This window comes from Eschrichtius robustus, chromosome 11 (assembly GCF_028021215.1).
Source record: "Eschrichtius robustus isolate mEscRob2 chromosome 11, mEscRob2.pri, whole genome shotgun sequence".
Taxonomy (NCBI): domain Eukaryota; kingdom Metazoa; phylum Chordata; class Mammalia; order Artiodactyla; family Eschrichtiidae; genus Eschrichtius; species Eschrichtius robustus.
The window spans coordinates 49573811-49645899 of record NC_090834.1 but is presented as its reverse complement, the minus strand read 5'-3'; the positions used below and the strand labels follow the sequence as shown (position 1 = coordinate 49645899).

General features: G+C 37.3%; 1 protein-coding gene across 2 annotated transcripts; it reads left to right on the top strand.

Annotated features, from left to right (window-relative positions):
- Nucleotides 1-29098: 29098 nt before the first annotated feature.
- Nucleotides 29099-62037, top strand: EED (embryonic ectoderm development). 2 transcript variants are annotated; one of them, XM_068554847.1, is made up of 13 exons: nt 29099-29478; nt 34701-34853; nt 36824-36916; nt 40515-40580; nt 41629-41754; nt 42403-42484; nt 47394-47485; nt 49283-49416; nt 51950-52055; nt 53228-53302; nt 60326-60484; nt 61213-61286; nt 61704-62037. In XM_068554847.1, the coding sequence occupies exons 1-13, from the start codon at nt 29365-29367 to the stop codon at nt 61828-61830; spliced, it is 1401 nt and encodes a 466-aa protein (XP_068410948.1). In that variant the 5' UTR covers nt 29099-29364; the 3' UTR covers nt 61831-62037. The 2 variants fall into 2 exon arrangements, with proteins under 2 accessions (XP_068410948.1, XP_068410947.1); XM_068554846.1 differs by lacking the exon at nt 53228-53302 and having other exon boundaries at nt 29196-29478.
- The last annotated feature ends 10052 nt before the right edge of the window (nt 62038-72089 follow it).

Sequence of the window (72089 nt, the reverse complement as noted above, 5' to 3'; positions counted from 1 at the left end):
AAAGAAGCATTCTACAGAAATATGAGGAAAAGACAGACAAATCAGATTGGGGATTAGGAAAGATTTCCCAGAAAGCTAACTCTTGAAGGATGAGCTACATAAAAAGAATAAGGTAAAAAACAAAAAAACAAACAAACAAAAAAGGGTAAGGTAAGGAGAGAGTATTTTAAGCAAAAGGAAACATACATATGAAAGAGCTCAAGACTTAATCAGTAAACTACAATTCATGACAGATCTTTACATAAAAACATTCAATCTATGAACATTAATAAATACAAAGCTCTGTTCCCAAGCAAAAGTACATCAATTCTTTCAGATATGCTGGAAGGAGTTAGTGGTCAGGTGAGATAATTTTAGTCCTAGTCATGTCTCGTGACGTAAATGGATTTAGGCTAGTTCTAAATCCATTTTCATTAATTCCTTTGTTTGCAGGGTGGCAAATTCAAATGGCTCCCATGAGTGAAGCTGGCAGGTCAGGGACTGAGGTGAACTGGAGTGAGGGCTGAGGGGAGCTGTGTCCGTCGACAGGGATGGGCAGCCTGCGACATCAGCTGATTGTACCTCGCCAGAGGTAGCCTCAGTGCTGCCTTGCCTTTCTTCTCTCAAAGCAAACCAGAAACCTCCTACAACTTTGAAATGTTGATAACTAACTCAACATTTGTAAATGTTATGCAGGCCAAACAACTTCTGCAGTCCAAATTCAGTCTGCTGACCACCACTTTATGACCTTTGATCTTTGTATATTTGATGTGTTTGCTCTTAGCTTCCAATTTTTCCCAAAAACTACAAATGGTATTAACCCTTCATGTTCAGTAAGAACAAATGCAGCTAGAGTATCAACAGTGTTGGAAGGAAGAGACATACAGTTAGTATAGAAACAAAAATAGATGTAGTAAAAAATTGAAAGTGACAAACGTATGTACTTGTAGGATAAATTGTTCATTAATAACGACAATTCTGAAGGACAAGGATCCAATCATTCAATCATGCCTATTCCGATGCCATCAGCAATAATGAGCAAAAAGAATGAAAAGTGATTGTCAGAATGAAAGGCTTTAACAAGTGTGCAACTAGAAAAGGGAGATCAGTGCCAAACGCCTAAATAAAGTTAATTCTGGACAAAGACCGGCGTGTGTTTAGGAACTTAAAGAATGAACATGATAAAAATGCTGCTGTGAGAACTTCTGACACAGCCACAGTTAAGTTCCATAGTTTACGTGGATATTTTAGCTTCCAAGGAGTTTCCCACACTTGTAGCCCTCACCAAGGAGGGGAATCACCTCTCCTGGCATATGTTCAACATAGTGGAAACTGGTCTGTAGGAAAAGATAACTTACAGATTATTAGAAGGCAAGAGAAAAGAGCATGTCTGGTTTGTGATTTTAAAGACTAACTGGTTTTGTTAAAGCAAACATTGTAAGTGTTTAAAAATCCAAATAGTTTAAAAAGATATACAGCAGCAAACAATTCTTTCTTTTGCCCTAAACCCCCAGTTCTCCTCCTAGAGGTGACTACTATTAAGAGTTTCTTATATTTCCTTTCATATTAGTCAGCACATATTATACATTTATTTCTGCAACTTTTTTCCCATTTAATGTATTTTGGAGATTGTTTTATATTAATTCATATAGATATACCTTATTCATTTTGAAAGCTACATATAAAAATATGCCATAACTTATATAATCAACACTCCATGGATGAATTTATATTGTAGTCTTTTGCTATTATAGACAATAAGTCTGTCTGTTTTGAAATCTTCAAAGAATCTTTTTGGTGGAACTGTATCCTAGTCCTGCAAGCTTAAACATCTCTTAGTCGGTTTGGTCTTGGGAACAAGTGGGACTAAGAACAGCCATTTGGAAATGAACTTGTTCATAAGAAGAGAAGAATCTGTGTCTGGAAAGAGGGTAACGTGGCAGAATGATTAGCTAGGAAACTAAATTCAAAATTAGCAAGATCCTAAAGGGCCTCATGTGATAACCTAAGGAATTTGACTTTATCCTGAAAGTTATTCAGAGCCACTAACTGGTTTTAAGCAGAATGGCTATGACATGGTTATATTTATGTTTTAGAAACTTACTGTAACAAGAATGAGGAGAATAGAGTGGAACCAGAAAAGAAGTAGGGAGGCCAGGAGAACTATGTAAGTAACTCAGAAAATAATTTATGAGGATTTTAACTAAATGATGGCAGTGGACTGAAGAGGAGGGGTATGATATTAGAGAACTATTAAGGGAGTAAAACTACAGTACTTTGGACTGACTGCACAAGGGTGTGATTGAATGGGCAGAATCTAAGATGAATACCAGGTTTCTGGATTGGCCCACTCAGTGGATGGTATTAGTCACCAAGGCAAGAGGAGCAAGTGAAGGGAGAAAGATGTTCAGTGAGTTTTGAACATTTGACCTTGACCTTCTGGAGCATGTAGGTGGTTATGTCAAATAAGTAGTAGAACATACAGGTCTGAAGCTCAACAAGAGAGCTACACACCAACAGCCATTATCAGCATATATTCCATAGTTGAAACTATGAGAATGGAATAGGTCTACTAAGGGTTACATATTTGTTGATAGAACAAAAGGAAGAGATGATGGAATCTTTTTATTTATTTATTTTTAGCTGAGTTGGGTCTCTGTTGCTGGGCGCCGGCTTTCTCTAGTTGCGGCAAGCAGGGTCTACTCTTCGTTGCGGTGCGCGGGCTTCTCATTGCGGTGGCTTCTCTTGTTGCAGAGCACCAGCTCTAGGCGTGCAGGCTTCAGTTGTTGTGGCTCGCGGGCTCTTGAATGCAGGCTCAGTGGTTGTGGCGCACGGGCTTAGTTGCTCCGCGGGCCAGGGCTCGAACCCGTGTCCCCTGCATTGGCAGGCGGATTCTTAACCACTGCGCCACCAGGGAAGCCCAGATAATGGAATCTTAAGGAAAGGAGACATTTAGGTGGTAGGTGGAAGAAAAGGAGCCAAGGAAAACAGTTAAAAAAAAAAAAAAGGCCTTCAATGAACATTCAAAAATTAAATAAAACTGACATAACAAAGAACTCGAATATTGGCATAATAAAGGATTCAAATAATTTTATCTTGCTTGAAATTCACAACACCCCCAAGGTATTTAAAGCAGATGTTACTATCAGAGTCCCATTTTACAGGCGACTTAAGCTGATTTAGATGGCTAGCCCACGATTTCACAGTTGTTTTCTTTTTTCAATTAATAGGACTCATTACTTTTATTTATTTATTTATTTTTAAATTTTTATTTATTTTTGGCTGTGTCGCTGTGCGTGGGTCTTCATTGCTGTGCACGGGCTTTCTCTAGTTGTGGCGAGCGGGGGCTACTCTTCCTTGCGGTGCACGGGCTTCTCATTGTGGTGGTTTCTCTTCTTGCAGAGCACGGGCTCTAGCCGCACAGGCTGCAGTAGTTGTGGCACGTGGGCTCAGTAGTTGTGGCTCACGGGCTCTAGAGCGCAGTCTCAGTAGTTGTGGTGCACGGGCTTAGTTGCTCCGTGGCATGTGGGATCTTCCCGGACCGGAATCGAACCCACATCCCTTGCATTGGCAGGCGGATTCTTAACCACTGTGCCACCAAGAAGTCCCGATTTCACAGTTTTTAAATAGTAGAGCTGGAACTATAACAGGTCTTCTACAGATCTTCATTCCACCATGCTGACTCTAAGTTGCTTATGATTCATAGATATACAGACTAGCAAAACCAGGAAACCAGATGTGGGAAAGAGATGATGCTAGTACATTATCAACCTCCCTCAATAGCCCCGATTCCCAAGTTTTTTATACAGTAGGAATTTAAGGCTCGGAGAAGTTTAAAAAGACACTGTGGGGCTTCCCTGGTGGCGCAGTGGTTAAGAATCTGCCTGCCAATGCAGGGGACACGGGTTAGAGCCCGGGCCCGGGAAGATCCCACATGCCGCGGAGCAACTAAGCCCGTGCACCACAACTACTGAGCCTGTGCTTTAGAGCCCGTGAGCCACAACTATTGAAGCCACCGCAATGAGAAGCCCGCGCACCTCAACGAAGAGTAGTTCCCGCTTGCCGCAACTAAAGAAAGCCTGCGTGCAGCAACGAAGACCCAACACAGCCAAAAATAAATAAATTAAATAAATAGATTTATTTAAAATATACATATATATTAAAAAAAAAAAAGACGCTGTGGACTAAGGGTGCCATATCAGTAAACAAAGGATATTGTGGCCATCAGGCCATCATGTTACAGCGCCCCCTCCCCGCCCCCAAGGTGAGCCCTGAGGGAACTTTGGATGGGAAACAGCAGGATACTGGCCCTAGAGAGCTAAGGTGAATATCAAAGGAATGATTTCAATGAGCCCAGACTCTTGCATCTTCCCACACATAGAAAAGTTCTAAATTCATTAACTTGAGATGTCTGGTTTTCTTTAATTAACAGTAACCTTTTGATGTTCCGATTACCTGGTTTTTGTTGCAAAACTCCTATATATCCTGACTCTTCCCTTACCTCTTCAGAGCGATCTGAGAGGCTGACTCGGAGGCTTGAAGTCCTCAGAATGTCCGCCGAATAAAACATAATCTTCAACTTTTAGATTGTACATATTTTTGTACATTTTTTTTTTAAGTTGACAACCCTGATACCGTGCAGGGCCCTGTGGCGCTCCTGGGCACAAAGCCTTTCTCTGTCCCCCATTTCTTTGATTATAGGAAACAGCCTTCATTCAGCCTCCATGACCTTCCCTGAGTTCCAATGGCAGATTCAGGCAGTTGCTAATTAGGGAAGGGAGGGGATGCGAGACCAGGGAGAAACAGTCAAGAGCAGCCTTGGAGCAAGGTCCTGTTTCGCCATCAATAGAACACACAACAATATCCTTGAGCTATTTTGCAGATGTTGAAACCCCCTCTAGGTGGGAGATGTTAAGGATTAATGATGGTATGCTGCCCACAAACATGTAGACCCCAGACCAGTTGGACTTGAAGGTTGATGATGTTGACTCCTACTCACCTCACCACCAACCCATGAGAAGAATGCAAGACTGTTACTGCCTTGATCCTTATCGCATACCTCTGACCACGAGCCCCGACTGTAAGACCTCTCCCTGTTCCCCAGGGAGGGGGGCACAGTTCTTGAGTCACTAGCCTACTGTGTTCCCCCTCTGCCTGGCAAAGTAATAAAGCTATCCTTTTCTACTTCACCCAAAACTCTGTCTCTGAGATTTGATTCAGCACTGGTGTACAGAGAAGCTGAGCTTTTGGCATTAACACTTTACCTTAAAACTCCAATTCTTACCAAAAATGACCTAAAACTCCAATCCTTTAGCATTCACAAGCAAAAAGGCATTAACGGTTTGCATACAAATATATGTGCTCAGAACATAAACTAAATAGCATCTTTTCTATATTATAATCAGTACAGCACAAACTATGGGACTTCTTAAGGCCTTGTTCTACCCCACACAATGTTCTTTATTTCATGCAAATGTACTGACCATGGAAGATACCCTATGTTGTTTTCACTAGCATGACATGAATAAGTGTTAGAGATAAGTAAACCATCTCCTTATGTAACAGGGAAGAGCCAATTCTGACTCCATGTTGGATCAGTTTCTTTTACTTTAACCTTTGCTTTTCGTTGCTTTTGTTATTATAATCACTGTCTATAGCTGTAAGCATACATAATGGCCTGTCACAGGGAACCCTACCCCTCTCCCTGACTGTTAAACTAAAGTGTCTTTGTTCAGCTCACAGAGAGATATTCTGACCCTGCCCACCTGTGCATGGCTGCAGAAAAGAAGAAATTAACACATCCCCTCCCGGGTGCAGGCCATGCGAGATGTTATGTAAGATAAATGGCCTTTTTCCTTTACTTCCTCACCTCCTCCCCCTCTCTGTTCTATAAAAGAAACTGGCAGAACAAAATCAATAAAGATAAACACAGAATCTTTATTTAATTTATTATTTTCTGTGTTTATCTTTATTGATTTTGTTCTGCTTTCCTTTGATTTATTTTATTTTGTTGCTCCTTTTCTAAATTCTTATGTTGGATATTTAGTGGATATTTCTATTAATAGTTATTGAAGTTTTTGCATATTTTCTTCTGAGTGCTGCTCTACACAATCACACAGATTCTGACATGTAGTCTTTTTATTTTTTTTCCCCAGATACCCTAAAACTTGTTTTGGAGTTTTTCTTTTCCCAACAGTTGGTTAAGAGAAAGTGTTTGAATTTCCATCTAGTTTTCTGGTTTTGTTGTTTGTTCCAAGTTTTAATACACTATGGTCAGTGATTATACTATTTCTAAAAACTTTAGAACATAAAGAGGGTTTTTTGTGACTTAATAAGTTTTTATAACCATTCTATAGATTCTTGAAAAGTAGAAATGTTCTGTTTCTTGAATACAGCATTGATGTCCATTTTTATTGTTTTATCATTTGCTCAGTCATTGCCTGAGAGAAATATATTAAAGTTTTCTCTTATTAATATAAAAAAAAAAAAGAAACTGACATCCAGACCCCTTTAAGATGGTTTTGGGGGGACCCTAGTCTGCCATCTTCTCGGTCTGAAGGCTTTCTGAATAAAGTCGCTGTTCTTTGCCTCAACACCTCACCTCCTGATTTACTGGCCAGTTGTGTAGACAGCAGAGCGAGCTTGGACTCGGTAACACTTATAAAGACATTAACACAGCATTATTATTATGGGCCTGCAAAAGCTTAGAAATATTTTCACTATAATCCACCCTGTGATAGTGAAAATTGTTTCCCTGGAATTTGACCTGAAAGAACAGAACTTGGTCATCAAGTTTTAGCACAGATCTTGTGGAAATGAAACAGGACGGTAGGGGGCATGGCACAACCTTTAAAAGAATGACATAGCCATTGAGGATATGACATAAACTGGTTAGAATCGGTTAGGTCCAAGATGTCAGAATATTTGACTTCCTGTAGACCTTGAGCCTCATTATACGCTCATTGTAATACATTAGAATGCTAAATGACACACCCATGGGTGCCATAATAGTTCCCAGGCCAACGATAAAAGGCCAGAAAAGTGGGCGGTGGCCCAAATTCTGGATATCCCCGCCGCTTCTCCAAAATACTTAGAATAATCCTCCCACTCGTTAGCCTATGAAATTACCCAGCCCATAAAAACTAACCACCCATATTTCTGGGCCTCTTGCCCTTCTGAGATGGCACACACTCTGTCCGTGGCATGTGCTTCTCCCAGGGCCGCTCTCGCCTTTTGAGACCGACTGCATTCTGTCTATGGAATGTGTATCTCTCTAAATAAATCCACTTCCTATCTATCACTTTGCCTCTTGCTGAATTCCTTCTGCACTGAGACATAAAGAACCCGAGCTTCATTAAGTCCTGAGACCAGGTGTGCGATTTCAATTAAAAGACAGTGGGTGTGAGTCCCAGCCCATGGGTTCAAGTCCCATCTGAGTTGTGCAGTTTGGGAAAAAGTACCTTTCTCCTGCTGATGTGAACAGGGATTTTAAAAAATTCATATATATTATAAAACCCAGTTACACAAGCGAGTCACAATTGGATAGGTTCCAAATGCAGGTTTGAACACAATTAGTTCAAGGTCTTTTTATTTATGTGGATTAGTGAGACTGTGGAAGAGGTCTCTGCCCAGAAGGTCCAACCTGTAAAAGTGGTTTCAGCTGGTCTAATTCTTCTCTCAACTGGTAAAGTCTTTCAATCCTTGTGATAACAACTCTAGGAGCTTGCTTCCCTTAAATCCTCTAAAGAAGTCAATATAAATTAGAGTAAGTAAGATAATATTGATTTCATTCATTCAGAAAACATTTATTGAGTGTGAAGGCATTGTGGATATCAAGATGAATCAGAAATGGATTCTGCCCACAAATAATTTAGCCTGGGGTGGGGTTGTGGCACAGCAGATTAGCGGCATTAAGGCTGACACTTCTGCTAAGAGCTTGAAGTACACGATTTTGTATTGTTGATCCATGTTAACCTTTGCGGTATAGACCAATAAACAGACGGTGCTGGGCTACATCCCACAGGCCTACAAGACCTGTACTTTTCCCAGTTTCAAGACTGAAGAAAGAGCCCAGAGTCAGCAACAGAGACATCAATGGTTTAATGGATGGGGGGGATCTTGCGTGTCTGAAGCAAGGTCCTGGAATGACAGCCCACTGTATGCGGCAGACGGCAGGTAGGACACGGCGGCCGTCTTCACTCCCGGGAGCAGGGGGAGGTTACCAGTTATATGGGGAGTTGACGTCAGGTTGGCTCATTAGTTACCAGGAAACCAGCAGAGGGACACGGTCCCCACTGCCCCCTTAATAAGCTATCACGTGGCTAAAGTTAGAACAATCATTAGCTGGGGCCTGGGGCAAGCATGTAGGAAGGTGAGTCAGGTGAGGGTGTAGGTAAAGCAGGCACTGGTCGAGCAGGGGATGTACAGAGAGCAAGAGAACAGTCATCTTGAGTGGCCTGATCATACAGTGGCATGTGGCAAAGTTGGCATTCTGGTTTGAAAGTTGAAAAGCTTGCTTAGTATTTTCTGGTTGTTGTCACTATTCTTCCTGCTCCCACTGGAGGGATCTTTCCTTACAATTCTGGCAACCTTTCAGGATCTGGCCCCTAAGGCATTAGAGATCTTTTAGTCACCAGATGGTAACCCAACTCCACCGAGAGTATTAACTGGTACAACTTTGCCAGAGTGAAACAATAACTTTGAATGAGTGATTTAGCTTCCTTCCCCCTTCCCTCTCCTAAGGAAACAATCAAATGTGGATATAAACATGTATGTGTATATATATGAAAAAAATCAGAAACAATTTAAATGCCAAACAATTGGGGTGTGGTTAAATAAATTATGGATATCCTTATGATGTAACACTATGCAGCCATTAAAAGGATGCTTCAGGAAAACAAAGGAAAATATTCTATATGCTGTTGTAAAAATTGCTTACAAAACTGTAACATGGTATCAATTATATTTTCCAAATATGTGTATATTCATGTTTGTGCACAGAGGAAGATTAGAAGGCTCAGATATTAATAGTGGTTATCTCTGGGTGCTAAGATATAAGAGAGTTTTCTTCTTTGTGGTTTCCTTGTATTTTCTAAATTATCCAAAATGTACATGTGTTACTTTCAATATTTGAAACAAATATATTTTCAAAAAGAAGAACCAAAAAGTGGTTTAGCTCTTCTTATTATGTAGCTCGTTTTGACAAAGAAGTTTCACCAAATTCCCCAAGGGCTGGAACGAAAGGCTATTTTAGTGATGCCAAATGTGCCAACTCAAAACATTACTCACAGAAATTTTATCTAGAGGCAAAGAAAAGAGTCACTTCCTATCCTGTCTGGGACACAGGCGCTGTGGGGAGCATCTTTCCTGCATCTTTTTTTGTTCGGGGTTTTTTAATTATGGTATCCCTGCGGCCTCATGAGTAATGCCAAAGTCTTTGCCATCTCTTCCAGTATACTAGGTGGCCATGTGCAAATAGGATTATTGATGGCCTTCAGTAGTACCCCAGAATTTTTGAGAGAGGCCGGCAAAATAGGCCCTATTTGGAGACAGGACATCATATCAGTCAGGAATTCAGACTCTATAGTCAAACAGACCTTAGTTAGAACACTAACTCTAAAATTGTGTTACCTTGGGGGTACATTATTTAATCTGTGTTTCGCAATTTCCTTATCTGTCAATTAGATAATAATAATATCTATCTATAATGTAATATCTACCTAAATAATGTCTCTATGATGATTAAAAATGATAATGCATGTTAAGTACTTAATACAATGTCTGGCACATAATAAGTAGTCAATAAATACAAGCTGTTATATTACTATGATAAATGCAATAAAGAGATAAATATAAGTGTCATGGGAGAGCTAGAAAAGGCACAATTACTCCTGGTTGAGAAGATTACAAAAAGTTTTGTAGAAGGAGAAAATTTAGATATTCTAAGATGCGGGGTAAAGCCATTTCAAGTGATGGCAACGTTAGAGCACAGAGGTGAGGAAGCTATAGAACGTAAGTGTTGAACAGTTTTCCTGGCGTATCACATACATGAAAAAGTCTTTAGGAAACAAAAAAGCCAGGTAAAAATATTTAGTCTTAGCTTATGGATAACAAGGACAGGCTTCCTCTTTTTGTCATAATTTTCATCCCCAAATAATTTTTGTAAAATTACACAGAAATCTCTTTTTGCAATTCACCTGAGCATGTGTAGAAGTACCCCTGTCTACCCATCTCATGACCCTCTACATTGTCTAGTTAAAACCAAGTTTTATCCATTGGTAAGCCAAAGAATCTCCTGGCCAGAGAACAAAGTAGTCTCCTGGGACAGGGGAATAAACTAGAAATGGCAGAGTAAGGAAAGCATGATCCTTTCATTTTATGGCTTTAGAGACACTTAAAGTCATCAAGGGCTATGAAAAGAAACAAAGTTATGCTTGGTCCTGGTGAATAGGATCATCTCTCGGATAAACACTTAAATGGCATAAAAAATATACACAGAAAAGAACAAAAGTTCAGGGTTTCCCTGGTGGCGCAGTGGTTAAGAATCCGCCTGCCAATGCAGGGGACACGGTTTCAAACCCTGGTCCGGGAAGATCCCACATGCTGTGGAGCAACTAAGCCTGTGTGCAACAACTACTGAGCCCACACAGCACAACTACCGAAGCCTGTGCACCTAGAGCCCGTGCTCTGCAACAAGAGAAGACACTGCAATAAGAAGCCCGCGCACCACAAGGAAGAGTAGCCCCAGCTCACCGCAACTAGAGAAAGCCCACAAGCAGCAATGAAGACCCAATGCACCCAAAAATAAATAAATAAATTAATTAAATTAAAAAAAAAAAAAGAACGAAAGTTCAGGACAGATAATACCTGATTTCAAGATTCACTATAAAGTTAGAGTAATCAAGACGATGTTGTATTGGTGAAAGGACAGACATACAGATCAATGAAATAGAATAGAAGTAGAACTACACATTTATGATCAGTTGATATTTTGAAAATGGTGCCAAGTTTTTCAATGGGGAAAGGAAAGTCTTTCCAACAAATGGTGTTGGAACCACTGTATATACAAATGGAAAAAAATTAAACCTCAATCTTTATCTCACATCATACATGAAGATTAGCTCAAAATATCATATAGATCTAAATGTAAAAGCTAAAACTATAAAACATTTAGAAGAAAACATAAAAGAAAAATCTTTGTGACCTTGGGGTAGGATTTCTCAGGGAACAGAAAAAAAGAAGAAATTACTTAAAAATTGATAATCTGAAATTTATCAAAATTAAAAAGTTTTGTTCTTTAAGAGATATCATTAAGAAAGTGAAAAGACAGTCATGGACTACTAAAAATATTTTGTGTATAGTAGGCAAAGGACTTGTACACAGGACATATAAAGAACTCATAACTCAATAAAAGAAAGGCAAACAATTTTTTAAAAAAGTGGATTGAAGACTTGGACAGACACCTCACCAAAGAAGATATATGGATAACCAATGTTTTCAGCATCATTAGTCACCAGAAAAATGCACATTAAAACCATAATAAGAGGAGCTTCCCTGGTGGTGCAGTGGTTGAGAATCTGCCTGCCAATGCAGGGGACACGGGTTCGAGCCCTGGTCTGGGAAGATCCCACATGCCGCGGAGAAACTAGTCCCGTGAGCCACAATTGCTGAGCCTGCGCATCTGGAGCCTGTGCTCCGCAACAAGAGAGGCCGCGATAGTGAGAGGCCCGCGCACCGCGATGAAGAGTGGCCCCCGCTTGCCGCAACTGGAGAAAGCCCTCGCGCAGAAACGAAGACCCAACACAGCCATAAATAAATAAATAAAAATATTTTTTAAAAAAAGAAAAAAAAACCATAATAAGATACCATTACATACCCACCAAAATGGCTAAAGTTAAAAAGACTGACAATACCAAGTGCTGAGAAGGATGTAGAGTAAATGGAACTCTCATACATTGTTGGTGGCTATAAAAATATGGTACAACCACTTTGAAAATGGTTTGATAGTTTCTTATAAAGACGAACGTACATTTGCCATATGATCAAGAATTCCACTCCTAGGCATTTACCCAAAGAAAATCAAAACATACGTCCACACAAAAACTTGTCCGTAAATATACATAGAAGCCTTATTCATAATAGCCCCAAACTATAAACAACCCAATTGTCTATCAACAGGTATATGGATAAACAAATTATTATGTATCCATACAATGAAATACATACTCAGCAATAAAAAGGAACAAACTACATATGCATGCAACGACACTGATGAATCTCAAGAAGTGTATGTGTAAAAGACTACATACTGTGTGGTTCCATTTACATAAAATTCTAGCAAATGCAAACTAATCTATAGCAACAGGAAGCAAATCAGTGTTTGCATAGGATGGAGGTAGAGGAGGAAAATGAGTGCAGAGGGGTGCTAGGGAACTTTTGGGATAATGGAAAATTCTATATCTTGGTGGCAAGGGTTACACTGGTGTCAAAACTCATTGAACTGTATACTTTAAATGAGTGCAGTTTATTATATATAAATCATACCTCAATAAAGTGTAAGAGATACTATGCATGCCAGGTGCAATGTTAGGGCCTTGTGGAACACACAGATGATTAGATATTACAGTTCCCTAGGCTTCCTAGTAGAAAATGAAATGTGCATAGGGTTCAGTAAAGATAGAAGTTTGTTTTCTTTATACTGTCCCTCCTAATTCACCTACCCAACAAATATTTTTCGAAGTCCAATTACATGCCAGACACTTGGCTCAAAGTTAGAAGTTTACAAAGTCAGGTAAACAATCTTCACAAGGTCCCTGACCTCCCGGAGCCTCCAGTTTCATGGGGGAAATAGCAATGTGAACTACAATCTACAATGATGATTTCTGTGAGAATATAGGATGTCAGTGAAGTGCATTTGTGTGGTTAGCCACGACTGCCTGGAGCAATTAACATCTAAGCTCATGTTGAAAGAGTGAGTTTTAGTTAACCAAAACAAAGCTAACTGTCACCCCAGAAATGTCATCCCTTTCAGTACCAACAGTGACATCCAATTTTTTTGTGTATACTGTTTTGGATTAATGCTTCCCCAACTAACCAGTTTTTCAAAAATTTTTCAAAATTGGGGGTAATTTATCCAAGTTTTTAGTTCAATACCAAAAATGTACATGTGTGTTAACCAAAACCCTAGTGGTTTCATGACTGAAGTCCTCACCCAACTTTGCATAACTATGTATATAGGTGATTTACAATACTTTGGGTGTATAGCAAAGCGATTCAGTTATACATATATACATCTATTCTTTTTCAGATTTTTTTCTTTATAGGTTATTATAAGGTATGGAATATAGTTCCCTGTGCTATACAGTAGGTCCTTGTTGTTTATCTATTTTATATATAGTAGTCTGTATTGTGAATCCCAAATTCCAAATTTATCCCTCCCCTGCAGTTTATATGCTAAACCTCATTTTATATAGTTTAATTATAGATTTACACATTATTTACTGTGAAATAATCTGATACAATTAATTACACCGTCAAATCAGAAAAAAAAAGTAATAGTCTGCATATAAGATATAGTAAAAGTAACCTTATTAAATCTATTTCTTCCTCTATAAGAGAGTAGGGAGTGGTTCCTAATGAAGAACCCTACCCTAAGGTGTTTGGAAATCTGAGGGATGGTTTTGTCACAATGACTGGGAGAGCTATTTGCATTCAGAGGTTAAGGCCAGGGGTGCTAAATGCCCTGCAATGCTCCGGACAATCTCCCACATATCAAAATTACTCTGCCGTCAATGCTAATAGCATCTGCATTGAGAAATACCATTAGAAGGTCTCCGATGGCCTTTCCAGATCTAAAAGTTTTTTAGTGAGTTCTAGTCATTCATTTCAACTGGTATTGCTTTATTATTCTAAATGTCAAATAAAATAAGCAGACAACATCAGCCAACTAGGCATCTGTGATGATTAATTTCACGTGTCAGCTTGGCTTGGCAATAGTACTCAGATATACGGTCAAACATTATTCTGGATTAAACATGTGAAGGTGTTTTGGATGAGATTAACATTTAAATCAGTGGACTTTGAGTAAAGCAGATTGTCATCCATAATGCAGGTAGGCTTCATCCAATCAGCTGAAGGCCTGAATAGAACAAAAAATGACCACCCGCAAGAGAGAGAAAATTTTGCCAGCAAATGGCCTTTGAACTTGAACTGTAGATTTTGAACTTTCCAGCCTTCATAATTGAGTGAACCAATTCCTTTAAACACTACCCCCCATACACACACACACACACATACACACACACACACACACACACACTACTGCTTTTGTTTCTCTGGAGAACGCTCACTAATATAGCATCCTCGTTCTTTGGCATAAGATTTAGGAAATGTGGAATGGATAAATGAAGTTAAGGGAAATTATCACGTTTACCCTAGATATGGATGGCCATGGTCTCATTAAGTGCACACCTCAAATCTTAAATATTTCAATTATTTGAGCTCTAGAATGCCCTTGAGCATTTTACTGAGCATGTTTTCCTCTACACTTTTAAACTTATGGGCACTTTGAGGAGTGTAATCCATATGTTTCTGATTCATTTACACTTAACTCATCAAAATCTCTTTCCACAGTTGTCACTCTGAGCTTTCTGAATGCTTTAGCTCTATCAAATCTTTGTTCTAAGAACCAGAAGTCACCTTTTGCTCAAAGAAATGAAATAAAGTCAGAACCCAAGCTGGAGTAAAATTCAAAATGTACAATTTGTTTTAATTTAATTTTTTTTTATTTTTGGCTGTGTTGGGTCTTCGTTGCTGTGCACGGGCTTTCTCTAGTTGCAGTGAGAAGGGGCTACTCTTTGTTGCGGTGCACGGGCTTCTCACTGCAGTGGCTTCTCTTGTTGCGGAGCATGGACTCTAGGTGCACGGGCTCAGTAGTTGTGGCGCATGCGCTTAGTTGCACCGCAGCAAGTGGGATCTTCCCGGACCAGGGATCGAACCCGTGTCCCCTGCATTGGCAGGTGGATTCTTAACCATTGCGCCACCAGGGAAGCCCGAAAGGTACAATTTTTAATTTAGTTCTTACTCCCTTTTTAAAAGCAGATTTATTTTTACTTATCACATCTTCACTAGGCAAAAACTGCCTTGTACCTAAAACCTATTGAAGGTTCTCTCTCAGGCATATTTTTACATATACACAGATCTTCAAAAGCAGCAAGTAATTTTTGTATCAAGCATATTTACATTAAGTATATTTCTTTTCTTGCCTTGGTTATATATACTGATGGTGGACTGTTCAGTGAATCCAAGTATACACTGTTCTAGAGGTTGTTTTTTGTTTTTTGTTCCCAAGTGCTCATGTTTTTTGCAAAGTCCATGCAATTTAATCTATGTAATTACCCTTTCAACACAAAAACTTCTGTGATGTTGCCTTATTCCAACAAAAATAGCACTATCTGATCCAACAGATTAATACTCCTGAGGCATCATACAATAACAATCCAATGTGGACATGGGAAAAAGGAAAACCAAATACTGGCAAAGAAATTAGAAATGCAATTTTGCACCTCTAAGGTGCTAACTCACATTTCTAACTTAAACATCAGATCTCAGGACTGTTTGGGCACTGACTTTAACTTATAGATAGCAGTGAATTTCTTAAGGCTGATTAACAGTCTTTCAGACAATTTAAAGATTATAAATGTTAAAAAAAAACAAAACTCCTGTTTCTCTGGCTTTGATAGCTAAACTTTTATTTCAGAATTGTGAATTTATCTCTAATATTCCAGACTCTAAGATAATGACAGTTCATTAACCTGGCAATAATTGTAGTTTATTTTTCAGAGAATTAAGCACACAATATGAACCATGTGCCAGACAAAACTTGGTCTTCAAACAGCAAGGTACTTAATGCTTAAAATCAAAATTAGATACAGAGGTGTTTTTTTTCAGGGAATGAATGAGAATTGGGCTATTTAAAATAAATTCATTTAGCTGATTGCTTTTTAAATTAAAATAACCTTTTTTTCCAATCCCAAAGTAATACATGCTTATTACCAAAAACACAGAGAAGTAGAAAGAAAGAAATAAAGGATATACTCAGGTCCACCCACCCAGAGATGAACATGTTGACATTTCAGTGGGAAGCCATATGGTGCAGAGATGAACTCAAGTTCCAGCCTTAGGCTGTGTGCATTCAAACCTAGTTCCACCACTTAACACCTCTGTGAGCTAGTAATTTAATTTCTTTGTCTCATCTTCCTCATCTGCAAAATAGAGGTTCAAGGATGTGGTGAAGATTATGAGATAAATCATGCAATGTCCCTGGCATATAGCAAACTTTCAATGAATGTTAACTCTTTGTTCAACTTTCTAGATTCTTTTTGTCTTAACATTTTCATCCAGGGACATTGCTGGGTTTGATTTACATTTGAAAAGAGCACTGAGCGTCTCAGAAGATAGTCACTGAAGATAGTTATAATCAGTAGTGTCTCAGAAGATAGTTATAATCAAAATATATTTTTCTTCATACTTCTTTTTTATTTTATAAAGGGAAAATTGTAGATAAAATCTTGCTATTCCTAAAATCAAGGCTGGTGATTTTAAAGCACAAGCAAGCTTTTCTTTCATAAAACAAAATAAATTTATCATTCAACAATTTTTCATGCAATAACAAATATTTCAAGCTCTTCCACACAGATTGTCTCATTTAATGCTCATACAAAACTCTTTTGAAAGCACAAGACATTAGAATTATCTCCATTTTTTGAGCTAACTCTTCCCTTAGATTAATGATAGATCATTGTCATTTCCACTTGCCCTTGAAGACTATATTTAGATATGGGGAGAAGTAAAATTACATGTCTCTCTGCTCAACACTAAAAGTTAAAAAGTCCACCTGCTTTTCCTCCCATTTTTCTTATCTTATTTAGAGATACCACCACCCAGGAAGTCAGCCAAACTATAAACCTGTCACTCTATGGCCCTCTCTCTTCATCCCTCACAGTCCATAATTACAGAGTCCAGTTGATTACATTTCTTAAATACCTCTGGAAACAACCCTTTACTTTGCACCTTCATTGGCACTGTCTGAGTTCAGGTCTGCAGTGTTGCAGTGGCCTTGGAGTTCCCCTCCCTGCCTCCAGTGTTACCTGCTGATATCTGCCAAAGGGAAAGCTCTTCTTTGACCACCCGTTATCCACAGACTAATGGCAGAAGGCTTTTCATAATCCAGCCCCTTCCCAACTAACAAGATACCTATTTATAAACCATACACCCAAGTATTAACATTATGCTGTGAAATATACCTCTCCAATGACTAAAATACAAATATCCACTCTTTAGGGCACTTCCTTCCTGCTATCAAGGAAACCAGAAGGTTGAACTAGCGATCATAAGGTAGTACTTGGTAAGCAAAGTCACTGCATAATCACAAGGGAGATTTTATTCTGGCTATAACTGATCCCAATAAATTTTCCTTAACCAGATGTGGGTTTGAATTCTGATTCTCCCACTTACTTGTTGAGTGGCCTTTGTCTAGTCCCTTAACCTCTCTGAGCTACTGTTCCCTCATCCATAAAGTGTAGATAATATGGTACTAGCTTCACAGAGTTATTGAGAGAATTAAAAGACAAGCTGCATGGAAAACAATTTTCACAGTACTGGATATATGGAAAATGCTCAATAAAGTCAATCTTACTGATCATCTTTGCATTCAGCATGGCAGTGAGGAATCCTGTGTCTAGGATGGGATCGATTATACAGCCTTGCTTTCACTTTTAGTGGTTTATCGATTTGGGAAAGCAAGAGCACTTTCTCTTTTAAAATATTTTGTCCATTATTGAGTGAAGAGACTTTCTCAGACAGTTAGAAATATTCATTTGGTTTACCTCTGTCTTCTTACCAGACTGTAAGTTACTAGAGGAGAGGCAAGATGTTTTAGTTTTGTTTTTTTTTTGAATCCCCAGAAACTAGAAAGTGCCTGGCACATAGCACGTTCTTAAAAATATGTTTACTGAATGAATAGATAAATTTCTAGAAGCTGTTCATAAGACAGTTCTGAGTTTATCATCTAGACCAGTGGTTCTCAAAGGTGGTCCTTGAATCAGCTGCTCGGGCATCACCTTGAGTTTGTTAGAAGTGCACATGAAGGGACCCCACCTCAACATAGCGTATCAGAGGTTCTGGGGTGGAGCACAGCCAACTGTGATTTAACAAGCTATCCAGCTGCTTCTTATGCCTGTTACAGTTTGAGAACCACTGACCAGACAGTTAACACCGTTCTATAAACCTCAAAAACATTATGCCAAACAAAAGACGTCAGAGCCAAAAGAATTATTCCTTTCACACGAAGTTCTAGAATTGGCAAAACCAATATAAGGTGAAAGAAACCAGAATAGTGGTTGCCCTGGAGGGTGGGGTAAGGGGTCGGGGTAGGGATTCGAACGGAAAGAGGCATGAGGAGAGCAGATGGCATGGGTTTATGCCTATGTCAAAACTCATCAAACTGTGTACTGAAGACCTGTGCATTTTGCTGTATTTAAATGCAATGCCAACAAAAAATTAAAGTAATGCCCTTTGAATTCTTTCTGTATAAGTCTTATCAGCAGAAGATCTATTTGTACATTGCAATCTTAAGATGATCTGCAAGGTCCTACATGATCTGACCCCCTACCTACTTTTTCTAGCCTTATCTGTCACCACTGCTTCTGTCACCTTTTCAGTCTTTCATCAACATTGACCTTTCACTTTCCCAATGGCATGTATTCCTATACTGCTCCAGGGCCTTTGCACATGTTGTTGCTACCCCCTTGAATGTTTCTCGTTCTTCCTTTTCACCTGGTTAACTCCCATTCTTCTTTGGTTCTCATTCTTTTGTCTGTTCCTCAGGGAAACCCTACCAAATCTCACTTTGTTGTATGTCCATGGCAACTTTTGTAGGGTTGCTGTGTACACTTGTGCAGGTTGTTCATCTTAACAATGGTTCCCAGCTGAAGTAATAGTGGCTAAAATCCAATTTGTACTCTACTTACAAAGACTTGCACATGGAGCAGGGCTGTGTTGCCTGGAAAAGGGCTGCCTTTTTCTAATTCATCAAAGGCATAGTATGCTTGCCAAGCTGTGCCTACTCTAGGTTGTTTCTGTCTATGGAAGTGCCTCTTAAAAAATAGCACAAAGATACTACACAGGCTAGCAGCAGCCCTGGCCTTGTACTTCCTCTTCATAGTATTTCACAGTTGTAATTTTACATTTATTTGTGTGATTATTTGGTTAATATTTGTTTCCCCCACTAGACAGTAAGCTCTAGTTTTGCTTGTTATCAAGTATTTCCAGCACCTAGAACAGTGCTTGGCACAGAGTGAGTACTCAGTAAATATTTATGAAATGCTTGAGACATTTTTTACTGCTGGAAGAATATTATGCTTTTTGAAGGTAGAGTCTGTATCTTATTTTCCCTTTTTCCCTCCTCCCCCACTCCACCCCTCACAATTACCTTACTGCTTTGCACATAAATGGCATTCAGTAAATTCCTCCTGATTGATTTAAAAATGTTCAAAGAAGCCATAGATGTTCTATTCACAGAAAAGTGGATCTGCAAGCGTATGATTACACACTGCCTGGGTGATGATGAACAGCTGCTATTTATGAAGCAGAAGAGACAAAAATTGTTGAATGAATGAGAAATAGACTTCAATTGAAATGGTAAGGATTTAATTTAGCTTTTGAAACTCATTTCCTGATATGAAGCTTAAAAGATACTAGAAGACAATACAAAGGGAGGCTGTGAATTTTCTTTTTCTTTAAAAATACATTATCTTTGAGAGTTTTCCAAGATCGATCAACTACTTGTTTAAGGGCTAAGGGGTATTTCTTTTTTTTTTTTTTTAATAAATTTATTTATTTTTGGATGCATTGGGTCTTTGTTGCTGCGTGTGGGCTTTCTCTAGTTGTGGCGAGTGGGGGCTACTCTTTGTTGCGATGTGTGGGATTCTCATTGCGGTGGCTTCTCTTGCTGCAGAGCATGGGCTCTAGGCACACAGGCTTCAGTAGTTGTGGCACGCGGGCTCAGTAGTTGCGGCACACGGGCTTAGTTGCTCCGCGGCATGTGGGATCTTCCCGGACCAGGGCTTGAACCTGTGTCCCCTGCATTGGCAGGTGGATTCTTAACCACTGCACCATGAGGGAAGCCCTAAGGGATATTTCTGACTTGAGTTCTCAACAATCTAAGATAGATTTTTTTTTTAAACAAGGTTTTTTGTAGGGGATAATTTTACAGAATAGTTGCAAAGTTTCTCTCATTAACATCTTACATCACCATGGTACATTTGTCAAAATTAAGAAATTGAAACACATAACTATTAACTAAACTCCAGACTTTATTTGGATTTCCCATTTCTCCAGTTATGTCCTCTTTCTGTCCCAAGTGAGACAGCTTTTTGATGTTCTTCAGTGGTGTATAAAATATTGTGTACTCTAAATATCAAGTTCTGAATAGACATACATAAATCTAGAGTGGCCTGGGTCCTTCATCTTGAGGCAAAAGTACTTTCCAATCAACCAAACTTGAATATGATCCCTAGCTCTGCCACTTTGAAAAGCTGTGTGTCTTTGGGCAAATTGTTTAATTACACTAAGCAAAGGTTTCCACATTTGTAAAATGGAGGTGGTAAGACCTCTCCAACTGCAATGGTTTCTGAAATCTTTCACAGTAAGGGAATTCAGTGTTGAAAAACTTATGACTTTTTATAGGTAACTAATCTTTTGTATTTATTAAACTAATACCATAAAAATAGCACTCTAAATAGTATACCTGCGATGTTTTATATATGTTAAATTAGAAGAGGGCTAGGGGAGGGATAAATTGGGAGATTGGGATTGACATATAACACTACTATATATAAAATAGATAACTAATAAATACCTACCACATAGAACAGGGAACTCTACTCAATACTCTGTAATGACCTATATGGGAAAACTATCTTTAAAAAACTGGATATATGTATATGTATAACTGATTCACTTTGCTATATACATGAAACTAATGCAACATTGTAAATCAACTATACTCCAATAAAAATTAAAGAAAAAAAAAAGGAAAAGAAAAACGAGGGCTCAGAGGATCCTGACTAAAGACTCCTTAACCAAACTTTAGTCAGGCTCCTCTGAGCCCTGTTCTCAACTAGACCTTATCCTTCGACCTGCTTAGTTCAGTTGTAGCAAGAATTCTGCTAAGTCAGTTTAGAAAGAATCCTCCACCTTTGATATCTGAAAACACTGGCAAGTCAGTTTAGGAAGAATCCCCCTACCCTTGAGGTGTCCTCTAATAAATTTCCATCCACCAACCCCCCTGTAGGGGTGGAAAGACTTTCCCTCTACCATCCTAGGTTTGAAAGCTGTATCTATGAAATAAACTAAAAACAGGCAAGTTAACAGGAGAAAATGTTTAAAAATTTATTAATTTTTAATATTGTATGCACAGGAGCATTGCCAGGGGAAAAAAGTGAATATCAAAAAAAAGCAGTGATATTTGAGAGTTTATATCATCTCAGTAGGGAAAGGGGAAAGAGGATGTATGCCACTTAGGGGAGAGTAATGGTTTGGAAAGATGAATGGGCCCTTAGAATAGAAGGGAGACAATGGTCATTTGTGACAAATTTTCTCTGAGTGTGGTGCTGAGCTCTGACTTCTAGTCTCCTCTTCTGTGATAAGAGTCAATCTTCCCTGGTTGATGAAACTGCCGGAGAGGGGATTTATGAGAGTCGAGTTACTTCTGGAGGATCTATCTTTAGGCAGATAAGTGGAGCTCAGAGAAGTTTGTGTTTCAGGTGCCTTCAGCTCAAAATAATTAGAACGCCAGACTACAATCCTGCAGCCTGTGGAACAAAAACCACATTGACAGAAAGATAGACAACATGAAAAGGCAGAGGGCTATGTACCAGATGAAGGAACAAGATAAAACCCCAGAAAAACAACTTAATGAAGTGGAGGTAGGCAGCCTGCCAGGAAAAGAATTCTGAATAATGATAGTGAAGATGATCCAGGACCTCGGAAAAAGAATGGAGGCAAACATCGAGAAGATGCAAGAAATGTTCAACAAAGATCTAGAAGAATTAAAGAACAAAAACCTAGAAGAATTAAAGAACAAACAGAGATGAACAATACAATAACTGAAATGAAAAATACACTAGAAGGAATCAATAGCAGAATAACTGAGGCAGAAGAACGGATAAGTGACCTGGAAGACAGAATGGCGGAATTCACTGCCACGGAACAGAATAAAGAAAAAAAAATGAAAAAAAATGAAGACAGACTAACAGACCTCTGGGACAACATTAAACGCATCAACATTCACATTATAGGGGTCCCAGAAGGAGAAGAGAGAGAGGAAGGACCCGAGAAAATATTTGAAGAGATTATAGTTGAAAACTTCCCTAACATGGGAAAGGAAATAGCCACCCAAGTCCAAGAAGCACAGAGAGTCCCAGGCAGGATAAACCCAAGGAGAAACACGCCAAGACACATAGTAATCAAATTGACAAAAATTAAAGACAAAGAAAAATTATTGAAAGCAGCAAGGGAAAAATGACAAATAACATACAAGGGAACTCCCATAAGGTTAACAGTTGATTTCTCAGCAGAAACTCTACAAGCCAGAAGGGAGTGGCATGATATACTTAAAGTGATGAAAGGGAAAAACCTACAACCAAGATTACTCTACCCAGCAAGGATCTCATTAGGATTCGACGGAGAAATCAAAAGCTTTACAGACAAGCAAAAGCTAAGAGAATTCAGCAACACCAAACCAGCTCTACAACAAATGCTAAAGGAACTTCTCTAAGTGGGAAACACTTACAAACAAATACAAATACAAAACAAACCCATAACAATTAAGAAAATGGTAATAGGAACATACATATCGATAGTTACCTTAAACATGAATGGATTAAATGCTCCAACCAAAAGACACAGGCTCTCTGAATGGATAAAAAAATAAGACCTATATATATGCTGTCTACAAGAGACCCACTTCAGACCTAGGGACACATACAGACTGAAAGTGAGGAGATAGAAAAAGACATTCCATGCAAATGGAAATCAAAAGAAAGCTGGAGTAGCAATACTCATATCAGATAAAATACACTTTAAAATAAAGACTGTTACAAGAGACAAGGAAGGACACTACATAATGATCAAGGGGTCAATCCAAGAAGAAGATATAACAATTATAAATATATATGCACCCAACATAGGAGCACCTCAATACATAAGGCAACTGCTAACAGCTATAAAAGAGGAAATATACAGTAACACAATCATAGTGGGGGACTTTAACACCTCACTTACACCAATGGACAGATCATCCAACAGAAAATTAATAAGGAAACACAAGCTTTAAATGACACAATAGACCAGATAGATTTAATTGATATTTACAGGACATTCCATCCAAAAACAGCAGATTACACTTGCTTCTCAAGTGCGCACAAAACATTCTCCAGGATAAATCACATCTTGGGTCACAAACCAAGCCTCAGTAAATTTAAGAGAATTGAAATCATATCAAGCATCTTTTCTGACCACAATGCTATGAGATTAGAAATCAATTACAGGGAAAAAAATGTAAAAAAACACAAACACATGGAGGCTAAACAATACGTTACTAAATAACCAAGAGATCACTGAAGAAATCAAAGAGGAAATCAAAAAATACCTAGAGACAAATGACAACGAAAACACGACGATCCAAAACCTATGGGATGCAGCAAAAGCAGTTCTAAGAGGGAAGTTTATAGCAATATAAGCCTACCTCAAGAAACAAGAAAAATCTCAAATGAACAATCTAACCTTACACCTAAAGGAACTAGAGAAAGAAGAACAAACAAAACCCAAAGTTAGTAGAAGGAAAGAAACCATAAAGATCAGAACAGAAATAAATGAAATAGAAACAAAGAAAATAATAGCAAACATCAATAAAACTAAAAGCTGGTTCTTTGAGAAGATAAACAAAATTGATAAACCATTAGCCAGATTCATCAAGAAAAAGAGGGAGATGACTCAAATCAATAAAATTAGAAATGAAAAAGGAGGAGTTACAACAGACACCACACAAATACAAAGCATCCTAAGAGACTACTACAGGCAACTCTATGCCAATAAAATGGACAACCTGGAAGAAATGGACAAATTCTTAGAAAGGTATAACCTTCCAAGATTGAACCAGGAAGAAATAGAAAATATGAACAGACCAATCACAAGTAATGAAATTGAAACTGTGATTACAAATCTTCCAACAAACAAAAGCCCAGAACCAGATGGCTTCACAGGCAAATTCTATCAAACATTTAGAGAAGAGCTAACACCCATCCTTCTCAAACTCTTCCAAAAAATTGCAGAGGAAGGAACACTCCCAAACTCATTCTATGAGGCCACCATCACCCTGATACCAAAACCAGACAAAGATACTACAAAAAAAAGAAAATTACAGACCAATATCACTGATGAATATAGATGCAAAAATCTTCAACAAAATACTAGCAAACAGAATCCAACAGCACATTAAAAGGATCATACACCATGATGAAGTGGGATTTATCCCACGGATGCAAGGATTCTTCAATATACACAAATCAATCAATGTGATACACCATATTAACAAACTGAAGAATAAAAACCATATGATCATCTCAATAGATGCAGAAAAAGATTTTGACACAATTCAACACACATTTATGATAAAAACTCTCCAGAAAGTGGGCATAGAAGGAACCTACCTCAACATAATAAAGGCCATATACAACAAATCCACAGCAAACATCATTCTCAATGGTGAAAAACTGAAAGCATTTCCTCTAAGATCAGGAATAAGACAAGGATGTCCACTCTCACCACTGTTATTCAACATAGTTTTGGAAGTCCTAGCCACGGCAATCAGAGAAGAAAAAGAAATAAAAGGAATACAAATTGGAAAAGAAGAAGTAAAACTGCACTGTTTGCAGATGACATGATACTATATATAGAGAATCCTAAGGATGCTACCAGAAAACTACTAGAGCTAATCAATGAATTTGTTAAAGTTGCAGGATACACAATTAATGCACAGAAATCTCTTGCATACCTATACACTAATGATGAAAAATCTGAAAGAGAAATTAAAGAAACATTGCCATTTACCACTGCAACAAAAAGAATAAAATACCTAGGAATAAACCTACCTAGGGAGACAAAAGACCTGTATGCAGAAGATTATAAGACACTGATGAAAGAAATTAAAGATGATACAAACAGATGGAGAGATACACCATGTTCTTGGATTGGAAGAATCAATATTGTGAAAATGAATATACTACCCAAAGCAATCTACAGATTCAATGCAATCCCTATCAAATTACCAATGGCATTTTTTTACAGAACTAGAAAAAAAAAATCTTAAAATTTGTATGGAGACACAAAAGACCCTGAATAGCCAAAGCAGTTTTGAGGGAAAAAATGGAGCTGGAGGAATCAGACTCCCTGACTTCAGACTATACTAGAAAGCTACAGTAATCAAGACAATATGGTACTGGCACAAAAACAGAAATATAGATCAATGGAACAGGATAGAAAGCTCTGAGATAAACCCATGCACCTATGGTCAACTAATCTATGACAAAGGAGGCAAGGATATACAATGGAGAAAAGACAGCCTCTTCAATAAGTGGTGCTGGGAAAAATGGACAGCTACATGTAAAAGAATGAAATTAGAACACTCCCTAATACCATACACAAAAATAAACTCAAAATGGATTAGAGACCTAAATGTAAGACCAGACACTATAAAACTCTTAGAGGAAAACATAGGAAGAACACTCTTTGACATAAATCACAGCAAGATCTTTTTGGATCCACCTCCTAGAGTAATGGAAATAAAAATAAATATAAACAAATGGGGCCTAATGAAATTTAAAAGCTTTTGCAAAGCTTTTGCAAAAGCAGAGGAAACTACAAACAATACGAAAAGACAACCCTCATAATGGGAGAAAATATTTGCGAACGAAGCAACTGACAAAGGATTAATCTCCAAAATATATAAACAGCTCATGCAGCTCAATATTTAAAAAAACAAAAAACCCAATCAAAAAATGGGCAGAAGACCTGAATAGACATTTCTCCAAAGAAGACATACAGATGGCCAAGAAGCACATGAAAAGCTACTCAACATCACTAATTATTCGAGAAATGCAAATCAAAACTACAATGAGGTATCACCCCACATCAGTTAGAATGGGCATCATCAGAAAATCTACAAATAATAGATGCTGGAGAGGGTGTGGAGAAAAGGGAACCCTCTTGCACTGTTGGTGGGAATGTAAATTGATACAGCCACTATGGAGAACAGTATGGAGGTTCCTTAAAAAATTAAAACTAGAACTACCATATGACCCAGCAATCCCACTACTGGGCATATACCCAGAGAAAACCATAATTCAAAAAGAGACATGCACCCCAATGTTCATTGCAGCACTATTTACAGTAGCCAGGACATGGAAGCAACCTAAATGCCATCGACAGACGAATGGATAAAGAAGATGTGGTACACAATACAATGGAATATTACTCAGCCATAAAGAGGAACGAAATTGGGTCATTTGTAGAGACGTGGATGGATCTAGAGACTTATACAGAGAGAAGTAAGTCAGAAAGAGGAAAACAGATATCGTATATTAACGCATATATGTGCAACCCAGAAAAATGGTTCAGATGAACTGGTTTGCAGGGCAGAAATAGAGACAGAGATGTAGAGAACAAACATATGGACTTCAAGGGGGGAAAGTGGAGGGGTGGTGGTGTAATGAATTGGGAGATTGGGATTGACATATATACAGTAATATGTATATAATGGATAACTAATAAGAAACTGCTGTATAAAAAAATAAATAAAATTAAATTAAAAATTAAAAAAAATCAATGTCAAAGCAGCATACTGCAGGTGGCATGTCCTGAACTCTTTCACGCCCCGCCACTCTTCTCTTTGATTATAAATCCCCACCTATCCTTGCTGTATTCAGAGTTGAGCCCTGTCTCTCTCTCCTACTGTGATAGTCTTGACACTTATTACAATAGTCCTAAATAAAGTTCCTTACTGTTTTAACAAGTGTCAGAATAACTTTTTAACATTAGCAATAATGAACATTAACTAATTTCCATTTATTATCCCCGACTCATCAAATTTTTAAAGTATCTCTCCAAGTTTTAATAAAACTAAATATTTTTAAAAATATTTTCTGCTGTGTTATGGATAACATGCACGCTGAAAGGCACTTTCCTTCCATATGTCCTTTATCCAAATGTTCAGCGCTTTTCTGATTTTATTAGTAGAAGGTGACTCCCACTGATCCCAGATACACAGAGTAATTTGGATTGGAAATGCTTTAATTATCCTTTATTTGTAGAACTGTATTCACAAACATCCTTATCAACAGATAAGTGGGGTATGTTTGTCTCTGTCCTTGAAAATGTCATACCAAAGCACATCTTACTTTCTCAGTGGTGATTCCATACCAGTCTCATCTCTCTCTCACCAACTGAGGAGTGCTTAGCAGCGCCTGGCACATTAGGAGTTCAACAAGTGCAATTACTATTATTAAGATATGAAGTTTAATTTTTTCAGCTTCGTTATTTTTCCTGAGTCTTCATTGCAAAATCTTCTTATTCTGCCCTGCGTTTGCTTTACCTTCCCTTGCTCATTCTCAACTGACTTCTCTCCTTATCTCCAAGAGTGACTTGCAATCTGCAGTTAATGAAACAGAGATAATGATATTCTTTATGTTAAGGCATCATGCAGAAGTAGTTCTAGTACACTAGAATTTTATCGCGGGGCACTCTATACTGTTTATCCAACGGGTGATGTAATGAGGTCTAAAAGACAAAAAAATATATAATATCAAGTAAGTGATCAAGAAATATTAGGTCCCTTCCTATAGCTTCATTTTTACAGATGAGGACAATGAGGCCCAGAAATATAAGTTGTCACAGCTAAGTTCCAAAAAAGGGGGAGGGAGGGGGAACTGGCTCTTATTTCTTGTCATAGTTCTCCTTTTCTGCGCTATTCATTTGGTTATGTGTCTTAATCACCCATCTAACAAATCCACGAGGCTCACCAATGTATTTGGCACCTGTCAACCGCCCAGATATGGTAACACAGCAAACATTTTGGTGAAGCATAACAGTTTTGTTGCCTTCCCCTAGAATTTTATTGTATCTGGTGTGCCAAAAAATATTGTCCGTCATTTGTCTCACAGTCTCATACATGCTTGGAGATGACCATTGACTTTTAGGCCTTGTCGTTGTTCAGGGCCTTGATAACCCTTTAACAGGTAAAAGAAGCACTTTGTAATGTCACTCATTGGAGTCTAGAATTATAATTTTAGTATATTCCTACCTAAACCCTACCCAATATTGGTACCAATTGGACGAGGATAATCATTCATCGCAATAAACATTCACTAGAATAAATATTCATCAAGAAACTAGGAGGCATTCAGGGATTATGATTTTGTAGCGTTTAGAAATCCATCCTGACTACGGAAACCCGGTGGAAGACTACCTGGTTCACAAACAAGATTTCAAAGAGGAGGGGCTTGGAGGAGGCGGGTCCGGACAACCAAGCGCGAGAATACGCCCCAGCGCATGCGCACCCATTAGCGGGTAACTCCCATTTGCTAGGTAGGGGAGGAAAGTGAGAAGCAGTCTACAATTTTAAAATTTCTGTTCGCAAACGAAAATTAGATTGTGATCAGTTCCGTGAATACTGTGAAAGCGTTATTCTCCGAGTTCAAGATTAAGGACACTTGGCATATACCGCTAAACCAAGAGGTGACTTCTCGTCTCGCCCCCCGTCTCCTGGGACATTGATAGGCTAATCCATTCCACAGACTTTCGAGTCCTTGCAGCGGGTCGGGGATCGAAGGATTGGGCCAATTGCGGCTGAAACGTCTTTGGAAGGAGGAAGGGGGTGAGGGGGCATCCCTCTGAGTTCCGCCTCTCCTTTTTCGAGGCGGTCGTGGGGAAGGGGGACGTACGAAATATTGCCCTCGAAAGCCAAGGATCACACCTCTCCGTGCAAACTGCCGGGAGGGCGGCGGGAAAAGGGCAAGACGGGAGTGGGGAAAGGGAAGGATCCAGGAAGCCGCGCGGGAGGGCGCGCGCGCGCGCCCCTTTTTCAGCAGTGTGGCGGGGTCGCACGCACGCCCGCCTCGGCGGCTGGGCGCGGTTTGCGACAGTGGGGGGAGTGGTGGAGGTGGCGGCGGCAGTGGCAACTTTGCGGCAAGCTCCGGACGGGCTTGCTTGACGGCGGTGTGGCGGAGGCCCCGCCCTAGGCGGCAGGAACCTGGAGGGAGGCGGAGGAATATGTCCGAGAGGGAAGTGTCTACAGCGCCGGCGGGAACAGACATGCCTGCGGCCAAGAAGCAGAAGCTGAGCAGCGACGAGAACAGCAACCCGGACCTCTCTGGAGACGAGAATGTGAGTGCAGCACTGAGCAGTCCGGACGGGACTTTGCAGTGAAAGTTTCAAATTCTTTTTAAACTGTAGGCGCGGGGGCGGGCAGGCGGCTGTGGGGGGAGGGAGAGGTGTCACCCTCTACTCAGGAAAACGCGGGCGTGGAGGAGAGCATCGAATTTGTCTCTACGGGGATTTTGAGCTGCGGCCGAGAGCGAGCGGAAACTTGACGAAGGAGAGTGGTTTAAGAGAGAGCTGGTGGTGGAGGTCAGAGGGCTCTGAGATCCTTTTGCGTGCATGCGGAGTGTCTGGGCCTTTAGGCAGATTTTGGGAGAGTGCGGATCTGAGATTCCAGTAGTTTAAAAGGCAAGTTAGAGGTTTTTCTAAGACAGTTGGAAGGAGGGGCCAGCGTGTGTTAATGGACTTTTAAAAAAGAATTTAGGGGCCGTGTCACTCTTAGACCCTTACCGACTGTCCAGGATGGGAAGAGTAGCTCTTAGACGTTAGAGATTTCGGTGACTCTTTTAAAGGGGCTTTTGTGTCCGCTCCTGTCTTGTCCGCGGAGAAGGGGCGTGCCTGACAGTCGGCTTCTCTTCAGGAGGAGGAAAATTGAGAGGGTCGTCTACTGACTTGGAGGGGGAAACGACCCCTGAGGAAGGAATGAGAAGGGACAGTTACTCTTTTGTAAGTTTTCACTAAGATAAAGGGGATGACCTGGAAGATTTTAGGCCACTGTGGTCAGGGTAGATGTCTTTAGGTGTGGGCTCGTGGCTTCGCATGTGTAAGGTGTTCTGGAATCAGATTTTTTTTTAAACTCTTAAATGGATCTTGGTAATACTCTAGTCCGTCCCAACAGTTGATCCCAGTGTTTTTAGGTGAGACGCCAGTAATGACCGAACTGACATTAATTTTTAGTTTCATGTTTTAAGTTTATATACAATAAGGTCAGCAAAATGTCTTCACAGTTCATTCAACGAATTACTCTGAAATGTGAACTCTCCGAGGTAACAACATCTGATTATCTTTTTTAAACCTTTAAAGTGTTATAGGAGGGTGGTGTAAGTTCTTCTTTTTCTCAGTTTAGCTAGTTTTAAGAATAAATGTTTTATCTTACACACCCAGTTCCTAAGTACTACATCACTGCATCACCGACTGAAGCATGTATATGGCATGGTGTCAAGACCAGAATTTTCACTGAACAGATGGGAAAGAATTCTTTTTGCAGATAGAAGAAAGATATTTGGGAGATTGTCAGTTTGTGGGATTTGGACTTGAAATTTCTGGAAAGCTTAGGTGTTGAATGTTACTTTAAATCTGTTTTTTTTTTTCCTGTTTGTGCTTCCCAATCTTATTATATATTGGGATCTAACATTTTTGACCCTCTTCATTCCAGCCCTGGGTATCTGTTTTATTTCCACCTCTTCTTAAATTTGTCTAGGCAGATTAGGTTAGTGACGAGGAGCACAAACTGGATCTGTTAGGTTAAAATCCCCCCTCTACTGCTTACGGGTTGCTTGGTCTTGAGCAAGGTGCTTGACCTAGTTGCCTTAGATTCTTATCTTAAAAATGGGGATAATAACGGTATTTACCTCATGGGATGTTTGTGAGGATTAAATGAGATAATATAGATAAAGTGCTGAAAAGAGTGCCTGCCCCTTAATAAGTACCATACAAGTGTTAATTACTATTACTTCTTTTGTAATCACATTGTCTAGACTTATGTTTCTGGCCCTTCCACATATTCATCAGGCAGAAATGTAATGAAAATGTCAATAACCTATTAGACGGAGGAAAATTTCAGGGGACCAAATAAATTGAAAGGTTATATTCTTTTTACAGACCCTTAAGAGGAATGTACTCCTTGATGCATACTAAAGCTATTCAGAACTAGATGATTGGACTAAGCTGCTGTTTTGGTTCCTCCATTTGGCTGGGACTTTTAACCTTTTTTGTGCCTCGGACACCTTAATGAATCCTGTGACACCTTCTCAGAATAATAGTTTCAAACGTATAAAATACAATATATAAGATTACAAACAAAATTAGTGATAAAATTATTAAAAAGTTACAGAATTTTTTAAAACAAATTTAAGATTTGTTTTAATAAAGTGCTTTAATGTGAAGTGCTTCTTTATTAGCACATTAAGTAACTAGGTCTAGCAATGACTCTGATAGTAATGATGGGCATAGACAATTTTTGAGATCTGCAACAACTATAATGTGATATAAAAATACCTGATTTCATTGGTGAGAAAGTCACAGCTACAGTAACATTAGCATGTATGCTGCCTGCATTATAATAGAAGGAAGTAATAGATTTCACTTAAAGATAGTGAATATTAAAATGCAACTTTAAATTTATTTATGTATTTGTTTATATTGCCACTTAAGTTCACAGGTCCTCTGAATTGCATCCAGGGACCCAGATCTAGGACGTAGGTTAAGGGAAGCGAGTAGAGAACTCTGTATAAAAATGAGTTCAGAAAAAGCTAACAAGGGCAGTGGTTTTACTCTTGAGGGAGCCAAATAATGACAGGAAGGCCAAAAGCAAGTGGAGGAAAGAATGTGATGTTTTTGAGTTGGAGTGGAGGTAGTCTGAGCGCTTGCTACAGTTAAAGTGAATCAAAGAATTGAAAGGACATGAAAATTTTTTTCAATTGAGGTATAATTGACCAATAACATATTATTTCAGATGCACAACATAATGGTTCGATATTTGTATACATTGCAAAATGATCAGCACAATAAATCTAGTTAACATCTGACCTATTTTAAGTTTGTTTTATATGTATCTGCCATTTTATTAACTTTTTCATGTGACTGCAGAGTAGTTAGATTATGGAAGAATTGTTGTCTGGTAGTGAGATCAGAAGGCTGAATCTGGAGACATGTCTTTTGCTTAAGCAGCCTGTGGCAAGATTAAGGGCCAAATTACTATCCCTGTTTCCTTGTTGAGCAAATGCAGATGGTAGTGCCATATCTGTTGCATAGTACCATTCTATATTTTGCGGAGGGACCAAGGTGGAAGTCAGCTTGTACACATATTAGATACTTAGGAAAGGTTTGAATTTAAGGATAAAATGAAAGCATTGTGACTGTATTTCATTTCCATTTGACTCTGTTTGATTTCCATTTGATCTTGATTTGCCTATTTCAAGAGATGGGTAAATTAAGTGGTTAAAAGTTTATACACATACACACACACACATACACATACATGTAATGTGCCCCAATTATTAACAATGTTTTGTGTGGCTTCTTGATTAGCAGTTGGATTTTTAGAATGGAAAGAAGAATTTTCCAGACTGGGAAGAAGCTAGTGAATAAATGTCTAACCATTTTATTATTTCATTTCTCTAGTGTTGAAAGATAATTTTCAGAAAAAGAATAAATTTTCAGAAACATTTTACTCATGTGAGGGAACTGGGCAAGTGTAAGTCAAACAGTACAAATGTATATGGATTAAAGGAATGTAGAGATGAAATTGCAAATGGAGACAAAAACTTCTCTTCAGAGTGAAAGGGAAGACATTTTGTACCTCTACCTTTGGATTATGCACAGTGTAAGAGATGTAAGATTGTTCAAAGGCAGTGAAGGGGGCTAGAATCTGATAACATGGAAGAGCGTGCAGTAGTTACATAGTTTTCCAGTGAAACACAAAATTGTTTTCTACGCTAGGTTTTAACTGTGTAAATACAACTGAAAGGTAGGGAGAAATAGAGATTAACAGTGATTTCAGGACTTCCCCGGTGGTCCAGTGGGTAAGAATCTGCACTCCCAATGCGGGGGTCCGAGTTCAGTTTCTGGTCAAGGAACTAGATCCCACATGCATGCCACAACTAAGACCCTGGGCAGCCTAAATAAATAAATAAATATTAAAACAACAACAACAAAAAACCCAGTGATTTCAACCTAGGAACTGAACTCTTAAAGTTTTACATTTCTATATCTATAAAAGCTGATTATATTTACATTAAATTACAGTCTAGATATTGGGCATTACTGTGTGCCATCTATCCACTTCATTCTCTTTTTTCACCCTAGATAACCAGTATATTTTAGAATGATTTGTGTATTTTTTTTAAAAGCGTTCCATTTTGGTAGGAACCATTCATTTTGAAAAACCACCCCTAAGAACTACTGTATAATACCGTATAGTTTTTAAGTGAATTAATATGAATTTTTAATATATTTTTTGATACTCCAGTTAATTTTTAACGTTCTGTAATATCATAAAACCAACTTTAGGAAGCAGTAATTTAAAAATAACCTCTAAGACAATGGTTCCTAATATGTGTTCTCATAGATGTTAATAGGCACTCCATGAAAAAAAGCTTCCTCTGGAATGAATTTAGTAACTACTGCCCTAAGGTGATATAGGTTTAAATAAATCTCTTTATTCCAAGGAACACTTTGGAATGTGTAATGAAAGGAGGTAGTGAAATCCTCTTCTCAGAGTAGAGGACCATTAATATAGCTTGTGGACTGGAGACAGTATAAATTAGGTGAATTTTCAAGGTTTCCTGCAGTCATTTCTACATTTGGAAGGATTTTACTTTACAGTGAGTTTTTGGAGCTCTATTGTATGAGTATTTTAGAGCTATGAGTCAAATTTCACTTGTATATAGCACATAACATGTAGAACCTAAAAAAATTCTAAATGGTTTAAGTGTTATAAATAAGCAGAGTTTGAATGATAATCAGGATTTTCATCTAAAGTAAGAAGCACTAACACTGTAGCCTCAAACGGCCACCCACTCTCATGCTCCAAACTGAGCAGCAGTCAAATAAATTATGAAGACATGTAGGTCAGTCAGATTTAGGAGTCATAGCTTTTGGTTTTGAATCCCAGCAGCCCTAACCAGCGAGACACCATTTAGGCTCTCTAAGCAACACTTCCTTATCTAACAGTACCTTGTATGAAGAGCAGTAATGATGAAGTGAGGCAATGCAGTAAAGTGGCTGGCACAGACCAGTGCCTTGTTATTTAAAGGCAGTGTTATTCTTACCATTAGCATCATCATGGTTAGCTTTTTTTGTTTATATTTTTGCTGAAATATCAAATATCCACAAATCCTAATGTGTTTGTGTTTTATTCTTGTTTGGAGACAAGAATAAATTTCTTCATTTCTTGCAGGATTTATTAATTAATTCTTTTAGGCCAGTCAGTAGCTACCCAGTATGAACTCATTTCCTAAGTACAGTATTGCTGTTTCATATAATTTTTTCTGATTTGCTGCTCATAGGATGATGCTGTCAGTATAGAAAGTGGTACAAACACTGAACGCCCTGATACACCTACAAATACGCCAAACGCGCCTGGAAGGAAAAGTTGGGGGAAGGGAAAATGGAAGTCAAAGAAATGCAAATATTCTTTCAAATGTGTAAATAGTCTCAAGGTATGTACAGAAAGACACAGTCTATATGCTGAATGATGGGCTCCAGAGTTATTTCTCAGTGGTAAACATTTTATGCTCAAGATACTCTGTCAAGTTAAAAATATTATAAAATTATAATAATCTGAAGTTTTGTTTGTAGGGCAGACTGCATAGTTATTATAATCCATTCCACATTTGTTTAGCTTTTTTTTTGTTTGTTTTACATTAAATGGGTAGTACCTAGTATTGCATCTGGTTTTTCTTTACTGTTTTTATTGATTTTGAGAAATGTTACTCTTCATATTTTGGTAAAACTTAAAAGCATAAACCACTTCCTGGTACCTGTTACTGAAAAAAACTGAATGTGACTCATTAACTTTGAGTTAACATAAATTGAAACAGATGTCTTACTTTGTGCAGTCTTTAAAAATTTAACTCTTTTATTTGTAATTGTTTTCAAAGAAAAAGTAGAAATTTAAAATTTTTTTGAATATTCAATATTTGGAAAAAATGATAGGTTGGAGTTATTTATATTACTGCCTTCCTCAATAGTCTTTATTTTTAAAAAGGATTACTGATATTTACTTTAAATGTTTTACATGTATTCATTTCCTGTTTTTTAAATTTGGGGGTGTTTTTCCTGTGCTGAGCAAAAATATGCATTATATTATCTTATACATATGTTAGATAGATTCTTTTTAAAATATCTAAATATACTTTAAAGTCTTCAGAAAGCATAAGAAGCTATGGCTTTATGGAAATTATTTTCCTGTCTGTGTAGCAAAATTCATTGCTCTGTGTGTCAAATTATACTGTCTTAAAAGGAGGAAAATTAATCTCAGTGGTGGTGGTTTTTTTTTTTTTTCCTTCTTCTAAAGCAAAGTGTCCATTGTAGTTTCATGTTAATATTTAGATATATTAACCTGTTTTTACGTAGTATATCTGGAAGGTGGTTTTAACTGCCATTTGGATATTTTGATTAAATATTTCCAAAGCCTAAAGCTATGGCTTTTTAAAGGATAAGAAATGAATGTTGTTATACTTTAAAAGTGAAAACAGTGCCTTAAAGTGAATATGAAAGTTACTATTAAACACCAGGAGATTGCCAGTATAATCCTAAGGCTGAAAAATAACTTTGTGAACAAAACTGAATACTTGTAGCACAGGGAACTCTGCTCAATATTCTGTGGTGGCCTAAATGGGAAAAGAATTTGAAAAAGCTGTATATGTATGGCTGAATCACTTTGCTGTGCACCTGAAACTAATACAACGTTGTTAATCAACTCTACTCCAATGTAAAATAAAAATGAAAAAAAACCCTGAATACTTGTTTTTTGTACATCTCCTTATAGCCTCCTGGTAACTGTGATGTTACAGCCCACTGCCTCCCCTGGCCCCCACTGTTCAAGTATTCTTGTTCATTATAAAACTTCTTGGGTTGTTTTTCTTTTAGGACCCAAATTCAAGGTTATTTAAAGTTGTTTTTATAGAACTGTAGAAAGCAATGATTTGAATGGAGTCTGATATGCTTCACTGTACGAGGGAAATTAAACCTAATAAAGTTTAATGAGTACTGGAGAAACTATATTAACTGTTAGGTTATTTGTTATTTCAGAAAAATAAATTGTGTCCTTATGTCCTAAGGGATTAAATGCCTTTGCCACAATTATCCATTTTATTTTGATTCAGAAGCGTGCAGTTGGGTTTAAGAATATAGAAGGCAACTATCAAAGTATTTTCATTGATGAGTACTTGTTACCTAACCTCTGATTTAAATCTTTAATTGTTATAAAGCTTTATCATGCACCAGTATTTTAAAATGTGAAAACTGGACTAACAGATACCTTTTAAGTGTCAAAAGTCAGTTTATGTATGATATATAAAATTGCAGCTTGCGTTTTGGAAAAAAGTTATAATGGGAATGGTCAGTTTAGTACCATTTTTGGTTTCTAAAATATATTAATTTTTCTTATTTCTTGGTTATTTTATAGGAAGATCATAATCAACCATTGTTTGGAGTTCAGTTTAACTGGCACAGTAAAGAAGGAGATCCATTAGTGTTTGCAACTGTAGGAAGCAACAGAGTGAGTGTTAAGGGGACTGTTTGGCATTTGGCCTATCAGAGTCTGGTGTTAATACAACATTGAAGTGTAATGATTTTGAAGTAAACTTTGTATAGCTGGTTTGACAGTATTGTTCCTTTATGTAAAAGTGAAGCATTCTAGAAACTGACAAAATTAAAAGTAATATTCATGACTGAAAATATATCTTTATTTCATACATCCTCCCAATTGTTCATGAAACAGGTTTCTATTTACATTTTGTACTCATAAATATTTTGTTTTGAGTGGCTGAAAAAATTGACCTTGCTTTTTAGAAGTGACTGTAATAGTTGTTTGTCAATTTAGGGTAAGAAGTCTGTGATTTCTTAAAAATAGTAAACATAATTAATTGCTCTCTGTAAATGGAAAGCGTAAATCCAGTGGATTTATGTAATAGTTACTGAAAATATTTTAATTATATGCAATAAACGTTTGTTTTGAATTGTTTTTATTTTAGGAAGCCAGAGTATCTTGAACTGAGAAAATGCATGGAAAAAACCATGCTGGGCATGTTTTGATGTAAATGGTTATTTAACTTTTTAGTTAAACCTGGGGCTGAAAAAGTGGATTGCAAAGACTTGTTTATTTCCATTCACTTCTAAATGAATGGGAAAAAGGATGATTCCCTAGTGCTTACCAGGGAGAATCAGGAGTTTTCTGTTAATCTGAAATCACTACGGAAAAATTGTCCTCCTGATAAGTCTTTACTGTATTAGCTGACATTCTGCTTATTCATTAGTACTGTACTAAGAGTTATGAGAAATAACAGAGAAATAGATTGGCGTATTTGGAAAAAGAAAGATGGAAGAAATTGACTAATTGGTATGGATTGACAATAAACAAAGTCACTTTTTTTACCTTTAGCACAAGAGGGGAGGGAAAGGAGGTGAATCTGAGGTGTTCCATAAGTTATTTTAATTGAGTGAAATTAAATTTTATGCTTCTTTAGTAATTGTGCTAAGCTTTTTAGAGAAATAAAAGACCATGGTTTTTAATGCACGCCGTTTCCTATATTTGTTTGCTGTTTTAGTGTTAGTATTCTGTTCTCAATCAAAACTAACTTGGGAGTTGTCAGCTGAGTATTTTTCAAATGTCAGCATATTTCCAAGCTTTTTTCCTTTTTTATTCTGAAAGTTTGAGGATCATACAAACACACATGCATCTATTCTGGGCTAGAACTTTGCTATTCCTGTTTTCTAAAAAGTAAAATTTGGGGCTTCCCTGGTGGCGCAGTGGTTGAGAATCTGCCTGCCGGTGCAGGACACACGGGTTCGAGCCCTGGTCTGGGAGGGTCCCACATGCCGCGGAGCGGCTGGGCCCGTGAGCCACAACTGCTGAGCCTGCGCGTCTGGAGCCTGTGCTCCGCAACAAGAGAGGCCGCGACAGTGGGAGGCCCGCGCACCGCGATGAAGAGTGGCCCCTACTTGCCACAGCTGGAGAAAGCCCTCGCACAGAGGCGAAGACCCAACACAGCCAAAAATAAATAAATAAATAAACAAAGTAAACAATGCGTTTTAAAAAAAAAAAAAAAAAAAGTAAAATTTGGCTTTAAGTCATTTCCTGGAAGTCTTTAGGGAAGTTTTAATTACATTTAAGGCTCTGTTGCTTTTACTGGTCATTGAAGTTATGAAAATTTGAAACTCAATACTCAAGTTGATAACCTGGGATAACAGGTTTTTTTGGTGTTTAGCCAAATATAGGTTGTGATATGTAGCTTGACAACAACAATTAAGAGGGAAATTGATGTAGTTTGAAGAAGAGATTAAGGTTATTTTTTCCGAAAATTGGGAACATAATCCATTAATTCATTTGAATCCACTTTTAAGACATCACTATAAGCCTGATTATACTTCACTAACTTCACCATCATATTAGTATAATTAGAATTAGTATAATTTGTGCTCCAGTATGCTTATTGTAATGTTCCAGGCTTTCTAACAAAAAGAATCCCTGTTCTCATTTAAAATGACATTGAATTATACGTTACTGAATTATAAAAAGCTCTGCTGTTTGGACTTCTTTTTTTAAAAAAAGAAAGAAAAGTAAAACAAAATAATCTTTTAAGCCAACCTAGTTAGCATCCATATAAGGAATTTTTTTAGAATATTAATGTAGAAATTATCTTATTAATAGGTGATAATAGATGATTTAAAGGATCTTTATAGAGTTCTTATAGACTCTTATTAAGATTAATAACAAGTTATTGCTAACATGACTAAGCTGTAAGAAGAATGGAAAGAAATTTATAAAAAATTTAGTATTATAGAGTAAACCTTCTGTATCTGTGGGTTCCACATCCGCAGATTCAACCAAGTGTGGATCAAAAATATTCAGAAAAGAAAATTCCAGAAAGTGCCAAAAGCAGAACTTGATTTTGCTTTGTGCTGGCAACTATTTATATAGCATTTACATTGTATTCGATGTCATAGTGGTCTAGAGATGACTTAAAGTATATGGGAGGATGTGTGAAGTTATATGCATACACTATGCCATTTTATATAAGGAACTTGAGCATTCTCGGATTTTGGTATCTGTGGGGAGTTCTGGAAGCAATCCCCGGCAGATACCAAGGGATAACTGTACATAATTGAATAAAGTGTATATATTATTAGAATATGTGACGAAAAGGCCACTGTATATCAGAAAGTTAATATTTGATGAGCAATGTCCATGAGAAAATTATTAGGCAAATTTTAGATTTTCTTTTTTTTTTTTTTAATTTAATTTATTTATTTATTTTTGGCTGCGTTGGGTCTTCATTGCTGCGTGTGGGCTTTCTCTAGTTGTGGTGAGCAGGGGCTACTCTTTGTTGCGGTGTGCGGGCTTCTCATTGCAGTGGCTTCTCTTGTTGCAGAGTGCGGGCTCTAGGCACACGGGCTTCAGTAGTTGTAGCAAACGGGCTTCAGTACTTGTGGCTCCGGGCTCTAGAGCACAGGCTCAGTAGTTGTGGCGCACAGGCTTTGTTGCTCCATGGCATGTGGGATCTTCCTGGACTAGGGCTCGAACCTGTGTCCCCTGCATTGGCAGGCGGATTCTTAACCACTGCGCCACCAGGGAAGTCCTAGATTTTCTTATATGTAATTAATAATGCTCTAAAACTATCCAAAGACTTTAAAGCTTTAAAAGAGGATAAACCACGGGAATTCCCTGATGGTCCAGTGGTTGGGACTCCCTGCCATAGGCCTGGGTTCAATCCCTGGTCAGGGAACTGGGATCCTGCAAGCCTTGTGGTGCAGCCAAAAAAAAAAAAAGATAAACTACAATTTTAGGGAGTAGTTATACTTTACTGTGAGGTATTCAACTTTATTTACTTGGAAGAGTTGGTGCAATTACATGGATGAGATAAAAGTTGAAAACATTGGAAATAGAAGCCATTATTATTACTGTAGTATTTAATATATTCTGGAAATTATGTGATGCATTAGGCTTTACAATAGCTTCCTTAAGTTTAAAGGAGCTCTTTTAAAGCAGTAGTTTCTGTAGCATCTTTGAGATACATTTGTGACTAAAATATGTTCAAAAGCTGAAGAGTGTGTTTCTACATTTGAGATAAAATTTACTGTATTTTTGTTTTCATTAGGTTACCTTATATGAATGTCACTCACAAGGAGAAATCCGGTTGTTGCAATCTTATGTGGATGCTGATGTATCCTTTCCTGGGTTTTCAATATTGTTGGCTAAAGAAATTGACTTTCAATAAGTACCCCAAAACTTTTGTAAATTAGTTCTCTAAAGTTACATTGTCCTTTCTTAACTTTAACCATTGCTATTCCTTCACTGTCACCCAAAAGATTCCTAGTATCTAGTTTTCCTGATTCCTAGAAAGCCATTGTAGGGTGGATATGAAGGAGGACAGTGTGCGTGTCTGGAGATGAGCATTGGAAATCCTGTAATAGAAAATGATAGCAGTAACTTCCTGTTTCTTTGACCTTGCTTGGAATTTTATCATTTCAGGGCAGTTATATTGGTGAACTTGGGTTAATCAGAAGCTGTGCCTGGCAGTCATACCGAGTATTTGGTCATCAAAGCCTACAGGGAAAAAATAAACATGTGCAATTTGTTTAGGAAATACTGTAAAACATGGGTTTATAAAGAAAAAGCTTTAAAAAGCCAAAGGGTACAACAGTCAAAGTTTGGTGATAAGACTTCTTCCAGATCCATTTGAAAAAGCTAGCAAATAAGAAAAAGCAGGAATTTAGTCTTCCCTTAGGTGATAAGAAAAGAAGTGACCTGTAGCCGTATTGGGAAGGTCTCACACAGGAAAAGGTGGAAAACTGAATAGTTATTGATCTTTATCTAGAGGCACGTAGAGTTACTGAGATAGAGCCAGGATCAGCAAATTACAGCCTATAGAGCTGGCCACCTGTTTTTGTAAATAAATTTTTATTTGGGACACAGCCATGCCCATTCATTTACACATTGGCTATGGCTGCTTTCAAAAGACAGAGGTAAATAGTTGTGCAAACAGCAAAATAGTAATCAAATCTGAGTGGAAGGACTGGATTTGTTTGATCATTTGGTGTAAATTTTAGACCTAAAATCTCCATTGGTTAAACCTGGTAGTGTAAAGAAAAATGGGAACTTCTTTGTCAAAAGCTTCAGCAGTTCTCTGGAGGTTTTTGTGAATAGTATTGTGATCATTGATGTGTTTACTTTTCAAAAACAAATTATATTTCTTAACTGGCATTTCTTAGGCTGATGAGAACTTTTACACTTGTGCATGGACATATGATAGCAATACAAGCCATCCTCTGCTAGCTGTAGCTGGATCTAGAGGCATAATTAGGATAATTAATCCCATAACAATGCAATGCATAAAGGTGGGTTTTCTTGTTAAATTACAGATCTGCTTTTTTTTGAATGCACACCTGCAAAAGCTTGTCATGTTGAATTTAAAACAGAGTCAGTGTCTGTGCAATTTCTAATTTGGTTTGTACTTTGCCTATTGCTTCATTTAGACAAGTCTTTTGAGACCTTTGTCACACTTGGGTAATGCAAATTAAGGAATAAGTGGGAAAATTTTATCATTTGAACTATTTTCTTTTAAAATAATTTCTGTCCTTTTGTCTTGCTTTAGTCTGAGAGGCTTTAAATGAACAATAAGAAAAGAGTGAGCTCATTTTCCAAAATCCCCTAAATAGGGGGTATAGAGTCAAGAGCGCCTTGTAAAGAACTGAAAAGTGAAGCCTTGGAAGTTGATACTAAAAGAAATTTCACAAATCACTTTAACCTTGGGGGTACATTAGAATCATCTGATAATCTTTTAAATCCTTGCTGTGGCTCAGAATATCTGCAAATGGGACTTGAACATCTTTTATTTTTCCTTCAAGTTGGGTGCTTTTAATATGCAGCCAAGGTTGAGAACCGCTACTTCAAGTGAAACTATTTTTCCATTCTCCTAAGAGTAATGAAAAAGAATTTATTGATTTTTATATGAAAGTTGAAGAAATGTTTTAAATTTATTATAGCACTATGTTGGCCATGGAAATGCTATCAATGAGCTGAAATTCCATCCAAGAGATCCAAATCTTCTTCTGTCAGTAAGTAAAGGTAAGAGAAGCATATGTTTCTTTAGTTCTATTATTTGGGAGTGAGTTTTTTATTTTAGGGACAAACTGTTCTAAGGAAAAAAGCCAAATTTAAAAAGAAGTAAGTTTTAGAAAAATCTTAGGCTACATTAGCATCTCCAAACCAAGAATTGGAGGATGGGACCTTGAAATACACTGTTAACATACAATGTAAATAAAATAATTGGTACTGAGGATTAAGTGTGTATTACCCTTATTTACCATATTGCATTATGATAGTTTTAGAACTTTACCTGCAATTGAATTATCATATTAAGCTTCATTAATTTTAAGTGGCAGATCACCAAAGTTATGACATTTTTAATAGTTTGAAGGTAGTTTTGCAAATCATCTTACCATTCTTTCCAATCATGTAGTAAGAAATAATGCATCTGAAGATCGATATTGCTTTTTTTTTGACTCTCTCTATGTAAAACTTTTGTTTTATAAAGGATTCCCTGTAGAATTCCTTAAAATGCCAAGTTATCCAGCGTAAGCTCTTTGAAATTTTTCCCTTATGTATAAAGAGAAAGCATTGCTTTGCTCTGTATGGCTATGTTGGCATTATAAGTTTATTCTGGGTTCAGACAGTCCTCTTAATCATTATTAATCATTTCTGAGCTCTCTAAAATGATTTGGGTTGTTCTTATCTCTACATTCTGTTTTCGATTGCCCTTTCTCATTTCATTTCTACATTATTATTCTAGTCAAGTTTATTCTTTTAATGGCTTGTCACACCGATAACCTAACCCCCACAATCTGCTCATATTAAAAGATGTCCTCAAATTAAAACTCTTACATGAAACATGTTTCAGTGTGATTTTTCTTTAACTATCAAGGCTTGTTTGGAAATAGACACCTAAGAAGAGAGCTGATAACTTTTTCTCTTCTCTTAATAACATTAGCTGGGCTCAGGTATTCCTTTACAAGTAACATAGGCCATAATGTTCTTAATGTCACAACTTTTTAACCCTGTTCTTCCCCCACTGTGTCAGTAAGAGCATTTTTCAAACAGCTTTTCAAAATGAATAGGAATTTTTCTGTACGTAATGCTCAAGGAAGGAAAAGGCAACCTATAGAAAGGAAAAAATATTTGCAAATTATGTATCTAATAAGGGACTTGTATCAAGAGGTCATACAGCTCAGTAATAAAAAGACAACCAAATTAAAAACAGCCAAAGGTTTTGAATAGACATCTTTCCAAAGAACTTGCACAAATGTCCAATAAGCACATAGAAAGGCACTCAGCATTATTAATCATTAGGGAAATGCAAATCAAAAACACAGTGATACAGGCGAATTCCATCAAACATTTAGAGAAGAGCTAACACCTATCCTTCTCAAACTCTTCCAAAATATAGCAGAGGGAGGAACACTCCCAAACTCATTCTACGAGGCCACCATCATCCTGATACCAAAACCAAAGATGTCACAACAAAAGAAAACTACAGGCCAATATCTCTGATGAACAAAGATGCAAAAATCCTCAACAAAATACTAGCAAACAGAATCCAACAGTACATTAAAAGGATCATACATCATGATCAAGTGGGGTTCATCCCAGGAATGCAAGAATTCTTCAATATACACAAATCAATCAATGTGATACACCATATTAAATTGAAGGAGAGAAACCATATGATAATAGATGCAGAAAAAGCTTTTGACAAAATTCAACACCCATTTATGATAAAAACTCTCCAGAAAGTAGGCATAGAGGGAACCTACCTCAACATAATAAAGGCCATATATGACAAACCCACAGCCAACATCATTCTCAATGGTGAAAAATTGAAACCATTTCCTCTAAGATAAGGAACAAGATAAGGTTGCCCAGTCTCACCACTATTATTCAACATAGTTTTTGGAAGTTTTAGCCACAGCAATCAGAGAAGAAAAAGAAAAGGAATACAAATCAGAAAAGAAGAAGTAAAACTGTCACTGTTTGCAGATGACATGATACTATACATAGAGAATCCTAAAGATGCTACCAGAAAACTACTAGAGCTAATCAATGAATTTGGTAAAGTAGCAGGATACAAAATTAATGCACAGAAATCTCTTGCATTCCTATACACTAATGATGAACAATCTGAAAGAGAAATTAAGGAAACCCTCCCATTTACCACTGCAACAAAAAGAATAAAATACCTAGGAATAAACCTACCTAAGGAGACAAAAGAACTGTATGCATAAAACTGTAAGACACTGATGAAAGAAATTAAACATGATACAAACAGGTGGAGAGATAGCCTATGTTCTTGGATTGGAAGAATCAACATTGTGAAAATGACTATACTACCCAAAGCAATCTACAGATTCAGTGCAATCCCTATCAAACTACCAATGGCATTTTTCACAGAACTAGAACAAAAAATTTCTCAATTTGTATGGAAACACAAAAGACCTCGAATAGCCAAAGCAATCTTGAGAAAGCAAAACGGAGCTGGAGGAATCAGGCTCGCTGACTTCAGATTATACAACAAAGCTACAGTAATCAAGACAGTATAGTACTGGCACAAAAACAGAAATATAGATCAATGGAACAGGATAGAAAGCCCAGGGATAAACCCACACACATATGGTCACTTTATCTTTGATAAAGGAGGCAAGAATATGCAATGGGGAAAAGACAGCCTCTTCAATAAGTGGTGCTGGGAAAACTGGACAGTTACATGTAAAAGAATGAAATTAGAAAAATGCCTAACACCGTACACAAAAATAAACTCAAAATGGATTAAAGACCTAAATGTAAGGCCAGACACTATAAAACTCTTAGAGGAAGACATAGGCAGAACACTCTATGACATAAATCACAGCAAGATCCTTTTTGACCCACCTCCTAGAGAAATGGAAATATAAACAAAAATAAACAAATGGGACCCAATGAAACAAGCTTTTGCACAGCGAAGGAAGCCATAAACAAGACGAAAAGACAACCCTCAGAATGGGAGAAAATATTTGCAAACGAAGTAGCTGACAAAGGATTAATCTTCAAAATATCCAAGCATCTCATGCAGCTCAATATCAAAAAAAAACAACCCAATTCAAAAGTGGGCAGAAGACCTAAATAGACATTTCTCCAAAGAAGATATACAGATTGCCAACAAACACATGAAAGGATGCTCAACATCGCTAATCATTAGTGAAATGCAAATCAAAACTACAATGAAGTATCACCTCAAGCCGGTCAGTATGGCCATCATCAAAAAATCTACAAACAATAAATGCTGGAGAGGGTGTGGAGAAAAGGGAACCCTCTTGCACTGTTGGTGGGAATGTAAATTGACACAGTCACTCTGGAGAACAGTATGGAGAGTCCTTAAAAAACTAAAAATAGAACTGCCATATGACCCAGCAATCCCACTAGGCATATACCCTGAGAAAACCATGATTCAGAAAGAGTCATGTACCACAATGTTCATTGCAACACTATTTACAATAGCCAGGACATGGAAGCAACCTAAGTGTCCATCGACAGATGAATGGATAAAGAAGATGTGGCACATATATACAATGGAATATTACTCAGCCATAAAAAGAAACGAAATTGAGTTATTTATAGTGAGGTGGGTGGACCTAGAGTCTGTCATACAAAGTGAGGTAAGTCAGAAAGAGAAAAACAAATACCATATGCTAACACATGTATATGGAATCTAAAAAAAAAAAAATTGGTTCTGATGAACGTAGAGCAGGACAGGAATAAAGAAACACGTAGAAAATGGACTTGAGGACACGGGGAGGGGGAAGGGTAAGCTGGGATGAAGTGGGAGAGTAGCATTGACATATGTACACTGCCAAATGTAAAATTGATAGCTAGTGGGAAGCAGCTGCAAGGCACAGGGAGATCAGCTCGGTGCTTTGCAACCACCTAGAGGGGTGGGATGAGGAGGGTGGGAGGCAGACGCAAGAGGGAGGGGATATGGGGATATACGTATGCATATAGCTGAATCACTTTGTTTTATAGCAGAAACTAACACAACACTGTAAAGCAATTATACTCCAATAAAGATGTTAATAAAAAAAATGATACCACTTCACACCTACTAGGATGACTATAATCAAAAAGACAGACAATAAAATGTTGACTAAGATATGGAGAAATTGGAACCCCCCTCATCCATTGCTGGTGGGAATGTAAAATGTAAGGACATTGAAAAACAGTCTGGCAGTCCTGAAAAGTTAAACATAGAATTACCACTCCTAGGTGTGTATGTCTTCAAGAGAAATGAAAATATATGTCTGCACAAAAACTTGGACACAAATTGGAATCAAGAAATCATTTTTGTAGCAATGTTAATTTCCACTAATACAATATATTACTGCCTCTTAGTGTTACCTGTGTAATATGTCAATATTCATGTACAGTATGGACATTGCTATATTTCAAGCTCTGCATAGTATTACATTTATGAATATTGCTGTCTGTTTATTTTGTTGCTGATGTTTAGTGGAAAATTAGATTGCTCAATTTACAGTTATAGCATGTTTGAAAGGTCTATAATACTCTAAAATTATGTCACTATGTATGTTTCAATCCTATTTTGGGATTTACTATAGAAATCTTATAAATCTACTTTGTCCTCTTCAATTTGTAAATGTGGATATGGTAGAGAGAAAAGCTAGTACCTTGTTCTATGGTATATGCAATAATCAAATTTAGGACCAGAGAAGTATTTCTTTCTTATCTTGAAAGTATGAGCTCATACCTAGTTAAATCTACAGGTGATATCAATATTTTAAGTTCCTATATGGTATGGATTCCTTCTTAATCTTTACTGTGAGTAAGTTTAGTCCAAACTTTGGTAGCTTTTTCTTCTTTAAAGAGCTTTTGAAAGTCCACAGTAAATGAATGATAAAAGTTCATATTAATTTTTTTATGTCTGTACTAGATCATGCTTTACGATTATGGAATATCCAAACGGACACTCTGGTGGCAATATTTGGAGGTGTAGAAGGGCACAGAGATGAAGTTCTAAGTGCTGTAAGTTGAAAGCTACAGGGCAGTGACCTTCAGGTGTACAAAGCTGTGAACAATACCCATAGAACTCTTTCCTTATAAGAAAGCATGTGGTTTGTTTCATCTAGTCTGGCAGACAGTTATTTCATTTACTTGTGACAGAGAAGGTTTTAACTTACAGATGAAGTAAAGCAAATAGGCTCTTTGTGTTTTATCTGTACTCAGTGCCTGGATTCTCATGAATGAGTACTATGAACTTGTTCTTTTCGTTTTTTAATCTAAAATCACCAAGTTAACTTTTGTTCTCAGTTATTAAAGGAAAAGGTTAACCTACTTGGTAATTAAGAAACTTTTTCATCTTTTATTTGAAGTTGAAATACAAGTTACTCATTTCTAGGAAGTGTTGTTCACACTGAGTTTTAGATAACTCTTCCCTTTGATGGCATGGTGTTATCTTTATACTTATGTATTATAATCTGTTGATCTATTGTAATGATATAAATGTTTTTAGTCAAGTTTCAGATTTTTATGTTATTTCAGGTTTACTTGTGTTCTGTGTAGAGCTTACTTATTTAGTAGCCTTATAGCTCATTTCTTCTTTTTTTTTTAAACTATTTAAAGGGGCACCATATTTTGAAGCTTGTGACATTTTAATTGGAGGTACTAACTATTCCTATAGTTAGGGTTTGTATACTTTTGTGAGAATTATACCTACCTTAAAGGATTTTCTAGAACTTGCAACTTGGATTCTCTAGAAGTTGCAATAGCAATCTCCACCTGGCTTTATGTGTGAAAAGACTACTGTCCTTCCTTAAAAACTAATGAGAGCTCCTGGCTCTAAGGGTGTCTTGTTGCTGTTGACAGTGAGGTTATTAGGAAAAGAGCAGCTACCAGACTTGTGGATTCAATAAACACCAAATCTAAAGCTCTCAGGCTGTGTAAAACAGTGTCCATGATTAATCAAAGGTTGGATTAACAGAATATCTAGATTAGTGAGGAAAATACTCTCCTTAAATAGAACTCTCTACTGTTATTTCTTAAAATGAGAGCAGGAGTCTGTATCTCTTCTCTGTAACAATAGGAGTTCACTGCTAGAAGGATTGATGTGTGAGATTTTCCTTAACACATGTATGTACCATGTGCTAAATTAAATATCATCTCTGTGCCTCAGTGTCTTATCTATGAAATGAGGTGGAATAAGGTTATAATGGATGATCTGTTAGGAGCTTAGTAAAAATTAGTAAACAGCAAATGAAAAAGTTTAAATATCTTATTTCCTTTTTTAGACATTTTTTCCTTTATTCATTTAAAAAGTGAACTCTAAAACCAAGGTACCTGAAGTGTTGTGACTTAGGTGTACAAATAATCTAAAATTTCAATTGTTTAATAAGGACTCATAATTTCACATACAGATGTCAGTTTCATTGCTTGATCAGGGTTAGACAAAGAAAAGTAACATAACCATTTAGGTTTTTATGTCATAGAATAATTGTTTTACCTCATCATTCGATTCACCTTCAAAATCAAGCAAAGGAAATATTTGAATAAAGATAATTGAATAGATAAAACTAAATTCAGTTTACTTTTTTGCCTTCCATATTATATAAGCTCATATATTGCGGTGGTGACACATCAGTTAAAATAAATCTCAAAAGCAGTAAAAACTTTGTGACTTATGGCCTACATATATGAAACCCAAAATGTTAGTATGGTGGTTTGAAATACAATTTTCACAATACTGGACATCAGATGAAAATTAGATAGCATAATTCGGGGAAATAATTTATATATTTAATTTAAGCTTTTCTGTTTTACATACAGGATTATGATCTTTTGGGTGAAAAAATAATGTCCTGTGGTATGGATCACTCTCTTAAACTTTGGAGGATCAATTCAAAGAGAATGATGAATGCAATTAAGGAATCTTATGATTATAACCCAAATAAAACTAACAGGTAACAGTTGTAGTACTTAAAACAATTTGCTATCTCATGCTGTTGAATAGCGTTTTACTTTTTCCAAAATTGTTGTATACGTCTCCAACACTGATTTTAGAATCCCCTTTTAATAACTTTAAGGTATAACTTATATGCCATACAATTCACTGATTTTAAATGGAAGGCCTTTATTTTTGTCTAATATGTTTGTGGCTCATTTTTCAAAATCCCTTTCAGTTGTATTTTTATCTTAATTTAGTAGCACATTTCACTTACTTTTATTTAGGTATGCATGTGCTAATGTTATTAGCACTGCTTGTCAATACTGTAAGTTCTAATTCAAGACAGTAAATCATAATTTTTATTTTTATTTTTCACTCATAATGAAAGAGCTTTATTTTCAGTCCTTAAATTTCATATGCCTTGAAACTATTATATTGATTATGTTTCTAAGAAGATAAATTATTTGAAAACTCACACATCTGTGTAAGATGATTATATAAACAGAAGAAGTAAATCATAATTTTAAATGGGGTTCTTAGCTTTAATTCATGATAACATAATGCTTTCCTTTAAGTGATACTCACTTCATTAAATGGAGAAAATTCAAAAGCAGGAGCTTTGAACCAAGGGGAGGGACTAGCTGTGGGAACTTGGCAGTTTTCTTAGTATATTTTTTAAAAACCTCAACTCTTAATTCATTTACTATCTTTTTCAGAATCTTATCAAGCTATTATTAACACTTTCACTGTGACTATCATATGTTTGTAAATGTTAACTTTGTTTGCACTTTTCATTTTAGCAGAGTTAATTTTCTGGTTATCAAGCCAGATTATTAATAGATTGGTAGTTGAATTTGTAATTATCAGTAAATATTTTAATACACAGACATGCATCAGATCTCAAGCCTCTAAGAGTTAATATGACTTTCAATTTTTATTTTAAAACACCAGGGCTTAGTATAATATTCAGTTTATGTTTTTATATTTTCTAGAGCTCTGAAATAAATAGAAGTTATATTTTACAGCTTACAGAAAATAACAGTGAATTATGCTGGTCTTCTTGAGAGAGGTTTAACCATAGATTATAATACATATTTGGCTAAAACGTAATTAATAAAATTATAGCAGTTAAGAATTTATATCTGATCATTAACAGCATTTTAATGTTTTAATAAAGAAAAAATCCAGGAGTTCCCTGGTGGCCTGCTGGTTAGGATTCCAGGCTTTCACTGTCATGGCCTGGGTTCAATCCCTGGTTGAGGAACTGAGATCCTGCAAACCGCAAAAAAAAAAAGAAAAAAAGAAAGAAAAGAAAAGATCCCAGAATTTGAATTGGAAAGAGTATTTGAAATGATTCAGCCCATCATCCTTTTTACATATGAGGGAAAAGCAAAGAGAGGACATGTGAGTTGCCCAAGACACAACTAATTCATGGTATATGATACTTCTGCAGTTACTTCAGTTTAAAAACTGAATCAGGGGCTTCCCTGGTGGCGCATTGGTTGAGAATCTGCCTGCCAATGCAGGGGACATGGGTTTGAGAACTGGGCCGGGAGGATCCCACATGCCGTGGAGCAAGTAAGCCCGTGAGCCCCAGCTGTGGAGCCTGCGCTCTAGAGCCCACGAGTCACAACTACTGAGCCTGTGTGCCACAACTACTGAGGCCCACACACCTAGAGCCCGTGCTCCGCAACAAAAGGAGCCACCACAATGAGAAGCCTGTGCACTGCAATGAAGAGTAGCCTCTGCTCGTCGCAACCAGAAAAAAGCCTGCGTGCAGCAGCAAAGACCTAATACAGCCAAAAATAAAATAAATAAAAATAAATAAATAAAACTGAATCACTTACTAGATTAGAAATATTAGGTATACATTTAATTAACTTCAGAATTGGTAACAACTTCTCTAGTTTATGGTCTTCTCACAAACATCTTTAAGGAAAAGTTGCACCATATTTTACTTTTCTAAATACAGGAGAAGTTCTAACTAATAAATGTCAAATTCCTGTCAGATGTCACCTTCAGAAATTGTTGTTCTGGGCAGGATTCTCACCTAACTTTACCTTTAGCAGACTTTGAAATGATGTGTCATTGTTCCTAAAAGATAATTATCTTTTGAAATAATCTAGATGTGTTTACTTTCATAGACCATTAATGCTTAATTTTAGAGGATTGAGTAGGTAGCTTAGTATTTTCTATGAGAAATTTTCAGCTCTGTAATCAGGTGTTTTTGGTTATTGGTTAGGATAGCCAGAATTGAAGTGATTAATTTTGGCCTATATGTAGTAAGGTAGGAAGGTGCAATTTTTATAAATGAAATTTCATAGGATGAATACAAAATTCAGTTGAGAGCTAATAATGGCGTAAAATGTAGAAACAAAAATGGAATGAGATTTTAGCTCCGAGTAGACAGTTAAGAAGGTATTTAGTTTTGTAGAAACACAAAAGAATTAGTATTCATATATTTTATTTTTCAAAGTTTTATAAATCCAAAAAGGAAAATTAGCTTTTGCTACACGTTTTTCTCTTAACTTTTGATATTTCCATTTCAGGCCATTTATTTCTCAGAAAATTCATTTTCCTGACTTTTCTACCAGAGACATACATAGAAATTATGTCGATTGTGTGCGATGGTTAGGTGATTTGATACTTTCCAAGGTATGGTAACTGCTGTTAAGCTGTATTTCCATTGTTTGTGTGAGTTGGAACTTTGCAGGGAGCACAGTTTTTTATGCAGTTGGTAAATTGGATAACAGATGGGAAATTGCTTTTTTTTTTTTTTTTTTAAGTCTTATGATAACTTCGAAAGACTTGGAAATTTGTTTTAGACATAAAACATCCTGATGAATTATAATTTGTGTTCCAATAAGATGAAAAATGTTAACTTGCAAGTTGATACTGTTCTCTGATATCCAGTGTTATTGTAAAATAACCAATATCTAAAGCCAGTAGTGTGGTTGGTTTTTTTTGTTGTTTTTTTTAATGTTTGTGTTCATTTCAGTAAACTTACATGTACAAAAACAGACAGATGGAGTTGGTTCATGGGATGTAGTTTGCCAACCCCTGCTCTAGTATGTTGATACATATGTTTATATATATATTTTTTACTGATAATTTAGAGAAGTTGGTGGTGATGTCATCTGAACATTTAGGATTGTCAAATTTGGAGAAACTGCTATCTAGTTTCTTTTCTTGATACAGGTTTCAGGGCATTCACATTTTCTTGGGCAGAGCCTGATTTATTTTTTCCTTGGCCATGAGGGTATAGTTTTACCTTTCTATTTTTTAACTTTTGATCTTGAAATTAGATTCACAGGAAGTTTCAAAGACAGTTCAGAGAGGTCCCATATTGCCCTTCACCCAATTTCCCCCATTGGTTATTACATCTTACATAGCTATAATACAATATCAAATCCGGGAAGTTGACATTGTATAATGTGCGTGTGTAGTTCTATGTTATTTTATCACATGTGATTTTGTCATTTCAAGAATGTTACAGTATGGGACCTTTTAAGATTTTTTTTTTCACTCAGTATAATGCCATCCAAGTTGTTGTGTGTATCAATAGGTCTCCCTTTTTACTGCTGAGTAGTATCCCATGGAATGGATGTACCACAGTTTATTTAACCTTATGCATCTATTGTAGGACGTTTTGATCCTTTCTAGTTTGGGCCTATTACAAATAAAGCTGCTATTGAACAATCGTGTATAGGTTTTTGTGTGGACTTACTTAAGTTTTCACTTCTCTGGGATAAATGCCTAGAAGAGCAATTGCTAGGTCATGGTTAAGTTCGTTTAGTTTTTTAAGAACCTGCCAAACTATTTTCCAGAGTGGCCGTGCCATTTTACATTCCCACCAGCAATGTATGAAAGATCCAGTGTCTTCGAATCTTCGCCGGCATTTGGTATTGTCACTATTTTTTATTTTAGCTGTTCTGATAGGTGTGTAGTGATACATCATCGTGGTCTTAATTTGCATTTCCCTGATGGTTAGTGGTGTTGAACATCTTTTTCATGTGCTTATTTACCATCCATATATCCTTTCAATGATGTCTCTTCATATCTTCTCATTTTCTGATTGGATTGGTTTTTGTTTTGTTTTGTTTTTTACTGTGTTGAGTTTTGAGAGTTCTTCATATATTCTAAATATAAATCCTATGTCAGATAACTAGTTTGCAAATATTTTCTTCCAGTCTGTAGCTTGTCTTTTCATCCTCTTAACAGGGTCTTTTACAGAGCAAATGTTTTTAATTTTGATAAAGTTCAATTAATTTATTGATTTTTTAAAAAAATTATTATTTTATGGATCATGCTTTTGATATTGTGTTTAAACACTCTTCACTGAGCCCTAGGTCCTAAAGATTTTCTCCTGTGTTTCCTTCAAAAAGTATTGTAATGGTTTATGTTAAATTAAATGGTCCATTTTAAGTTAATTTTTGTATGAGGTTTAGGTAGAAAGTTCATTTTTTGCCTGTAGTTATCCAGTTGTTCCAGCTCCGTTTGTTGAAAGCCTATCTTTCCTCCTTTGAATTGCTTTTGTACTTTTTTCAAAATTGTTTGGCCATACTTGTATGAGGCCAATTCTGGTTTTTCTATTCTGTTCCCTCTACCAGTACTACATACACAGGCTCGGTTACTCTAGCTCTATAATAAGTCTTGGAGTTGGTAGAGTGATTTCTTCCACTTTATTCTTTTTCAATATTATTTTAGCTATTCTGGTTGCTTTGTCTTTCCATATAAATTTTAGAATAATCTTGTCTACATTTACTAAAAATCTCACTGGGATTTTTTTTGGGGGGCGGGGAGATTTTGATTGGAATTGTGTTAAACCTGTATATCAGTTTGGTGGGGAATTAATATCTTTACTCTGCTTAGTCTTCTGGTCCTTGACTATGGTATGTCTCTCCATTTAGAGTGACTGTAATAAATGGTATTTCTGATTTCCATTTCTTTGTGTTCATTACTAGTATATAGAAATAAATTGATTTTTGTGTATTAATCTTGAATCCTTCAATCTGTTTGAACTACTTATAGTTCAGGAAGGTTTTTGTTTGTTTTTGGTTAATTACATGGGATTTTCTACATAGATCATAATTTCATCTGCAAATAAGGACAGTTTTTATATCTTCCTTTCTGAACTGTATTTTTCTTAATTTCCTTTTCTTGTCTTATTTCACTGGTAAGCTTCTAGTCCTGTGTTGAATAGCAGTGTTAAGAGCAGACATCCTAGTCTTTTTTCTGATGTTAAAGGGGGAAAGAATTCAGTCTTTCACAAGTATGTCTATCAACTGTATGATTTTTGTAGATGTTCTTTATCAAGTTGAGAGCTGTCCTTTTGCCTAATTATTTCAGAGTTTTATCATGAATGGGTGTTAAATTTTGTCAAATGCTTTTTCTGCATCAACTAATATGATCACTGGTTTTTCTTTTTTAGCCTGTTAATGCAGTGGATTGCACTGATTGTTTCTGAATATTGTATCACTGGAATAAGCTTACTTGGTCTTGCTGTATAATTCTTTTTATATGTTGCTGAATTCTATTTGCTAATATTTTGTTAAAGATTTTATATGTATTAATGAGATATGATATTGGTCTGAAGTTTTCTTATTTATATTGCCTTTGGTTTTGGTCTCAATAATACTGGCCTCTAGGCCTAGAAATTTTTGAGGAGGAGTTAAAAATTAAACACTCAGTTTCCTTAAAAGTGAAAAGGTTATTCGAATGAACTGTTTTCATATCCGGTGAATTGTGGTAGTTTGTGCTATTTGAGGAGTTGATCCATTCCATCTAATATAAAATTTATGTGTGGAGAGTTGTTTGTAGTATTCCCTTATTATCCTTTTGATATCTGCAAGGTCTCTAGTGATAGCCCGTTTCATTCCTGAAATTAGTAATTTATGTCTTCTCTTCTGTCACTCTTTTTAAGGGTTTGTCAAATTTTTTTCTGTTATCTCCTGTCTTCCTTCTTTCCTTTAGTTTGCTGTGAGTTGTTTTTGTTCTTCTATTTTTACGACGGGAGCTTAGATTATTTAGTTGAGACTTTTCTAATGTAAGCATTTAGTGCTATAAATTTCCCTGTCAGCACTGCTTTAGCTGCATCTCACAAAAATTTTGATATGAAGTGTGTTGTGTAGTTTCTAGGTGCTAGGAAATTTTCTTGTTATCATTCTCTTATTGATTCTAGTTTGATTCCATTTTGGTCAGAATATACTCTTTATGATTTTGATTCTTTTAAATTTTTTGAGATTTGTTTTATGACCCTGTTTTGGGTATGTTCCATGGGAGCTTGAAAAGAACGTATACTCTGCTGTTGGGTGGAGTGTTCTATAAATGTCAGTTAGATCCTGTCAGTTGACAGTGTGGTTGAATTCTTCTGTGTCTTTGTTGATTTTCTGTCCACTATTCTGTCTAATAATTAATAAATTATTGAGAAATAATTGTTGAAGTCTTCAACTGTAATTGTGGCTTTTTCCCTTTCTCCTTTCAGTTCTGTTAACATTTTGCAGCTCTGTTGGTTGGTGTATACACATTTGGTATTGCTTTGTCTTGGTAGCTTGACCCTCTTATCATTATGTAAGGTCCATCTCTGTCTCTGGTAAATTTTTTGCTTTGATGGCTCCTTTGTCTTACAGTAGTATAGCCATTCCTGCTTTCCTTTAATTAATGGTATATCTTTTTCAAACCTTTTTTTTTTTTTTTTAGTTTATTTATTTATTTTTGGCTGTGTCGGGTCTTGGTTGCTATGCGCGGGCTTTTTCTAGTTGCAGCGAGTGGGGGCTACTCTTCGTTGCAGTGCACGGCCTTTTCATTGTGGTGGCTTCTTTTGTTGTGGAGCATGGGCTCTAGGGTGCATGGGCTTCAGTAGTTGTGGCACACAGGCTCAGTAGTTGTGGCTCACGGGCTCTAGAGCGCAGGCTCAGTAGTTGTTGCGTACGGGCTTAGTTGCTCCGCAGCATGTGGGATCTTCCCGGACCAGGGCTCGAACCTGTGTTCTCTGCATTGGCAGGTGGATTCTTAACCACTGCACCACCAGGCAAGTCCCATCTTTTTCAAACCTTTTACCTTTAATCTACATGTATTGTTATACCTGAAGTGAGTTTCTTAAAGACAGCATATAGTTGGGTCATATTTTTTTAATTCACTTTGCCAAACTGTGTTTTAGCTAGTATATTCAGACCATTTATATTTGAGCCTTAACTAACCAATTATTACATTAAGTTTACCATTTAATTTTCTTTCATTCTTTTCATTTCTCTGGGTTTTTTTCGCCTATGTGCACATATTTTAGAATTCCAATTTGATTTATCTATACTACTTTTGAGTATATTTCTTTGTGTAGGTATTTGCTCTGGGTGTTACTATATATATATATATGATATATATGTGATCAGTCAGTATATCAGCATTTTACCACTTCAAGGGAAGTATAGGAAGCTTACCTCTCTCTTTCTCCTCCACTTATAATTGTCTCAAATATTCCCTTTACAATTGAGAACTTCATCAAAGAGTATTACAATTTTTGCTTCAACCGCCAAACAGAATTTTAAAACTCGAGAAGAAGCAGAATGTTGTGTTTACTCATTTTGCTTTTTCTGTTGTTCATTCCTCCTTTCTGATATTCCAAGATTCCTTCTTATATCATTTCCTTTCTGTTCATCAGACTTCCTGTAGCCATTCTTTTAGAATGGTGACAAATTCTTTTAGTTTTTCTTAGTCTGAGGATGTCCTCATTTCCCCTTCATTCCTGAAGCATATATTCACTGAATATAGGATTTTGTGTTGATGGTTCTTTTCTTTAAACATTTGAAAAATGTTGTTCCCCCTCTTTCTGGTCTCTGTCATTTGTAATGAGACATCTGCCATCATTGAATTGTTTTTTTCCTATAGGTAAGGTGTTCTTTCAGGATTTTTTTTTCTTCGTCTTTAGTTTTCAGAAATTTGAATGTGATAAGCCTGATATTGATTTCTTTGAGTTTATCTTTTTTGAGGTTCACTCACCATCTCGAATCTGTAGTAGGTTTGTCTTTGGGGGACATAATTTGTCCCAGATTTGGGAACTTTTCAGACATTATTCAAATTCTTATTTAGCCCCACTTTCTTCCCCCTCTCCTTTAGGAACTCTAATGATGTGAATATTATATTTTTTGTTTGGTCCCTGAGACTCTATTATTTAATAAGTCTGTTTTCTTTTGTTCAAATTGGGTAATTTCTATGTTCTAACTTTAAATTTACTGACTCTTTCGTCTCTCTTTTTTTGCTGGTGAGCCCTTCAGTTGTTTTTTATTTTGGTTATAGTTTTTTTAGTTCTAAAATTTACATGTGATTCTTATCTTTTATTTCTTTGCTGAAACTTTTTTATTGTTTTAAATGTGTTCGTAATTTCTCATTGAAGCATTTTTATGATAGCTGCTTTAAAATCCTTGTCAGATAGTTCTAACATCTATGTCATCTCAGTGTTGGTATCTCTTGATAATCTTTTCTCATTAAAGTTGAGATTTTTACATTTCTTGGTATGACAAGTGAATTTTGATTAAGATATCGATATTTTGGTTACTGTTAGGAAACTCTGGATCTTACTGATATTTAAGCAGGCTTCCTTTGATAAATTTTCAGCTGGGGAAGGGGAGTGCTGCTTCATTATTGGCAGGTGGCAAGGGAAGTTCAGGTTCCCCACTTGGTTGACTTGGTGATGATGTCTCTTTACTACTGGGGTGGGAGTTCAGGCTTTTCACTGGGCCTCAGGTGATACCACCCTAGCAAGAGGGGTTGGGAGGCCTCAGTACTGCTCCCTGAGTGGTCTCCACTGACACTGAGAGTGGTGGGTGGTTGTGAACGTTCTGACTCTCTGCTAGGCTTCCTCTAATACCACCCCAGGCAGAGGAGGAGGAGGAGAGTCACCTCATTACCATGAGGGGTAGGGAGGAGTCAGGGTGTTACGTATTTGAAGTGTTTAGTTATCATCTGAGAAGGGACCCCACTGGGACTTTGCTGGTCCACATGTGTGGACAGGTCCACTGTTCTTTCTGTGGTATTAAGTGTTTACCTGAAAATTTTCTCTCATGCTAGGTTGCCACTTTCCTGGTCCTTTGCAGAGAGTAGGCTTTTGTTGGGGCTTTTTTTTTTTTTTTTGTCTTCACTTGTTAGCTTTGTTGAGTTGCTACCTTCTCTAGCATCCAGTCTGGGATACATAAAGAGGCAAAAGAAAACCAAGCAACTCAATGTCCTTCATGTCCCAGGGCCCCTAACCAGTCTGCCTCCTCCCTACCCTTCAGACTTTTAAGCTGTACTTGACGAGATAAATAGGAAAAAGTACCTCTACTTCATCTGTTTTGGAAGCAGAATTTAAAAAGGAGTAGCTCTAAAATTTCTGCTCTTAGAACTTAATCAGATGATACAGGAAAGGATTTCTGCATTTTAGATGGGAAGCTGAACTGAATATTGGTGGTCTCAACTCTGGCTCCACATCAGAACTATTGGGAGGACATTGCAAAAATAGATTCCTAGGCTTCATCCCCAGATATTCTAAATCTGGCATAAGGACCTGGGAATTTGTAATGTTTAAAAACTCTCTAGATGATTTTCTAGTACAGCCATCCATTAGTGCAATTATTTAGTTCTCCATGAGGGAACTCCACTGATTAAGGATCCTTTACCAGTATAGTCAGTAAGAAGCACTTAAAGAAGTATTTTACATTCTGCTGCTTTGGCCTCCCCTCTCAGAGTTTGTGATTCAGTAGGGTTGGGGTCAAGCTGAATTTTTAAAGAAAGCTGTACAGTCTATATCAATCCAATTGTGTACTTAGTTAAGAGTCATCAGACTAGGTGATCTCTAAGATACTTTACAATAAAGAACTTGTATAACAGATCCATATCCCTGGGATTTTATATAATCCAAAAAGGGGAGAGAAGAAAAAAAGCATATTGTCCACTCCTTAATCTCCCCGTGACCCCACAGAGCTACCACATGGGGCTGTTAGGCTGTATCCTGTAAAGTTCCAGGAGGCATTCTTTGCCTGCACCAGGATTTCTCAGTCCTGGCCCTGTGGACGTTGGGTAAGACAGTTCTTTTTTGTGGCAGGAGCTGTTCTTTGCCTTGCAAAGTGTTCAGCATCTCTGGCCTTTATTAACTAGAAGCCAGAGACATTGCCAAATATCCCTTAGCCAGCAAATCACTGACCTACACAGGAATATAAATAGTGCCCTCTGTTTTGCATTTTTTCCTCCCATTCTATTCTTTACCACTTGCTGCTTAAAGAGAATGTATGTAAAGGTTCAGTGTTGCAGGACAGGGAAGGTGTAACTCAGCCTATTTTAATCCCATCCCCTTATCATGTCTTGATATTGAACCACTGCTTTTATTGCCTTCTGTATAATCTGATCTCTAAGGCCCCTTCTATGAATTCATTAGCTTTCCTATGACATCTCTTGAGCACCTATCATGTAGTGCAGACAGAAGGATTAATAGTTAACCAGATATAAAGGGAACCACGGGGGTTTAGAAGTGGAATGGGGAAAGATGAAACTAGCGAAGTAAGCAGGGGCCATATTGAAGAGCTGTGTATTCTAATACAGTGTTTGTAATTTTACGTTTGCTATAAAATACTTCAAGTCTCTGGATGCTGAAGTATCTAAAGCTGAATTTGTTTTGGTTTGGAAGAGAAATTGTGACTTCAAAAATGAATATTCTAGACAGTGTAATGCTTTTGTACTGTCAAAATCTGTTGATAATCAGACTTCTTGTCCGTAAGTGTGGATACTGACTCTGTAAATATAAATGAATGTATATCGCTGGACTCAGTAGATGGATAACCAGGTTCTAAGAGCTGTGAGTTCTGAAATGATAGTAGAGAAAAAGCTTTGTTTTTAATGTTTAAAATTCAGTTCTTTGATTAACATTTCTTTTTTTCTCATTTCTGTCTTTTTTAAAGTCTTGTGAAAATGCCATTGTATGCTGGAAACCTGGCAAAATGGAAGATGATATAGATAAAATTAAACCCAGTGAGTCTAATGTGACTATTCTTGGGCGATTTGATTACAGCCAGTGTGACATTTGGTACATGAGGTTTTCTATGGATTTCTGGCAAAAGGTAGCAACATATTTTTACATTGTGAAATTATTTGATTTAAAACCATGGCAATTTTAGTTTTCTCTGTAGTGTATCTGTATTCTATTACCTCTAAGTTTAATCTACCTTGATTTTTTTGTATTAATTGCTTTGGCCTTTGATGTTATTTATTCTACCCTTGTGGCTCTGCACACCATCTGCAGTGCTTATTATAAATAAAATCGACAGGTGTCAATGGTGGCAGTTAGGTGTTTACTTTCCGTAACATCTGTTACTAAGATTTATTGTTTTGGATTAGGGTGTTAATCTTTTTATATAGAAAACCAACGTGGAAGATAGAGACAAGATATTAGTTATCTAAAATTTTTTTAAAATTTGGTGTTAGAATTTTGTGATAACAAATTAGTTGGGTATTTATTTCTATATGAAAGCTTTGGAAATTTCCTATGGCTTTTACTACAGTTCTTTAAGGCAGAATAAAGAGTACATGCTATGTAAATAAATTGTAAAGTTCTTTGTAAATTTGCAAAATAACCTCCTTATTTTACTCAAGACATCTTTGTGAAGTATTAGTTGCTCTTATCCTCATTTACACAATATAGGAAATATAAGATGCAAAGAAATAACTAAGAACGTTGCCATAGGCTGGAGCTGATGTTTTTCTGAAATAAGAAAGATGTCTTAGGATTGTTTGAAATCTTTATAGCTTATTTTAATAATTTGATTTTTTTAAAAATATATTTATACAGATGCTTGCATTGGGCAATCAGGTTGGCAAACTTTATGTTTGGGATTTAGAAGTAGAAGATCCTCATAAAGCCAAGTAAGTATTTAGAAATTCCTCTTCATAATTTCTGACTTTTTCTCCAAAGTGTTATGTCAGCATAGAGGAAGGCATTGCAAGTATCAATTACATCCTTAAATCATTTGTAACATTTACATTCTCAGAGTATTGTAAAGTATTTCTTTTTTATTCTAATAATGATTGTTTTTCCCAAGTACTTTGGTAATAAGTTATTTCTCTTTTTTTAATATAAGTCACATGGTGCCTCTTGGATTTAAAATATACCCAAATTTTATGAAATTTGAGATTGGGCTCTTAGTGAAGTGTATTCTGGTTTCAAGTGCTTTCTATATGACTTGGAACATCTATTCATTTTCTGATTCATTGTTTTTAAGTTAGATACTGACAGCATTATATATGCATGGTATTTAACCTGTTGTCATGTTTTCTCCCTAGATGCACAACACTGACTCATCATAAATGTGGTGCTGCTATTCGACAAACCAGTTTTAGCAGGGATAGCAGCATTCTTATAGCTGTTTGTGATGATGCCAGTATTTGGCGCTGGGACCGACTTCGATAAAATACTCTTTCTCAATCAAAATTAGAGTGTTTTCTGTGTACAGTAGAACTAACGTATCTTGCTAGTAAGGGCACATAGAGCATTTAGAGTTGTCTTTCAGCGTTCAATCAAGCTGAGCTGAATGTAGTGATGTTTACATTGTTTACACTCTTTGTACTGTCTCCTGCTCAGACTCTACTGCTTTTAATAAAAATTTATTTTTGTAAAGCTGTGTTGTATTTTAGTTTATTTTGTTTTGTTCATTGTGATGAAAAGAAATGTTGAAAGTAATAAAATTACACCTTATCTTTTTGCAGTGATTATTATTGTTTTATTTGTGTAACTGGAGAAAGCTATATAATATAGTGATTAAGTATAAGCTCTAGAACAAACTGAATTTTAATCTTGGCTCTGCCACTAACTGACCTTGGGTAAGTAAAAGAATCAAGTGATTTAATACATGTGAAGCAATTAGAACAGTACTTGACTACACTAAACCCTTATCTTTATTGGAAATTGTATTTCCTGTGGTTTTATATTTCTTAATGATTTCTTCTATAATAATTTTGTAATAAGTAAATTCTGTAAGAGTTGTGACATGTAATGTTGTAATAACCTATCTTTATAGTTAAAAAATATTGCCATTCGATTTACAACTTGGTCATTAGTAATCTTAGGGAAATACTATCAGTAGAGCAAGGGAGGAGAGGACATAGAAGGTTAAATGCAGTGGGTTGAAAAATGAAAGAAATGGGGAGTACGTCTGTATAGTGAGTTATTGTCCCCTTTTCTAGAAGGGTATTGGTTAAGAGAAATAAGTAAATTGAGGATATCATAGGGTTGAAAGTAGCTGGTGGGTTTTCCTGGTGGCACAGTGGTTAAGAATCCACCTGCCAGTGCAGGGGACACAGGTTTGAGCCCTGGGCCGGGAAGATCCCACATGCCGTGGAGCAACTAAGCCCGTGCACCACAACTACTGAGCCTGCATTCTAGAGCCTCTGAGCCACAACTACCGAGCCTGCGTGTCACAACTACTGAAGCCCGTGCGCCTAGAGCCCGTGCTCCGCAACAAGAGAAGCCACCGCAATGAGAAGCCCACGCACAACGAAGAGTAGCCCCTGCTTGCCACAACTAGAGGAAGCCCGCGCACAGCAACAAAGACCCAACGCAGCCATCAATCAATCAATCAATAAAAATTTATTAAAAAAAAAAAGTAGTTGGTGATTTTTGTCCCAAACATAGGGTGCTTTGTACGCAGTGGCAAGAACAGAATTAAAGGGACTTCCCTGGTGGCGCAGTGGTTAACCTGTTGTGATTTGTAGAAAATGACTATCATTTTGGAATTGAACTGGTGGATTTCTAAAGAGATTCTTGGTGTTTTGTGGTTGTTTTCTGATGCAGAGCAAGACTTCAGATGAATAAAAGCAGACTCATTTCACCTTCCTTGCTTCAGTTACCCCAGGCTGATGTGAAATGTAAAACGTTGGGTGATTTCTGTTATGTTTTGTGTAATGAGTGAGTGTGTATTTGTGTTTAATTCTAAAACCATTTAATCATGGGTTGTCAGAAAATCATTGTGAGTAATGTATAGCACTCTATTGGCCATTATTTGATTTTTTTTGATGCAAAATTACTTTTTAAACCACTAAAATTTTGTATAAAAAAACGTTTGATTTATCATTCTGAAAGACTGATTGCAGATCAAGGTTTTAATAATCCCAGTTCTGAGTAGTTACCTATGTTGCTGTATTGTTTCCCTCAAATCCCTGAAAATAGCTGGCTGCAACAGGGTTTGTAATTCTTGGAAGTCAAAACCCTTTGTGAAGGGCCTTCTAAAATAATAATTTATTACCTTTGCCTTAAAATGTGAGCTCCTAGTAGACAGGAGAGAATCACTTATTTATAAACTTAATTGGCCAGATGTGCAAAGCATTGCATTAATTAAGTCCCTGTATAAACCTGTGCCATGCAATGGTTCCCAGCTGCTGGTCGGTGGAAAGAGTGAGTGCACCAGAATCATTAGGGAGCATATGACTGATCTCTGAGCCCCAACCTGAGAGATTTGAATTCAGTATTTTTTAAAAAACTCAGATGATTCTGCTGCACAGATTATGCTTATTTTAACCCAGCCCCATACAACTTTCCATAGTCATTTGAAACTTCTCTGTGGCTAACTAGTACCTCTCAAACTCATGTTCAAGGCTACTGTTGGGAGTGGTGGAGAATTGTTAACAGTTCTTCTGTTAGGTCACCTCTGTGTCTGGGATTTAGCATTGTTTCTGTCCCAGTTCTCAGATGGGGGCCTGATTCAGCTTCCTGCCAGGCGTCCCCTCTTTCTACGGCCTTTCTCTAGTCTTCTGGGCCACAACCAAGATCAGGACATCCAAGAGAGACAGCTGTGAACAGACTGGGACTTGACAGGGGCTGTTCAAGACCCCATATAGACTGGAGTCCCTCTCTCCTTCCTGGCCAGGGCCCCTCACTTAGCCAATGCCCTTTCTCTTTTCTTCTGGTGGCCTTGCCAGGCTTTGGCAGAGGCTTTCCGGGTAGCTGAGCTGTTTTCTGCATTCACATTGTAGGGGATCAGTTAAATGTTTGCCCTCTGGAAAGAGATTCTACCTTTCCCAGTTAACTGCCTTTCTTCCACTTCCCTTCATAATATCTCTGGTAGAAACTCTTATTTTAGCATCCCACTGAAATGTGTGCACTGTTGTGTTTTCCTATGTTACGAAATCAGTGCCAGAGTAAAAGCTATTGAAACAGAGAAGTGTTTCCTTATGTTTTTAATCTCAATCTCAACACACTGGCTCACACTAGGCCCTCAATGGGATGTTGAATGAAAAATGAGCTAAGAAATCTTTGCTTAAATGAATTTCTGATGGGTTTCGGGCATATGGACTACAAACACACACATACACACACACACACACACACACACTGTATGAATAGAGAGATGAACACCACTAGGCCTTATGTAAAGCTGTCCTGGGAAAAGAAAGGGAAGATTTGTGCCTTATTGGCCTTGATATTCTTAACCCCTAGCACATACAGTTTCTGGCTTCTTATAATATTTTCTTTAGTAGTGTTTTCCAAATTCTAACATGCATCAGAATCATCTGGAAGGTTTGTTAAATCACGCATCATTGTGCCCCATCCCAGAGTGTCTGATTCAGTAGGTTTGGGGTGGGGCACAGAGAATCTGCATTTTTAACAAGTTCATGGGTCTGTTGATGCCGCTGACCCAAGGACCACACTTTGAAAACCACTATATTTTCAATAGTAGTGGCTATACTATTAGTTGAGTACTGACTATTTTATTCCCTACCAAGGAACTATGCTAAGTTCCTCATATGAGTTATTTTATTTACCATTCAACAACCTCATGAAGTATAAATTATTGTCCCAGTTTTACAGAGGAGGAATCTGAGGACTAAAGCTGTTAAATACCTTGCACAGTGTCGTAAGTGGCAGGGCTGAGATTTGTACTAATTTCTAACTGCAGGGTCCCTGTTTATAGCCATGGTGATAGACGAAATAGTTTATATGTCTTAAGTAAATACCTGACAATGTGCAGGCCAGTAACTTCTCAGATGGATGTCCAGTCATATCTACCCCCAGACAGCCACTATGAGTCCCAGACATCAGCTCTATGAGAGCAAGGGGTCTGATCATCCTTATTTCTTGTTTTATCTCTAGAGCCTGGAAAACAAGCTCTCACATAGTAAGTGCACAATAAATGGATAATTGTTTTAAAAAATTAGTGCATATTTAAAGTTTCTAGTTTTGGCACAAAACCCTTTTGTGAATGAAGCAGGAACATGTTCACATGTACAGACTGAGTGTTCAGATTCTTGAGTTGGGCTGGTGGGTATTCTTCCCAGCTTAAGACCTCTGAACTAGCAGAGCTCCAGTACGTAAGAGATTGTACAGGTCAGTGTTTCTCAAAGTGTGGTTCCTGGACCAGCAGCATCAGCATCTCTTGGGAACTTGCCTAAGGGCTGTCAGACTTAGAATGAAGTACAGGATACCAAATTAAATTTGAATTTCAGATAATAATGCAATACTTGGGACATACTTATAACTAAAAATCATTCACCATTTAACTGAAATTCACATTTAAGATATACGGGGCATCGTGTATTTTATTTGGCAACCCTAACTTCTTAGAAATTAAAATTCTCAGCCCTACTCCAGACCTACTGAAAAACTCAGGTGAGGCCTAGCCATAAGTGTTTTAACATACCCTACAGGTGGTTCTGACAAACCTTAAAGTTTGAAAACCACTGCCTTAGGCAGTGCCTGTTTACCTAAAGCAGGGCTCAGCCAAATCTGGCCAGCTGTCTGTTCTTGTGGTTCTTTTTTTTGGCTGCGTCGGGTCTTAGTTGTGGCACGCGGGATCTTCGTTGCAGGACCTTTCGTTGCAGCACACGGGCTCTTCGTTGCAGTGTGCGGGCTTCTCTCTAGTTGTGGCGCACGGGCTCCAGAGCACATGGGCTCAGTAGCTGCGGTGCCCAGGCTCAGTAGTTGTGGTGCGTGGGCTCTCTAGCTGTGGCACACGGGCTCAGTAGTTGTGACACATGGGCTCTCTAGTTGTGGCGCATGGGCTCTAGAGTGCATGGGCTCAGTAGTTGTGGCATGTGGGCTTAGTTGCCCAGCAGCATGTGGGATCTTAGTTTCCTGACCAGGGATTGAACCCATGTCCCCTGTATTGGAAGGTGGATTCTTAACCACTGGACTACCAGGGAAGTCCCTGTCTGCTCTTGTTAATAAAGCTTTTAGGACAGAGCCACAGCCATTCCTTTTACTTATTTTACTTATTCTTTTATGTATGTACTTATTGAGTTTCCTGCCCTCTTGGAATTTTTATTCTAGTTGTGGGTGGTTAATTATATCTTCAGCTATAATTAACAATGAAGCCAGCTAAAACTGGCTTAAACAATAAAGGAATATATTATCTTGCATAACCAGAAGTACAGAGGTAGGGCAGTCTCCCAGGCTGGTTGGTTCCACAATTCTTGGTGTTATAAAGGCATGTCAGCACAGAGACCTTATGGCTTAGGAAGCCCAAAACATGTACTATCTGACCTTTTACAGAAAACATTTGCTTGACCCTGAACTAAAGAGAACTTTCTCTGTTTATAGAGCATATTCTCAGCTTTGTCTAACAGGTGCTGGAAGCTGGGACAGGACAGACACTGAGGTTCTGAATATGGAAAAGTCCCTTCTCCTGGGCTTCCCCGTAGGCATTGCTGTGGTCTTTAGCTCCTTGTGGGGAAGGTGGAGGGGAAGGCGGCAGAGGAGAGGCTGATGAGCCGATAAAGGAGAGTACCTAGCGCCCAGAACACCTAGTTGTGTGCACCCCCTGCTGGAAAGTTGGCAGAATTCAGTATCATAGAACATTTATTCAACAAACGTGCAGAGAGGATCTACTGTACGCCAGGTACTGGGGAGCAAACATAGAGTCCTGTTCTTGAAGAACTCACAATCAAGAAGAGTCAGGCTCCCTAATTAGATGTTTATACTATCTAGTCAAGTGTCAACCGCGGATGTATTTAATGATCATTGATATACTTTCATTCATTCAGTAAATAACTATGAAATGCTTACTAGGGGGTAGATGCTGGGCTTGGCACTGGAGATACAGTGGCAAACAAAACAGACATGGTCCCTGCCCTCTCGGAGCTTATATTCTAGTAAGAGTTGTGTTAATTATAACATTAGCCATAGGTAACAACAAAGTCAATTAAAATTGGCTTAAGCAATAGAAAAAAATATATTATTTTGCATGACCATAAGTACAGAGGTAGGACATTGGCTCCAGGGCTGGTTGGTTTAACAGCATAAGACATTAATAAAGACTCAAGTTATTTTCATCTCTTTGCTCTTCCTGAGTGTGCTTTTTTACTTAGGTTGTTCTCAGGTTGTTTCAAGATGATTGCTACAACTCTAGGTGTCACTTTCAGATATATCAATGTAGAGGGAGAAAGTGACCATCTTTTCGTGTGACTTTCTTAAGACCAAGAAACCTTTCTCAGAAGCCCCCAGCAGACTTCCTCCCAAGTGCCATTGACCAGAATTGGGTTATGGGACTGATCCTAAACCAATCACTGCCAAGGGAATGGAAATTTGTTGATTAGATTAAGCAGGGTCTTCTTCTGGGGCTCCTGAGTCTCATGGAGGAGGGGTGCCTTCCTGAACAAAATTGGGGTTAACAAGGAAGAAGGGGGGAAATGGATATTAAATAGATAACTACCAGTATTTGTTACAGGGAAGGAAAATTAATAAATAAAAAGTAATCACAGACAGTGAAAGAACTACACAGAAGTTAGCTTTTGCTGCATAACAAAACATCTCAAATTTATTTATCTCATGATTCTATTTGGGCTGAGCTCAGCTGAGTGGTTCTTCTGGTCTTGACTGGGTTCATTCATGTGTCTGGTCAACTTCCAGTCAGGTAGCTCTGCTCCTGGGGTTTGACTGGTTGTTGGCTGAGGCAATGGGGCCAGGTGTCTCTCCTTATCCAGCAAGCTATCCTTGGCTTGTTCCTGTGGTAGACTGGCAAAGTTCCAAGGACTAGAGCAGCCACTTGCAAATATTTTTGAGGCCTGGGCATGGAAAGGGCACAACATCACTTCTGTTGCATTCTTTTGGTCAAATCAAGTAAGAAGGCCACGAGGGTAAAGAAACAGACTCTGTCTGGAAAGTCACACTGCAAGGTCATGGACACAGGGAGAGGAAGTATTTGTGCTTTTTTGCAATCTACCACAGGTGATAAGATGAGTAACAGGAGAAGGCCATTCAGATCTCCCTTCAGGACAGAACTATCATTTGGAAAGTTTCAAATCACCAATATGTCTTTTTCTGAGCGGAAATTCTTGTACCATATGATTGTTATTGATGATTTTCTGACAGCATTGGTTAGAAGAGGATTTTAGCTATCCACACTTCCTCTTCCTTTTTTCCCATCTTCTTTTTAAATTTATTTTATTGAAGTATAGTTGATTTACAATGTTGTGTTAATTTCTGTGTTAATCATAGCAAAGTGATTAAGTTATACATACATGCATACATATATATGTATATTCTTTTTCATACTCTTTTCCATTGTTCTTCCATCTTCTTAATGTAGTTAAATAATTTCTAGTTAACCCACATTTGGAGTTTTTATTAAGATAGTGTTGGTAGGCTAAATAATGCCCTCCCCAAATAGTCAGGACCTGTGAATGTTACTTCATATGGGAAAAGAGATTTTGCCAATATGATTAAGCTAAGGATCTTGAGATATGGAAATTATTTTGAATTATTTCGTTGGACTTTAAATGCAATCACAAATATCCTTATAAGAGGGAAGGAGAGTGATATCTGACAGAGGAGAAGGCAATGTGAGGACTGAAGCAAGATGCTACACCGCTGACTTTGAAGATGGAATAAGCCAAGAACTCAGCTCTAGAATCTGGAAGAGGCAAGAAAACAGATTCTCCCCTAGAGCATCTGGAAGAAGTGCAGCCCTCATGGCAACTTGTTTGCAGCCAGGTGAAACTGATTTCAGACTTCTGAATGTGTGCCGTTTTAAGCCACCAAATTTGTAGCATTTTGTTACAGCAGCCATATGGGACAAATACATTCATGTAAATATTGTTCTGTGCTAAGTCATTTTATTGGCACTGGCCTAAATAATGGCCTCTTTTTCAGCTTTAGTTTGAATATCTGACTTAGGCTAAGTCTTCATCCATCCACCAGCTCCATGAAACACCTCTCTGTATAACTTTGCATGTTGTCAGACATGTCAAATAATCTATTCATTTTTTTGAGGATTCCTGAATTGGGTGCTCTTTGCATAATTTCCTGGGACTTCTGTTTGCCATTACCTTTGACATTCTATCACTCTCCTTAGTGGAAACTCTTGTGTTCTGAATCTTGTCTCATGTCTTCCTCTTTATTGGTTTCTTCCCTTGTTTGGGAGGAGCACATCCAGTAACTTACTGAGAAAGGACATATGGGAGGTAATTTTTTTTTTTTAGACTTTGCAGGTCCGAAAATATCTTTAGTTTGCCCTTTACTTGATTGTAATTTTGGCTGGATATTGAATTCGATATAGAAATAATTTACACTCAGAATTTTGAAGGTACCTTTCCTTTGTCTTTCAGTGTTCAGTGTTGCTACACAGAGGTCAATTCACTTTGGCCTGCAATCATTGTACATAATTTTTTCTTTTACCTTCATGGAATCTCTATTTAGTTCCATATTCTGAAATTTCATGAGGATGAGCCTTGGTGTGGGTTTTTTATTCATATTGCTGGGTAGTCCGTGAGCCTCTTCTTTCTGGAGACTCATGTTCTACAGTTCTGGGATTTTTTTTTTTTTTAAAGAAAATAGTATTTATTTGATAATTTATTGTCCAGTGTTTTCTTTATTCTCTCAGGAATTCCCATTAGGTCAAATATTGAACCTCTTGTATTGATCTTCTAATTTTATCATTTTTCTCTTCATTTCCCTTTCTTTCTTTCCCTCTCTTCTCTGGGAGAGTTCCTTGACTTTATCTTACAACACTTCTAAACTCTAAAAACTGTCTTTTCAGCCCTCATATTTTCAAGTTCCATGGGTTCTTTCTTGTTCTCTGATTTTCCTTTTATAGCATTCAATTTTTGTTTCAATGACACACTCTATTTCTCTCTCTGGATAATACCTACAGCATTTTATTTTTTTTGCTCCTTGTATTGTTTTGTTTCTACTGAATTCATTCCCCTGCCTCTGCTGCCCCAACTATTTATTTGCCTTGGTCTTTCTCTTTCATGATAGCGATTTTACTCAAATGTGTGTTGATCCTTAGTGGCATGTTCCATTTATAAGCAAAAAATGTGGGGAATTCCCTGGTGGTCCAGTGGTTAGGACTCTGCACCCCCATTGCAGGGGGCATGGGTTTGATCCCTGGGCAGGGAACTAAGATCCCATAAGCTGCACAGCACGGCCAAAAAAAAAGCAAAAAACTGTGAGGAGGCTGTTATTTGTGAATAGAATGTTTCACTATTATTAGGCAGCCTGTCAGTTTTGTCACTGGAGATTTCAAGATATCTGTAGCTCTGGGGTGGTCACTTTTTCCTGAGAAGGATGCTTCAGTCTCCTACCTGGCAAATATGAGCCTTGATGTCAGTGTTGTGGAGGAGGGGGGGAGACTTTCATGTAATCCCCCTGTCCCCACTCCAGGACTACCCACTTGCTCATAGGTACTTTTGCATGAGCTGTTTTGTTTTGTTTTGTTTTTGATACTATTGTAAATGGTACTGATTTTATTTAATTAATTAATTAATTTCTTTTAAAGTGAAAGAAGGTTTATTCAGGGAGATACATACTCCACAGACAGAGTGTGGGCCATCTCAGAAGGTGAGAGGCCAAATGGTACTGATTTTAAAAATAGTTTTCTTGAAATATAATTCACATACCATACAATTCATTCAAGATGTATAATTCAATGGTTTTTAGTATATTCACAGATATGTGCAAACATCACTAGTGTCAACTTCAGATCATTTTCATCACCTCAAAAAGTCTAGAGGAGGGGGAATTGGGCAATTGTTCAACAGGCATAGAGTTTCAGTTTTACAAGATGAGAAAATCCTAGAGATCTGCTGCACAACAAGGTGATATAGTTAATACTACTGTACTGTACACTTAAAAAACTGTTAAGATGGTTAAAAAAAAAAAAAAAACGTGCTCTTTAGCTATCTATCACCCCCATCTCCACATCCTCACCTACCCCAGCCCTAAGCAATCACTAATCTACTTTCTGTCTCTATAGATTTCTCTATTCTAAATATTTCGTATGGGTGGAATCATATATAATAACATATGAATAATTTTCCATTGTACAATGTACCACATTTTGTTTATCCATTCATCCATTGATGGACATTTGTCTCCACCTTTTGGGTATTATGAATAATGTTGCTATAATCATTCATATACAAGTTTTTGTGTGAACATCTGTTTTCATTTCTCTTGAGTATATACCTAGGAGTAGAATCACAGGGTCATATGGTGGCTCTATGTTTATTTATTTTTTTTATAACCTTTATTGGAGTATAATTGCTTCACAATGCTGTGTTAGTTTCTGTTGTACAACAAAGTGAATCAGCCATATGCATGCATATATCCCCATATCCTCTCCCTCTTGCGTCTCCCTCCCACCCTCCCTATCCCACTCCTCTAGGTCTTCGCAAAGCAACGAGCTGATCTCCCTGTGCTATGCTGCTGCTTTCCGCTAGCTATCTATTTTACATTTG

Excerpts from the sequence above, each read along its gene's own strand:
- EED (XM_068554847.1), top strand. The coding sequence starts at position 29,365 with ATGTCCGAGAGGGAAGTGTCTACAGCGCCGGCGGGAACAGACATGCCT. Across the intron at positions 29,479-34,700 it reads ACCTCTCTGGAGACGAGAAT|GATGATGCTGTCAGTATAGA; the intron begins GTGAGTGCAGCA and ends TGCTGCTCATAG. Across the intron at positions 60,485-61,212 it reads CTATGGATTTCTGGCAAAAG|ATGCTTGCATTGGGCAATCA; the intron begins GTAGCAACATAT and ends ATATTTATACAG.